Raw genomic sequence first — 72,089 nt, 5'->3', positions numbered from 1 at the left:
TATTCTCTATGTTTCTCTCTCGCACTAAACTGAATTCACTTAAAAGTCCCTTAGTGGACTTACAATGGAGGTCACAAACAACTATAGAGTGGGTGGCAAGAGATGCATCAACAATCTTGTCAAGCCGCTCAATTCAACTAGTTCAAGACAAAGTGATTGTGTAAGCCATCAATATTTGGTGAAATTTGGTACAGCAAAATGGAAACGGATCGATTTAACAAAACTTCAACCATGTGCATGGTGCTCTTGGGCACATTGGAGCCCATCCTCTTGCTCACTACACTACTGCACGGCTCCCGTTCCAATGGCTCTACATTCAACAAAGACCTCTAAACCTCCTCCTTGTTCATCATAAATGCAGTCAGATAGTCCACCCCATTTTTTATGGTATCCATATGCACCTAGAGGAAAAATGTAAGGGCGTGGTTGTAAATAACCCCTTGTTTTAGGGTTTATAATTTCTTTCCCCATGGGGTTGGTGGACTGTGCAATTTCCAATGGCACTTGTCCTACACAAGCCTAGCTTTGAGATTGCAGGCTTGCTACAACTGAGGACATGATATGTGAATTCCCTTGTGGATCCCTTGGGTTTGAAGTAGTCCCAGACATTAGCTCTTTACCCTTCCCTGTGTTTCCTATTCCTCTCCAAATAGGAATAGAAGGCTACGTGGGTTTGAGAAAGTGTGGTTTGATACACTACAATTTTTCGTATTGTTATTTCCAACAATTAGGCTAGATCGTGTTCTCTAGCACTTCTAAAGTAAGAGTAAAATTGATTTTAGAAATCTCTACTCAAGCTACAACTTTTTTTAGATTTGAGTTTGAGATTTTTAGTTTTTGAACCTCGTTTTTTTTTGTAGGCTCGCATTTCTCTAGCTCACACCTGTAGACTCATGTCTCGAGGTTCACGTATGTAGGCTTACATCTCTAGGCTCATGTCTACACATGCTTACACGTCTTGGATCATGCAGAGGCTTATACATGGAGGCTCACCTATACAAGCTCACACCTTTTTTGTATGGCATAGGCTCACACAGGTCTAGTGACTTGACTCACGTCACGCTCGCATGGTGGGGCGACACTTCGAGGCTCACATCTCTAGGTTCACACTTGTAGATTCATGTCTCTATGCTCACAGATGTAGACTCATGCTTGTCGACTCACGTCTATAGGCTCAGCCTTTTTTTATATATGAACTAGGATTATGGATTTTATTTGTATGAAATAAGCCTACCTAGGCATGGATTTTTATGATTTGATCCTATGACAAGGTTAGTGTGTAATCAAGGGCAATAATTGTACTTCCATGCCCTAATAATTACAAAGGACAAGATTTTTCTTCAAAATTATAGTTGATACATATTTTATGATAGGAAAATCCTAAAAGGATATGAGTAGGTATGGCATACAGAATGTATGATAGGAAAATCCTAAAAGGACATGAGTAGGTATGTCCTTTACGAGTCTTCTCAAGGTAGTTAAATACTAGGCATACCTACCTCTAGACTTATGTATGTTGACTCATGTCTCTAGACTTACACCTCACGTGTTTAGACTCATGACTCACATATCAAGGCTCACAACTCATGTCTCCAGGCTCGTAGCTCATGTCTCTAGGCTCACGTGTGTTGACTCATGTCGTTTTTCACGAGACTATGGGTTCATTTCTCCCAACAACTCGAGAGTTTGTTTTGCTTAGTTTTTAGAGTTTTAAAAGGATTACATCAAAGTGTGTCCCTAACATCTCAATTAGAGGCTTAATTTTGAAGGGTTTTACAAACTAATCAATGGGGTGCATTAAAATGGGTGTTTTACATCTTAGTTTAATAATATAAAAAAATTAACCAATTTGGCATAAGCGTTTCTATAAAAATTTAAAAATAGCACCAAAAATATATGTGTTAGTTTAATTGAAGTGCCATATTTTATATTATAAGTGCCATTTTTATGATTACACTAGACTAAGGGTATTCCAAGTCTAACCCATTGTATTGGGGCAAGGCATGTAAGGAGGAGAAGTCTAGCACATATTAGCACTTGTAACCCTTGCTCAAGTGTATTGCATTAATATGGATTATAAGGAGGTGTCAAGCATGTTAATTCTCAAGACAATTTCATTGCTTTGCATTGAAATTCTAGCACATATTAGCACTTGTAATCAAAGCATTGCATACACTAAAAATGATGAGGAAAATCCTACCATTTTCAAAATTGCAGTAGGCATGAATCATAATGGTTTTTTTATTGTGGCATAAAGAACTATAATTTGAAGGGAATCTCTCAGATTTTCCACTTATGTTCCATTTCTCATGATTTAAAAACTTGTTTTACTATGTCATAAAAATAAATATGCTATAGACTAAAGTGTAGTATATGACTTAAACGTTAAATGAACAATTATTACTAAAACATAGAATTTATTTTAAATATATTCTCTTTGAAGTTTGTATCCATCTATCACCTTTCTAAGCTATAAGTAGTTCTGTTAATATAAATATTTTTAACAAAATTCATATTTTTGTATTATAGGTCATAATTTTATTGTTATTTCTAATTGATAATATTTTTAATCACTTTAAAATAAAATTATGATTTTTCAACATAATTTATAATAAACTTATGTTTTTTTTTAGTGAAGTAAACTTGTTGAGAATATTCAATATTATAATATATGATGATATGGTATGGTGTAATAGAAAAAAATGTATTGAATTTAAGGTTTTATATTTTCTAACCTACAAATTTACACTCTAAAATAGCACACACTATATCGCATAAATATAGAAGGCATGATTTTAGGGTGCATTCTTAACTCCCATGGAAATGCATGATTATGCTTTAACTTAGGTGGAAATGCAAGGACGAAGTTAAATAACACATAACAATAAGAAAATGGTTACGCACACATACAATCTACAATATTTACATTCCCTCATATAGAGAGAATGATCACACAAGAAAAAATCACAAAGAAAATGTAAAAGTTATAAAATTAGTACACATAGTCTAGAATTTCCACAATGCCTCAAATAGAGACAAAATGACATGCAAGCCCAAATACAAATGAAATGTGTTTGAGATATCACTTTACGGGAGTTATTTTTGTTGACATGTAAGCTAATTTTGGCTTAATTTTAGAGGTAAAATGTGTTCTCAAAAAGCTACATGTTTGAAACATGAAGTGCATTGATTGCATCATCAATGAACTTGGAAAGCACTAAGATGCTTCAAACAAATGCAATTTGAGGATGCCTTATTAGATTCCATCACATTCATTTCTATTTAAAAATCTAGTGGCATCATGGATGCAATAGATAAAAGAAAAGGTAGTCATACAACATGAGACAAAAGGGAAGAGTTTGTTGGTTACAATTAAATTGAGATGTATGACAACTAAATGGACAAGAGAAAAGATAGTTATACACTATGACATTACACAAAAGGGAAGAGTTTGTTGGTTACCATTAAATTGACAAATGTTTCTCACTTATAGAGTCACAAAAGCTCTACAAAAGATACCATTTTGAGGTGTTTTTGACAAATTTGGTTAATGGTTATGTTAAACATGTACTTACTAATAAGGACATTACAAAAGACACCATTTTGAGGTGTTTTTGACCAATTTGGCTAATGGTTATGCTAAACATGTATTTACTAGGGAGTTTCTTCTTTGTTTTAAGGCCTTACTCCATAAGGAGTCTATTGATCACATGTTGGGGCTTTGGATTTGAATTTACAAGTGCTATAGAACCATCAGCATATCTTAACTTTCTAGTGGCAATTATAAAAGAATACTCTTTTGAAGCTTTGATGTTTCATCGTAGTGTGTACAAAAATTTGTTTACTAGAAATTTTATTGAATAAGTGTATCTATTTAATGCATGTACCTCTTAGTGAGACTAACCTTGCCATCCCAAAACTAAGCAAAAATTTCACTCCTTATTTTTTTTAATGCCACAAATGTTATTAGGCAAGTTGTGAAACTGTGTGCATTTTGAAGATTTAGAATGTAAACTATTTATCCTCACCATATAACGCTCTATCAGTTATGTAAATTTTTGATGAATTTGGCATAAAAATGATAGAAGTGTCATTATATATTACTTTAACTTCTTATGAACAATTCTTTTATACAAAAATTCACTTAGTCTTAGGAAAATATTATGTAATCACTATTACTATAAATAATATGACTCATACACAATATTTACACCACATAAGACTTCCAAGGCTTAAAGTTTATGATCACTGAATGCAATCCAAGTAGTGCGCACATTGAGCTGTTGTCGTTGGATGTCATCTATTAATAACTTCAATCATAAGATTTGATTAGAGTCAATCCAATAACAACTTCATTAAAAGCTTTTATAATAAGCTTGTGATTGTTGGGAGAGTTAAGCTTGAGATAACAATAGAGGAGCTCTCCCAAGTAGTCTATGTAGTCCTTCACATTAACCTTCCTTGAAATAATCATTAGTATCATCTCATACATAGAATCTTGGAATTCTTGGTGAGGATTGTATGAAGTCTTCTCAATGGTGATGCATTCCAAGATTTCACTATTACTAGGGTGCTCACACGAGCAACATTTGTTCATTGCTTTGCTATTGTATTTGGTTTTGGCATTGGGTTCTTGAAAATCATAAGTAAATGAAACACGGCCAAAACCTTGTGGTGTCAGGGCACCATCATTCTCGTCGTCATCACCATCATCATCATCATCATCATCATCATCATCATCATTGGTCATACCAAAGCTAGACAATGAGGAAATTTCACCATCGCAAGGATCAAAACCGGATGTGCTCCTTAAATCATCATCCATCCGGCTCCTTACACCAACATCAATATCGCTAGGAGGAGGAGGAGCCAAAAATGAGCCACAAGACAAAGCAAATAGAGCATTGACACTCTCACTAGCAAGACGATAAGCAATGCCCCGATTTGGTGCAATTGGATGCGTACATTTGGCGCGCGAGTTTGCGCGCTCGAGACTAAGTGTTCTTGCAAGAGCCATTGCCATCCTCTCCACAGGAGGGATTATTCACAAGCCTACTACGATGCCATGCAGGTACAGATCCGAGAATGGTGAATGCGAGAGACAGTCTATTGCAGAGGAGTGGTTACTGCGCTCTTATTTTCATAGGCAGAGAAGGAGCAGCTATCGTGAGAGATTATACACAAGCCTACTACCAAGCCATGCAGGGACAGATCCGAGAATGCTGAATGCGAGAGAGAGTCTATTGCAGAGGAGTGGTTACTGCGCTCATTGCAGAGAAGGAGCAGTTACCCTAAGAGATTATTCACAAGCCTACTACTAAGACTAAGCCATGCAGGTTTAGATCCGAGGACGGTGAATGCGAGAGACAGTCTATTGCAAAGGAGTGGTTACTGCGCTCTTATTTTCCTACGCAGAGAAGGAGCAGCTGTCGCAATTTCTCTAGATTGAGCTTAACGTATCAGAGGAGTCAGGAGTGCATCATTGGCACTCCTGGTGGGCTAGGCTGTCTACACAAGCATCTTTTTATGAGCAAATATTTGCGCTTCCCCTCTCTCCCCTGCAGTGGATACTTGAACCCCTGCCGAACAAAGAGCTTCCACCGTCAAAAGGGCACTGACGCATTGATAGCCGTCTTTGCGGTGGCCTCGTTTCATTGGAGAGTCGTGTGGAGTCACAGACCTTATTTGAGTAAAACGTCGCTGCTAGCACCTTAAATGCAAGCATGCTACACAAACTCGAGTCAAAACTCTCTCTCTCTCTCTCTCTCTCTCTCTCTCTCTCTCTGTGTATATATATATATATACATAAGGTGGTCTCTCTAAGGTGTGGCTTGGGAGGCTGTCTCTCTCTATATGAGGTTGTCTCTCTAAGGTGGAATATAATCGGTGGTTTGGGACTCTCTCTCTCTCTCTCTCTCTCTCTCTCTCTCTCTCTCACACACACACACACACACACACACACACATACATATAATGAGCCAAACCCTATGTCTTTTTTCAAGGCAAGAATGGATCATGAATGGCTCTTATCATCTTATGTCTCACATCTAATATCTACCCTCTTTTAATCACCTCATCATAGAATGAATTGCATGTACACATCTGCACAAATCTCTAACAAAAGCACTTCAAACCTCGACGGCATTTCCTTTCCAGAAATCCCCATGTTTCATACGTGTACTTTTATTAATCGTGGTGACATCCACAGTTTCAACTAAATTAGCATAGAGATCTTAGTTATGCTCGACACATGTGACAAAGTATCACCAATCTCTTAGAATGATAGAAGTGAAGCCTTATCTCATGGTTTCTTACACGAATGATAGCTAGTTTCAATAATCTCAAAATGTGGGTTATGTCAATATCAAGAGAACAACGCTCACATGGGAGTCACTTAGAATATAATATTGTCCTTTATTTGTAAAGCATTTAGTCTAATTATTAGATCCTTCCTTGGTAGAATGGTTCACTTTGAAAGATTGGATCCGAAAATAAAAGATTCATGTAGAAAAAGATTCATTTTTTGTGTTAGTTAAGTAGCATCTAATAAATGATAAGATAATTGATTGGATCCAAAAATAAAAGATTCATGTACAAAAAGCTTCCTTTTTTAAATGTTGGTTGAGTAGCATCTAATAAATGATAAGATAATTGAATTCCATCGATATTACCTACTATCCATACTCTCTTGACATGTGCACCTTATAAATGCTCATTGAATCGTTCTTTTGTCATCTACACATAACGACAAGACATTTTCACTACAAGGTGTTTATGTGGAGTTTTCAAAAGCCTAGAATAAGTGTATTTAGTTATGCTTGACACATGTGACAAAGTATCACCAATCTTTTAGGCTAATAAAAGTGAATCCTTGTCTCATGGTTTGTTACAAGAACAGTAGCTAGTTTTAACAATCTCAAAATGTGGGTTACTTCATATCAAGAACAACACTCACATGTGAGTCACCACTTAGAATATATATAGTCCTTTATTTGTAAAGCATTTAGTCTAATTATTAGATCCCTCCTTGGCAAAACAATGCAAAACAGTTTAGGGTCCACTTTATGACCATTATTGTAAGATTAGAAAGATTGGATCGAGAAATAAAATATTCATGTACAAAAAGCTCCCTTTTTTGTGTATAGTTCAGTACATCTAATAAATGAAAAGATAATTGGATATTACCTTGACATGTGCACCTTATAAATGCCCATTGACATGAGCACCTTATAAATGCCCATTGACATGAGCACCTTTAGAAATGCTCATTGAATCGTTCTTGTGTCATCTACACACAACAATGAGACATTTTCACTAAGTGCTTATGTGGAGTTTTCAAAAGCCCATCAGTGTATTTTGTGGGTAGATACATGATCACGGTCTCAAATTATATACAATGCTTGTGTTCATCATAATCAATAAATTAAATTCAAAGTTCATGTTTTATTGACATGGGTGGAAGCATGGTAAGGTGGGTAATGTAGCAGTGTCCCCAGACTATGTGCTATAAAGAACTAAAATCCCTCTTTTTAGTGGGAGGTGGAACTTAACAGTGAGTCATGAAAAACGACAACGAGTCATGAGTTGTTGTTTGCAACAAGCTGTCTTGATTTTTCACTAGTCCTAAATATTGATCAATTTTACACTCTTTTAGAGACATTGAAGAGGAATGTATTTAGAAACTTTGCAAAATAAGCATAGTTTTAAACTTCTTTTTAAAAATGTACATATTGCTAATTTAAAGGTGAAAAATTTTTCACTTTTCATGTCAAATAACAAAATAGAAAAAACAAGGTCAATGCAAGATCTAATACTCTTTAAAACTACTAATAATTCATACATGTCTATGTAATGTATAATATATTCTTACTTAGAATTACAAAAATGTACTATTTTTTCTCTAAAAATTTAACTAACTTCATCCCAATCATTGCACCTCATCTAATCATTGAATTAGAGCATATATTTGATGTTAAGATAAGTAGGTATATGAATTCCATAGCCATAGAAGAGGCTTATTGAAAGAAACGATTTCTCTAGATTTAGATAGAGAACTAACGAACCAAATAATCAAATTTTAGATGGTAGTGAGTGCTACAATTTATCAATTTACTTTATTTTGATCTAATAGTTCGATTTAGAGTTATCATCTTTCAAAAAACATAGTTTTTAGTTTATAACACTTAAATTTTGAAGCATGAATTTTTAAAATTTGGATTCTAGAATCCACTTTGATGACAAATTTAATTCTAGAATCCAAAATTTTGGACACACTAATGTTTCTATTGTGAGAGTGAAATTTTTATTTTTTTTTAAAAAAAATGGTCCATAATGAACAATTTAATTTCAATTTTTTGGATTGAAAAAAAAAATCCGTTGACCAGAAAATTTTGACAAATTTTTCGTCGACGAAAAAATTTTCGTCAAAAATTCCTTCGCGGAAAAATTTCCATCAAAAAATTTGTGAACGGAAAACATTTCCATCAAACGAAAAAAATTCCATCGATAAAAATTTGGATATTAGAATCCACTTGGATTTTGGAGTCCAAATTTTCGTTTGACGAATTGAAAATTTCGTCGACGGATTTTTTTCGTTGACGGAATTTTTTTAGAGAAATTTTTTCCGTCGACGGGGAATTTTTTTACGGACTAAATTTTTCACCTAATAAAAGTGAAAGTTTTGTTCATTATGGACCAAAGTATCTTTTTTTAAAATGAAAATTTTGATGTCACGATAGAAAGCTTAGTCTTAATGAAAATTTGGATTCCAGTTTTTTAAAAACGGCAACTGTTATCATTTTAATGGCTCAAAATCTAACCATTATAAACTGAAAACTGGTTTTACAAAGACTATAACTCTAAATCGAATTATTAAATCAAAATAAAGCAAAACGATAAATTATAGTACTCACTACCATCTAAAATTTGACCATTTGGATCATTGGATTTTTATCTGAATCTAGAGACATCTTTTCTTTCAATAAACCTCTTCTATGGCCATGGACTCCATAAACCTTCATGTCTTAATATCAAAATATGCTTAAATTCAACCATTGGATCAACTTTGTATACAAAGAAAATTTATTTTCTTAAACAATGCACTAACCCCATGTAAGAGATTAATCAAATTATATTGGGTCTAAAAGTAACGTCACTTTTATCACCTATTAGTTTGTTGATAACACACTACGTACAACACGTAGTGTAGAAATGTGTATTGGTACAAAACTTATCCATGCTCAAGGGAAAGTATGATCTAAAGAAGCTTAAACAAAGCAAAAAAGAAAAGAAAAGTGAAATTTGTCGACATGTGAACATGCTTGATTTGCATGATATAGAAATTATTGTGTATGGATTTGAGTTAAAAAACGTCTTGAAACTTGCACCAGAAAATAATTGATATTTTTAAGCAAAAGGTCTAATGACTCTCATAGTTGATTAGAAGAGTTTCTTCTCTTTTGTAATTCTTTTTGGATGTTTTCGGGTTTAGAGTAAAATGTAAGTAATGTTTTATGCATTTTTTTCACAAAAGTAGGGTTTTTTTCCCAAAAATGGAGTTGAGTTGTCGTTTGCATGATTTTGTTGTTGTTTTTCATGACTCGCTCTGCTGTTACTTACGAAACCAAAATTAAGACTGGTAAATGACATCTTGAAGAAACTGAAAAAAAAGATGGTGGTTTGAATCGGTGCAATTATGAGACATGCATCTCTCTCTCTCTCTCTCTCTCTCTCTCTCTCTCTCTCTCTCTCTCTCAACCCCATTTTGGGATTAATAGAAGCACTATCTACTATACATGAGAGTAGCAATAAGTGCCATGAAAAGGTGCTATAATACAGTAACTTGTAAAGGTTATGAGAAAAGATGGCCAATGACCAAGCTTATCAGTTAGGTTTTAAGTTTTAGGTGCCCAAATGTGAATAAGGGTCCATTGCATATACGATAGTTTCTCATATGAAATGCCACAATCCCCCTTTATGCTAAGTGAGCTCTTACTATCTCGTTACTCTTGATCTTGTGTGTGTACGAGAGAGAGATAGAGAGTTGAGAGGAGATGCTTGTTTGTGTCTTACACATGTTCCTTTCTATACTGGGTGTGAGAGAGGTGAGTCCTTACAAGGAGTGTAACAAACCTCTTGTTGACATAAGCAGATCCTAGGCTTGAAAGCAAGGTAAGAATCCCATGATGGTGGTTGTTGTCTGTTTCAATTAATTCTTGAAGGAGAGAATTCTTAAAAGGGTAAAAAATGGGCCATAACATTTTTGGCACCATTGCTGGGGAGATAATCTTACTTCTTTCTTCTTCTTAGAGTGCTTAGCCCCTTCTTTGCATGCTTAAAAATCTTTATTTTTAGTTTTGTTGAGATTTTGTGTGTAGACATGAAAGTTATTGCATAGTTCCTTTCTTCTTCTTAGAGTGCTTAGCTCCTCCTTGCATGCTTAGAAATATTTATTTTCAGTTTTGTTGAAGGTCATTATAGAATGGTGAAAGGTATGGTAGATGTTTGGTTTTTTTGTTGTTTTTGGTTAAAAGATTGGTTTGTGAGTACTTGGAAAGCCTGTAGGGAAGTAATCCAATCAAATTTTGTGAATTTTTTGAGTTTACAATAATTTTATTTTTTCACTTGAAAAATGAGGGTGTTGTGTTATTGGTTTTTTAAAAATCACAAAAAGTATTGCTTGAGCTGACTCAAACTATACCTTTTGAGTAGGTAAAAATAGCATTTTGACCCTCAAAAATCAAAGCAAAGGTAATTACTGGTTTTTCATGCCCAAGAGTTTTTCCCCACACAGTTCTGAAAAACTAGAGAAATTTATGCCGGCTCACAATCATTATATTGAATTCAAAGGTAATGATTTATCAACATGCATATGATCACATTATAATGATGAGCATTGTTGAGAGCCTTCTAGAAATAAAATTTCATTTAGAATAGTCACTATATCAACTTGAATGTCAAGTGAGGGTTTCTACAATTGTATTTCAATTCTTTTTTAATGTAAATAACCTAAACTATCTATTAGCTTCACTCCCGAGTCCCAACCATTATTACGCATCCACAAGTTCATTACTATTACCCGTAGTAAATTCACCTTTTGTTTCCTATTGTCTAGCATCGATAGGCCTTGCAATGCTTTCTAAAAATCCATCAAATTGATAGTTAGAATAACTTGTAAAATAACTTGCTCCATTCTGCTTTGACCTTAAAGAGTATAATCAAATTAATTATAATTTTTCAACTAACAAATTTAATACAATGGAAGATAAAGTGAAACTTTATCTATAAAGTGGGAACCCAAAAAAGAATGAATTTCAACAAAATAGTCAACTTGCATTATGACTTGGCTTGTGTAGTGTGGTGCCATGATATTTCAATAAAATAAATTAGATAGGGGAGGTAGACATAATCTAATAATGTATAGCCATGCCCTATCCCCTTTCTTGTACCTTGTTAATAACCACTTTGCTTACTATAAGGTGCTTTACCATCTTACCTGCTCAAAGGGGCACCTACCTTTGCCATCTTACTTGCTTGAAGTGGCACCCACCTTTTGTAAGACAATGTTGTAACATATAAAGTATCCTTTACCATGAGATTAAGGTCAAGATTAAGTCTAAGAACTTTGTATACATACTTGCTTAAGACTAGTAATAGTGGCCCAACCCATTGTTTGAGTCAGCCTAATGTAAGCTAGCCTAAGATTAAGTCTAAGAACTTTGTATACATACTTGCTTAAGACTAGTAATAGTGGCCCAACCCATTGTTTGGTTTTAGTCAGCCTAATGTAAACTAGTCACTTGTATATAAGTCAACAATAAGCAATACGCATTTATTTGCTTGCAAATAGAGAATATTTGTGAGCTCTCCTCTTCTCTACTCTTACTTACATATTTTCTATTGCATGCTAGATGGTTTACCTACTTGAATAAATTTACTTGTAGGTATCTCCCTCTCATTTGCTTCTTCTTCATCTGCCTTTTCCACCATGAAGGATGTTCTCTTCTTACCTCTATTACGCATAGAGAGCTCTTCCTTCACCCCCTTAGCAAACGAGAATTCTGGTGTGACATCAGAGTGAGGACACCATGGTGGATGAGCTAGCATACCCACATTGGGGAGTTGTATATTGTAGCTCGAAGACAAGACCCAACTACACATAATTCAGTAATGCTAAGTTAAGGACTTTACTTGAACATATTTGGTCCCACTAGTAGGCGAGGGCCTAGCTTAGGGATCTTTCGGCTATTCCAATCTATATAGATCAGCACAAAATAGCCAATTGTTGATAAGGAGGTCGCACTCCAAAAAACATACAGTTTGGAGCTTTAAATGTGTTAGGTTTTTATTTTTTTGTTGTTTTGAAGCTAATTTTCATTAGATTATGTCATTCTATTTACGTACATTGGAAGGGAAAAAACCTAGTTTTACCTTTGCATAATTTTAAAGCCCATAAGGATTTAATTTTATTACATTAAGCCAAGGAATGATTTACGGAGAGTCCGTATGACACTTGATTATAAAACAATGGAATTGGAATACTGAGGATTATGATGGAAACACCGTAGTTTTATTGCAATTATGTCTTGAAGATAGTTGAATCTGAGCAACCTCTTGGAAATAAATTATTTCGAAGGGATCTCCAAACATGCAAGGTATGTACACATACATATTTTTATAGTTCTAGCTTTGTTGTTTCTTAGAGTCACTTTATTATACTCAATGTTTATGAGAGAAAATAAAAGCAAAAGATGAGTTTGAAGTTTTTATATAGATTAAAAAATGAGATGTTTTTTTCTTTGACATTTTAACACATTAAATTAAGTTGTTTAATATCATTATAGTGCATCATAGTAAAAATATTTATGATGCCCTGTTCTTGAAATTGCACAAAAAAATCAAGGTTCTATTTAGATAATTTCCACCAAAGGGTTGTAAAAGTTGAGTGAAGTGTAAAAATGGTTTGTATTCATCATTTTTTCGAGTTTTCACACCACGCACTTTCAAGATAATGATGCTTTTCTATGTTGATCTAAGCTATCCCTTTCCTAGAAAAATGTGTGTACTATGCAATGGTAAGTGGGTTATCCTTAGAAACATCAACCTTTCCCATGAGTCTCTTTTTGTAAGTATTGTTTCCTTCACCATCACCTTTCTATTGCATTCCCCCACATAAAAGGAAACAAAATTATGTCATTCCATGACTTGGATACTTTCAAATTGAAAGTTTAAAACCTTTGCATACCATCATTTTGGGTATGATCCTATGTCTTTTATAGCTCATAATTGGTAAGCATCCCTTCATCAAATATCTTGCATTTTTTTTAACTTACGAGGTGTAGTTGTGTCGATAACTTGAAGCTATGACACTACTCATAATAGCCTAACAAAGTTTATTTTAAAAAATAATAAAGTTGAGGTAGATGTCTTTTCAGGTGAAACATTCTTGACGGTTTCATGAAAAAAAAAGTATGATATCATTTGAGTGCACATGTTATCATTTTTTAGTTAGACCTGCTTATAGTGTTTACATTTGAGATATCCCATAAATACGTACACACAAATACACACATATGTGCACACACAAATACATATGTATGTACAAACATATGTACATACATACATATGTACGTACAAACATACATACATATAAGCATGCGTACATATGTACACACACAAACACATATGTATAGACATACAAACATACATAGACAAATACATATATACAAACATACACACAAATACATATGTACAAACATACAAACATACACACAAATACATATGTAAAAACATACAAACATACACACACAAATACATATGTACAAACATACATATGTATACACACAATTTCATTCATATGTGTCACACAAGTAATGAAGGGTTATTTTAATACCCAAGGTTATAAAAATTAAAATATAGGCAATATATGGTAGCACATATAAAAAGGGCTAAGGGCTCATAGAAGAGAACTTTTGTCCTATTTTCTAATTTGGGAGTTTTGTCATTTCTTAGAGTTCATTGGTACTACCATTTGGCTTTAATGGGAAGTGGCGAGCATGATTCGTCATGTGTAGATTATGGCATGGCTTCTTTGAGTATTTCTTAGACTCATTCATTCGTCTCTATAATCTCTAGATGAATTCTCATATTGTGGCTATGGAGTTCTTACATGTTTCCTATCATGAGTATTTTAATCATTTTCCTTTCATTCTTGTATTTTCTTGATTTTCTTCTCAAATGCATTACAATTTCCTAATTTCTGGCAAGATTGAGTGTATATTTTGCAAGAAAAGTATAATCTTGGAGCATTTGAGTGATTCGTGTGATTTTTTCTATGGATTGAGACAAATCTGTAAGAAATCCACATACACACATTTTTTCTTTTTGTTTCTTGAATTTTTAAGAAAACAATTTGGGGGGAAAACCTACTTTCTATTTCTTTTCCTCACCTCTTTTCCATGCTTCCATGGCTGCCCCCATCTTCCTCAACTAATTCACTCCATACCTCACCAAATCCACCAATATTGAGCTCTTCTTGTTTCCCATTACTTATGTAACATCTAGAACCCTATCTTGACCTATTCTCATGGGTCGTCTACTACTGCCTAGGGACGTGTAGGAATCTAGGTGTAGGTTTCGAGTTTCTATGAAGGAGTAGCTTCAATTTTGTCTATGAATCTTAGCTTTGGAGCTTCTTCTACACACTCTAAGCTTCCTATCAACAAGCCTAATAAATCTTGGTTACATCAAGTTTCAAGCACTCTCAACATCATTCTTGGCTACAAGCTTCAAATCGACTTCATGAAGGAAGATCCAATGCTTTGCAAAAAACATGGCTTGGAGAGCCTTCTTCATCATGTAAGCTTCAAGTAGAACAAAAAAAACTTTTGATTTGAGCAAGTAACGTGTGATTTGGAGTTGTTTAGGGTTTACCAAGAATTATGGTTTTCTTTAATTTTTCTACCATAATTCTCTTCCCCATGCTCTTCTCTTCCCATCCATGCCCTTCTTGATAGATTTGATCAAATAATTTATGGTTTCTAGGAAGAATAAGGGTTTATCCTTATCTTTTTGGAAAATTAGAAAAATAAGGGTTTAGAAATTTCCATCACAATTGGGAGAAGTTAGGGTTTTAATAAATTTCAATTGGGAATTTCTTGGCTTAATCTCTTCAATCATGTGTAGTATGTTTGCATCTTGAGTATTTTGATTTATTGTAAGTGAAAGATCCCTTGTTCCAAGATTGTGATTGGAATGAGAGAAGAGGTAATTTGTTTATTGAGCCTATATCAAGTTGAAAATACTTAATTAAATCATCTCCATGGATGACAAGCCAAAGGGAAGATGAAGAAAGATTTCCAACTCCATGGATGATATGAAAGGTGAGGGAATGCCAAGAGCAAGTCACTATAGAAGACACTATGGATACATTGGAAGAGCATGGTGCTTTGGGACAAGCATCACGAGAGCTTGAAGAAGAAACAGACTTTGCCTAACAACAAATCCTCCTTGATACATTGAGATACAGTCCCCCTTAATCACACCCTTACAAACTTCAAGGTATGGACTAACAACTAGTGGGTATACACAATAAAGAGTTAAGCCATCAACACAACAAGGCTTACTCAACAACTAGTGTTCCCACAAACATAAGGCATAGACAAAACAAGACTTAGATAATGTTTTAAAAGGCATAAGAGTCATCCACATCTTCACACACTTGAACAAGGTTGGTTTCTTCTGCAACAATGTTGACTTTCTCCTTTCCTTTCTTCTTGTCCTTGGAGGTAGCACCTTTGAGATGAGTGATTTGTCTTTCCACAATACACACATGGATTGTTGGTGAAGCAGTCTTTAGAAAGATGATTTGTTCTTCCACAACTTGCACACTTTTTCTTCACATTGTTGGAGGAGACAGCATATAGGCACTTCCAAAATCATCTCTTTCTCTTTTAAGCACAGTGAATATTTGATTGAACTTTGAAGGCATAGCCTTTAATAGTATGGCAATGGCATCTTCCTCAGTGTGACTGGAGCCTTCACATATACAAGTTGAGTCATAAGACTCTTAAGTCTGTTGATTAGTGAAGCCACACCTTCACTATCTTACATTTTAAGCTCGTACAATTCCATTTTAAGGCTGATTTTGGAGTGTTTAGCCTTAGCACCAAAGATCTTTTCAAGTGTGTCCCATGCCTTTGCAGCAGTGTCATCCATCATCAATGTAATGAATGTAACCATCATCAAGTGTAGTGATTATGATGCCTAATTCTTGATCATCTTTGGCTTGCAATGCAGTAGTGGTTGCTCTAGTAGTAACAGCAGAAGCTTTGTCTCCATCAGGTTGTGGTCTGACAAGGCTCCATAGATTCTTTTTCATTAGATACCCCTTAATTTTGGTTTGCCAAGTGTGGAAACCTTGGCCATTAAACTTATCTAGAGTTTTAGATGAAGCCATGAGAAGGTCTTACCACTGAGATGAACCCAAGGCAGTGTCTAATCTCTTATTATTTGTGATTAATTATCCCAGAACCCCAATTGCATTGAGATAAGCATCTTGTTTTGTATGCAGAAAACTATATGTTTTTGGTGGGTACAATTAGGGTAGGGAATGAGAGTAAGAGTCAAAACTATTTGCATAAACATCAATAGAAACTCTCTAATGTTGGTTTAGACCAAGCAATGGTCACTAAACACTTTAATTATAAGGATTAATTACTGGTTTTTTAGAGATAAGCTCACTGTTGGCATGTGCAGAGGGTACCCTGAATTGGACTGCTCAAATGGAGTACCAAATAAGAGGGAAAACTTGATGTGAAGCTACATGAGGCTTTAGCAACACATGAATTAAATGTTTGTAGCGCTTGAATGTCTCAAAAAAATCAATTATGCAAGAATTAATTGAGCAATTTGAAAGTGTTCTCTTACTGTGGTATTCTATAGAAAACCAATTATGCAAGAATTAATTGAGCAATTTGAAAGTGTTCTCTTACTGTGGTATTCTATAGAAAACAGGCACCTAAAGATTTGCCTTTGTGTAGCCTATGTAGTTGATCCTTTTGAGAACCCTTCTAGGGTTTTGAAGCTGACTTTTAGGGCTACAAAGCCCTCAAGCAATTGTTTGAATGGATCACTCCTTTGTGATTTATAAGCTCTGCATGCCGACGAAGGAGTTTTCTGAAAATTGTGGAATTTCGCAGTGCCGCGCGACGATTCTCTTCAATTGATCTACCATGCGTGTGCACCCTGATGTAATGGAGAGGCTCCAAGTTGTAGATCAGCAAATGGTCAAGTATACATGGAGATCTAAGGCCTCCAAATAGTGTATGTGCTGTGGGAAGAGAAGCTAGATGATATTGTGTAAAGGTGATTAAATGAGTGTAATATTAAGGTACCAAGGGATGGTCTAGCTCTGATACCATGAGAGAAAATTGAAATGATCATGTAACTATGGTGGATCAAAGCATATGTATGCCATCACTAGAAGATGATTAACAATATGATTAATATATGATTAAACTAATTACACAAGCATGAAGAGGGTATAGATCAAAACACTTATACTGATTTCTCATTCCCAAAGGTGCCTTTTATAGGCCAAGAGTACATCCTTGAATATAGGAGAGGTGGCTTGATTTTAGGAGAGGTGGAGAGGAATATGGAGAGGTGGAGTGATTGTAGGAGAGGTGGAGAGAATGTAGCTAGGGCACTACCCTCATATATCTCCTTGATTCTCTATAGAGGAGGGTGCCTTCTTCTTAACCCTTTGAGTGGATTCTTATGCCTTTACAATGCTGAAGTTACATGGACAAATAACCTTTGAACCTTAGGCTTTAATATTGGGTATATGTTTGGATTATTTCCAACACTCCATGCCCTCAGTAGCCCCTTTCTTGCAAGCATAGCTAAAATGATGATGCGGTGAAGGATGCTTGTCACCACGAGGAGGTGGTGGAAGATTATCCTTCAATGGATAACCATGAGTTTTCATTTGATTCGGGTGGCAAATCAACCCATGTATGTGCTGTAACACACGATTTGCTTGTGCGATGTAAGGGAGTCACTACTTTGAGGCTTCAAGGCACTATCAATGGAAGAGTGGCTCATATTTTGGTGGATTCAAGGAGCACACATAGCTTTGTCAACTCCAAATCTATCCAAAATATGAGATTAGAGCTTTCACATGCATTGAGAGTTCAAGTGGCAAATAGGGAGGATGAAGTTTCTTCTATGTATAACGCCCTTCTACTACTATAGTCCTCACACCCAAATGCTCTTTTCAAGCCAATATTATCATGTTGGAATTAGGACCTATTGAGATGATATTGGGATATGATTGGTTGAGCACTTTGGGTGAGATTTCATTAGACCTTGGTCACATGTGTATGAGGTTTATGCATGGTGGGACAGCTTGTGACTCTCAATGGTGTTGGTTTCACAAAGCTGTCCCTCATCACTCCCAAGAAATTGAAGAGGGAAATGAAGAATTTGAGCTCCATATATGTGCTGCAACTCATAAAGGATGTTGAAAATCGACAACTCCTTGATAAAGAGATAGCTCAAATTTTGGACGAGTATAAGGATGTATTTCAGCTTCCTATAAGTGTTTGCCACCAAAGAGGGATGTTGACCATGCAGTTGAAATTGAATGGAATGCGCTCAGTTGGTAAACAAGCCACCCTATAGGTGCTCTAAGTTTGAGAGAGAAGAGGTTTCCAAGAAAGTGTAAGAGCTTACGAGTATGAATTTGAGCAACCAAGTCAATCTCCATTTACATATCACATGATATTAGTCAAGAAGGATGGTACACATAGGATGTACATTGATTATAGATGTTTTAACAAGCTAACCATCAAAACCACTACCCCATACCTAGGATTGATGAACTCAAGGGAGCTAAGTTCTTTTCTGAGATTGATCTCAAATCCAAGTATCACCAATTAAGGCTGAAGGATGAGATGAGTTCAAGATGGCTTTTTGCACTGACTAATTGGTTTTCTATTTCATGGTTATGCCCTTTGGTTTGTCAAATACACCCACCACATTTCAAGCACTCATGAATAAGGTACTTCAGTCCTTTCTTTACAAACGGGTTTTAGTGTTCTTTGATGACATTCTTATCTATACAAATGGGTTTTGGTATTCTTTGATGACGTCCTTATCTATAGCAAGAGCAAAGAGAAGCATTTGTTGCATGTAAGGCAAGTATTGATGCCTTGTGGGAGCATAAACTGTATGCCAAGGAGAGTAAATTCTCTTATATGGAGTGTGAGGTTGAGTATTTGGGGCATGTTGTGTGTCATGAAGGCATTAAAGTGAATCCTAAGAAAGTGCCAAAGAATGGCCTACTCCAGCCAAAACTACACAATTGAGAGGATTCTTGGGGATTTCTTCCTTTTCTAGGAGGTTAATTGAGCAGTATGCATCCATTGCCACTCCTCTTACCAATAGGCTAAAAAAAGAGGCTGGCTATAGTAGAGAAGAGCTTTCAAGAACTCAATGAGACCCTCACTTCACCGCTTATCTTGGTATGCCTTGATTTTTCTCCATCTTTTACCATAAGAGTGGATGCATGTGGTAGTGGTATTGGGGATGTTTTCTATCAAGAGCATGGTGTGATTGCTTATTAGAGTAGAAAGCTCACCGACAAAGAGAGGTCTTTGCATGTTTATGAGAAAGAGATGTTGGCTATCATATAAGAAATTAAGAAGTGGCATCACTAAGTTATGTGGGTTATTTTAAGGTGAGAAGTAATCATAGAGTGCTTAAATACTTCATGTATTAACCTAATCTATCTTTTAAGCAAAGAAGGTGGTTGGCTACTCTCCAAAGCTATGACTTTGAGATCTCATACAATGGCTAGAAAAGATAATGTGGTGGCGAGTGCTCTTTCCCATATGTGGGCGTGCACTCTCTCTTCTATTTCAGAGGTCTACAAAGATTGGATTGTGATATACAAGAGTTGTACGTAGTTAACCATGTGGTTGGCCTAATGTTTCATAAATTACATCAAGGTGTTTGTGATGAGTTTCCTCATATAAGGTGCATAATATCATGGGAAAGTGTATTTGGTTCCCAACTCCTCTTACAAGGAGAAAGTGGTGCAAGGGATACATTCTGCTCCACTTTCGAGACATTTGGGTATTCAAGCTATGATAAGGTGAATTCAAGCTTCTATATCGGAAGGGCTTATGGAATGATGTGTATAATTATGTTTCTCAATGCCTACCTTGTCAATAAAACAAGGATCCCACTCATCATAAGCCAAGTGGTTAACTTCAGCTCTTGCCTATTCCACAAGGTAAATGGACTCACACATTAGGGAAAAACAGAGCTCATTTTGGGGCCCTGTAAGAAATTCACTATTTTTCGATTTATTTCTCTCCTAAAAGATCTCAAAAATAATAAAATATGGAAACGTGGCTCAGAACTGTCAGTAAGGACCACTGAACTGTCAGTTCAGAAAAGAATAAGATAATCTTTTGTCTAACTAACACGATTTTGCATTAAATATCTCCTTAATTTTTTTTGTTTCTCGAAGATTTTGCATCTGTTTTGACGACGTGTGCAGGCCTCTCATAAAGAATCCATCACTGAACTTAATGATTGTATGGATACCGCCACACTTCCACAATTCATGTTACAAAAAGACTATGAGATTGACAAGCCAACTTTGCAACCTCAGAAGCACAAAAATGGCCGATACTAGTGAGTTACAATCTCAGAAGAAGCGATTATATCATCTTCACATCGACTTAGAAGAACAATATGCTCCAGCACAAAAAAGACAAAAGGATACGGTGATAAATGCTCAACAACGGGAAAATATGAGAAGAGAAGGGCTCCAACATATTGACTTATGGTGTGATGGAAGTATATATCCAAAATGTCTAGTAAAAAACTCTACACCTCCATTTGTCAATCCAACCACACTATTGAGGTTTGCGGGCGATGGACAAAATGGACTTCTTGGTTATATTTCAGCACAGTCTGCATTTGCAGAAACATATAAAACAATGTACCTACAAGAAAAGGGAGCCAGGATTCAAGAGATAGCTATTCGTGCAAAATTGGAGCAGCAGTTGCAGAATGAAATTGAGGAGCATTCAAAGAGTAAAAAAGAGTTAACAAGATCAAGAAGGAAGAGAACCATGCTTAGAGACAGACAACGAAGCAGGAAGATTAAAAACATTGCAAATTTGAAGGCTGGGACTGGTGGATGCAAGCGAAGAATTCAGGAAGCAAGGTTAGTTTGTAATTTTTTATTTTTTAAACTCAAAAATGCTCTCAAATGACTATATCTATTTTGTCCATTAATGCAAAACAGGATTGGAAGTGTTGAATAATATAGGCATATTGTGTTGTTACTATATTGTTACTATAGGAAATTATTGGAGCCTGCAAAAGAAAATATGGATCCCAACCTTCTTCCAGTTAAACAAATGAAAGGATTGCTTTCTTGTGGTGTAGCAAAAGGTTTGATTGAAGAAAAAAAATACAAAACAATCAAACGCAATGTTGTAGAGGACTTTATATCCAATAATCAAGTTGATGGTACTACAATCCAAGAGGCTCTTGATGTTAGTGGAGTTAGCAGGAAGGGATATAGTTCGATTTTCCATGCGATATCCTCAACTTTGAGAGATCAAAGGATTAAACGAGTTTTACTGCCAAATCCAGCAAGAGTGTGGAAGATAAGAGATCATTTGAATGAAAGTATAGATGAGTTTATTGGACCATATATCCATATTGAAGAAATATTTCATGGTGCTAAAGGAACCACTGTGTATGACCCTTGGAACAATATATTTGTAGATCTACAACAACTTCAAAGAAGAATGGTCGAGTTTTATGGAATAACATTTGAAGAGTGCAAAGGCATTTTGAAATTTATTATCAAATTGGATGAGTGTGAGGTTGTAAAGGAAAAGAAAATGGAAAGGATTACTATCACATTGATGAATGGAGCACTTGATACATCATTGAATGAAGCGAGTTCGAAGTATTTTAGTGTGCAGTCGGAGAAACACATATGGTGGTTGGGCTCATTCCAGGCATGATCATTTTTTATTTCGTACTTGATTTTAGTCAATGTTTTCAAATCTTTTATAGTAAGACTTTTGTTTTGTATAATCACAGGTAAAGACAGAAGACCATGAAAGACTAGATTGGGTGTTTCACCACACGGAAATACCAAGAATAATTAAAAGACAAGTGTAAGGAGAGAATCTCCATGTTGCAGGAAAAGGTGATTTTCAAGTAGAGTGGCATATGGCGGGGGATCTTAAAACACTTAAGTGCATGTATAACGTTAGTAAAGGAGGTAACTCAAAGTCTCCTTGTCTTTACTGCAAAGAATCAGCGCAAGTAATGGATTCCAAATGGTGGAAGAGAGCACCTAATAGAGATAAAGTTGACCCTGACTTCAAGGCCATTCTTGACATTCCACTATGTAATGTTCACATATGCACATTGCATGCTCTATGTCGAATTATTGAGAAATTGGTATTTTTGTATATTGGATTTGCTTGGAAACTCCGTCCCGAAAGAAATAGAAAGGATGCTCTTCATGCATTGGAAAAAGTGTTATCCGATATAGGTCTGCATGGAGGTGATGTTCATATCACAAAGGATTTTAAAAAGTCTACCAATGGCAAGGAGGTACCAATCAAGCCCTCTATTGGTGGTGTTAAGACAAGAAGATTCTTGTCTCGACCCAAACACAATAGTAAGCAAGTAAGGCAAGGTAGAACAGTTTCAAGGATTAGTTATGGATTGTGGAAGCAAGTCCATAATGCCGTGAAAGATCATGAGGCAGATGGGGAAGCACGAAATGTGAAGGCAGAGGTGTGGAGGTCTCTTGATCAACTCTTCATGTTCTGTGACAATGTAACATGGACAAAGAGTGATTACAAGAACTTTGAAGAGGCAATTAAACATTTTGGGAAGTCAATGAAAGACGCATGGACAGCCTGCAATATAACTCACTACATGGTAAAGTGATGTCTTCTTCTTTTACTTAAGTGTGATCCTCTTTTCTTTTATAACTTACTATGCATTCTTATGTCTTTGTGAAAACAGCATATCATCTACAACCACCTTCCCTATTTTGTCAAAAAGTATGGATGCCCAGCAATTTGGTCTACCCAAGGCATGGAGAAGTCTCACTACATGGCACGTAATGCATTTTTCAGACACACACAACACTATGGAGGGAGTCAAAAGGCAAATAGTCTGAAGGAAGTCTTCCAATGGTTTTACCGAGGCATTCTACAAAGGTTGCATGCTAAAAGAAAAGTTGCTAGTTCCAAAGTCAAGCTTGCTTTTATTCTAGCCCAAAAGCAAAGACGAAGACAAACTTTGGACAATTCAATGGCAGCAGAGAGACATAGACAGTGGAGGGATTCGAAGATATTTAGAAACCATAAATGGACAAGTAAACATGAATAGAAGTTTGTAACTTATTGGTGTTATGTCCACATGTTTTCAAACTCAATCAATAGATTTTTATTCTGTGGAACAAGTGACTCTTGGTGTAATGCCTATATGTTTTGAGACTCCATCAAAAGTATTTCTTTTGTGAAACATGTGATCTATATTAACAAGCATCAATACATCCATATATTAACACACAAAAAATTCAATCAATACTACTTAATTATGCTAGACATACTGTTGATCCTTACCAATAAAGTACTGAGTGTCAAACACTTTTAAAAGCTTTTGAGTGTGGGAAGAGTACTGAAGTGTTGTACGGTGATGGGACAAATGCAAAAGGGTACTGATCGTCCGTACGGACAAGGAACTGATGAGGATCAAAGACTTTGTACAAATCAGTTCAACTTCAACATAATGTTTGTGCTATATTTGATGACTAAATCCTATTACTCCCAAGGCTTGCGAGTCGGAACTCTCTTTTTGAACTTGATTGGACTCTTTTTCTTCCTTATTGGCTTGATGTCGACTTTCTGTTTATCAATGCTTGCCTCTGTTGCTTGTCTGAGAGGGGTATCCTTGTCTTCAGCTATCTCCACGTGTTCTTCTTCTTGGATTGTGTGGCCTGATGCAATCATGGGTGGCTCTTGAAACCTTATGAGCTTGTGTTTTCCATAGCCCTCTAGACATTTGGGCTCCTTAACACCACATGCTAATGCATAAGAAGTGTAAGACAAAAAGTAAGAGGCCCTACAGGCCTGCTTATTCACATAATCCCCAAATATATCTATGGCGGACAACCTCTCTATTAAAATGATCTTTTCCTTTTGCCATGGAAGATCATGTCCACCTAAAACCCTAGACAAACATTTAAAGAAGTAAACGATGGCTTCTCCATTGTTGCTCAACTGCCTATGGTAAATCAAGATCTTAGCACTGCCTAGATCATGAATATAATGAGCTAGGCTTGACATTTTGCCAAACCCAGCCGGCCTGCTTCCACTTGATCTTTGGAGGAATGTGTCATCCTCAATTTGTAGCTGCCATGTATCAAAAGATTGTAGTGAGACAATGATACATAACTACAAAACATTTAAACACAAGATAAATTATTTGATTTGAAGTAATAATATCATACCCTCTCATTTTCATCAGCAACAAGAAGTTCATCTTTCCAAAGATTTATTCCTCTCCCCTCCAGTCCAGCCTCTTCTTTAAGTTTTTCCTTATGAAGTGCTGAGAGATTCATAGCTTCCTGGGTGAGCTGGAAGGCAGCTTCATCTGGCTCTTGGAAACTTTCAGCCTCTTTGAAACAAATAGTAAGGGCCTCTGCAGGATCAAAAGTTGTTTCCAAAGCTAGCAGTGAATGGTCATCCTCTATGCCAACCTCCTTGTCAAGCCTTGAAGCCTGGGCAATAAGGGAAATGGCATAGTCCTCCCTCAAATTGAACATACACTCTATATCATGGAGGAAAACATAATCTTTACCACCAATCAAGACACCTAGAAGCATGGGCACTGCATAGTTGCTGCTCTGAACATCAAAATCTTCAACTGGCTGTGTTGCCCTAAGAGTTTCAGTCCTCAGTTGAACAAGGTCAAGAGCAGCCACTTGCAGCCCCTCATCCTCGAGGTTGATATCTTCTTCCTGCTCTGCCATATCTGTTGCCATAGGAATATCCTCTTTTACCTCCGCTACAGATATATCTTCTTCTTCAGTCTCCTGCCCTTGCTCTTCTAGAGATTGCTGTTGAAAGACAATGTACATAAGGAATGCCATGTTTTCCTCAAGCACTCTACACTTTCTGGTGTGCAAGTTACAGCTGAATTTATATTCCTCAGGCAGGCTGTCAAACCTTCTATTCACATGGTACCTCAGCCTGTCAATGGAGACAATATGATTTAAATGCACAAAAACCTTTTCACCTTCCACACTCCTTCCTGCCTCTGTCAGTTGTTTGAAGGTATCCCAATGGTCTGAAAGGAAATCTCTGTGATGGTCCAAAAGAGAGCTCATAGTGAACTCCCTGTTGAAAATACTGTGGTATATGTGGAAGTTCCTCTGAGCCTTGCACTTGTGAAGAAAGTCAAATAGGAGCAAATCTGGAGATTTGTCCTCTTCTGGTTCCCTTTGTTTTGAAAAGGAAGACTCACCTTTCTGCTCTAGTCTCTTGCTTTTGCCTAAACCAAAATTTATATAACATGAATTCTATATGCTCACATATGCAATCAGATAATGTATAGGATATCACCAAACAACTCTCTTCATAAGCACACATGAATCACCTGGTGATTGCTGTGGTCTGAGTATAGCAGCAGAGAAGTCCAGCTTCCTCTTGAAAGGAGGGGCCTGAGAATCAACTGTTCCAAAGCAAAAACCTTTCTCATCATCAAGAAAGACATCCCCATGGACATAGAAAGCAAAACAATGAGGAAACAGTAAAAACCAAAAGGGACACAAGAATTTGCAACAAAACGCGATGCAGATCCATTTGAAAAATGTCAAGTGCTCTCCTTGCATTTTGTTGCAAATTCTAAATTTCTATTGACATCCATCTCCAATCAAATGCTAGGGATATCTCACAATGTTCAAGACAGTAAATGATACCAGGAGGAATTCCCCAAGGCAAAAGAGATTAAAAGAAGGAGGAAAAAATAAAAACTAAAACAAATATCATAATTTGCAGGAAAACGCAATTTGGAGCATTTGGAAAATGTAAACCACTATAATCGCATTTTGTTGCAAAATTCTAAATCCTATTCATATCCATCTCTAATCAAATCCTAGGGTGATCTGCTAGATTTCTAGGCACTGAGATTCAAGAATTCTACAGATGGAAGAAATATATATCAAAAAACATTGGAAAGGGTATAGATCTCTGACCTTTCTTTTCCTCTTCCATACTGTTGGAGTAGCCCTGGAGATTCTCCTGCTCTCTTCCAAACTTGAGCTGTAGCACTGGTAACCTGGAGATCTGGTAATGGTAGTAGTCTTCAGACAGGTTGCAGAGTGGATGGAGTGTGTTGGGTAGAAAGTGATCAAAGTGGGAAAGAAATGGATGATGGGAGGGTGCTGGCAGGGATGGAAGACGGGGAGGGAAAAGTGTTAATGGATCTAATTATGAAATCATGATTGGCACAATTTCCAAGGCAAAAAGTGACCCACAAATTTCAAATTCCAAAAGATCTGGTGGGACCCACACGTGTTAAAAAACGACTATATTTCACACGTGTGGTATTTAATAACTCCTTTATTTGTATTTTGTAATAATCTACTCTCCTAACTCAGTTCTCTTGCATCTCTACCTCCCTACTTTACACCATCAGCATCCAGACCAGCAGCAGAGGTTCATCCCCAGCACAGGATACTCATCATCAGCACAGCACACTTGCAGATAGCTTCCAGGTTAGTAAGAAAATCTTTTTCCTTTTCTTCTTGTTTAATAGTATATTAGGGTAAGGAATTGATTGATGTGATGTAGGTTAGATATTATGATAAATATTATATGCATTTTTTAGATTTTCTCCACTGCATGTAGAAGCAGGAAGACTTTTTATTTGGGCCTGTTGAATGAGAGCTTGATCACTTCTTGATGTCCATAGGCTCAATCCATGTTGCACCAAGCTGCATACACACTGAAATGACTAAAGGCATGCTGAAGTATGCTGTCTCTAGAATTTGCAGCAAAACGCGAGGAGAGGGCTTTAGAAATCTCAAACAGCCCAAATCGCATTTTGTTGCAAATTTGAAAAAGCTTCTTCATCCACCCATTTCATTGTGATTTTGTAACTTTCTAGGCTATTCAAGGCTGCATAGTTCTTGCATAAACTCAATACATATTGTTTATAGTTGAAAAGACAGAGAATTCATTGTAGGGATGCAATAGCATGTTGTTTCACTTATTTGCAGAAAAACGCGATTATGAGCTGTTAGAAATTTCAAATCATCATAATCGCATTTTGTTACAAATTGTTCAATTTTGCTTTATCCAATTTGTCATCACCTTCTTTTATCATTCCATGTTCTCCATGGTTCTAATCTTTTTCTATTGCTTTGTATAGACCTTTTCAGAGTGATGGCAAGAACCAAGGCAACTGCAAGGAGGTCTGGCAAGGGGCCAGGGCTTGCAGCAGAAGCAACTGGGGCTGATGTCAAGGAATCTAGTGTGCCTCCAAAAGGAAGAGTTGCACATGGCAGGAAGGGGAAGCCAATGAGCATGCTGCAGCAAAAGTCCAAGAGGTTAAAACATTCTGCAGGTGTGCTAAAGGAGATCAGGAAACAACAAAAAGCTATAGGCTTTGCAATCCCCAAGGCACCTTTCCAGAGGCTAGTGAGAGAAATTTGTGATAGCTGGCACCTTGGTTTCAGGTGGAACAGGACTGCCATTCTTTCCTTACAGGAAATGGCAGAGGATTACTTGGAGAAGTACTTTGAAGATGCAATGCTTGTAGCAGCCCATGCTCACAGGGTAACTCTGATGGCCAAGGACTTCAACACATTGTCCAGAGTGAGATGGAGGTATGACAAGCTGGTCCATCCTGTGGAATGGCAGGACATTAAAATGAGAGACATATTATTAATTCCACCTACAAGGAAATTGAAGGCAGACAAGGTGAAGGTTGTTGAAGTGACCCACTCTCAATGAGCACTAGAGGGAAAGCTGCTTATGAGGAGTCATTGAAGCAGCAAATAGAAGAATCCAAATCTGCTATAGATGTGGAGACTGTACAGATGGAGCTACAGATACAGAGAAGGTTGCAAGAGCTGGGCCCTAATATAGTTGTCCATATTGAAGATGATTTTTCAGAGAATAATTTTGACTTGACAAAAGCATGCTTGGCAGCATTGGCTCATAAGAATGAGTATTGCTCAGATACTATCATTCTTGCAATGCTCTAGTAAGTGTCTTTTATTTTACATTTGTTTGCAAAACAATCCTTATTGTACCTCCTCCCTTATACCTTACCTTAATTATTGTTTTGTCCAATGTAGCATGATGAGAAGCTGGCTAAACCATGCTGTACAGCATACAATTTATATTATTGATCCTGCAATTTCCTTCAAGTTAAGAGATCCAAAGGAAACTCCCATGGATATTTCCAATTGGTTCAGACACTGTGATTTTGATCATGTTGATATTTTGCTACTTCCATACCATAACAAGTATGTGTGTGGCTGCTTCTTTTGGGATTTTCCTTCAAGATTGAGTACTCTTGTAGCCTTTGATTTCTTAATGCTTTTTTCCTTATGCAGTGACCACTGGAGCTTTGCTTCTATTGACATCCAGCAGAAGCAATGCTTTTTATTCAGCTCTCTTAGAAACACACACAGAGAGGTTAAATTGTAAGTGGTTTGTGTGCTATTTTTAACTTTAAACTTCATTATTTGGATTTAATGCACACTAACTGAATTATATGTATTGCAGTTGTATTAGAAGACTTCTAGATGCATTGGATCAGTGTCCTCCTAATGTCAATCTTTTGGATTCAATAGAGCCAATAGATTTAGAGGTAGAAAGTTGTTCCCTCTACTGATGTCTATTTCATGCTATGCCTTTGAACTTATTGAATAATTTTATTTTGTTCAGACATTAACAGTTTCTAACATATCTTTCCAACTATCCAGACACACCACAACAAGATGATTCAAGTAGCTGTGGCTGGAGAGTGCTGATTAGTGCCAAATATATACTTTCAAGCTATTTTGAGATAGGACAGCTAGAGCTTGTAAGAAAAAATAATTTTCATTTAGCTTCAAAAAATTTGATATTGGTACAAAGTGTTCTAAATCATCATATCTCATTGCAGATGAGAGAAGATAGCTTCAACTCGAGCTATGTGTATAGTTTCAGAGCTGATATAATTTGGAAGTTTTTGAAGTATGCCTTCCCCAAACCTATTGTACCAGCTACTGTCGAGTTGGGTGAGAGCTCTAAAGTCCGAGAAGGTGTCATACACCTTGATGACATAGATGATGCAGATGTGGTGCCACAAGAACAAGGACCTAGTGCTGATGAGGAGAAGCCACAAGAACAAGGACCTGCTGCTGCTGATGTTATTGAGGAAATGATGGAGCAGCAGCAAACAGATGCTCCAGGGACAGTAGAGGAGACAATGGAGCAGCACCAAGAGAGTGTACACGACAGGATGGAGCAGCAGAAAGTAGATTCTCCAAATAAAGATGATACGGTGAGCTTGGACCATGTAGAGCAGCCTCTAGATCAGCCTGTAGATAAATAGAAAATTGTTGTCAAGAATATGTTCTACATATGTAATTAAACACTTCTGTACAGAATTTTACATTTCTGAATATAATACCTTTGTTTATGGAGTCTGTGTTATCTCAATTTTCAAATTTTCAATGTCTTTGCATTTTATTGATCTCTCTCTTCTTTTGAGCACCTGCAAAAAAGCAATATGAAACAATAGGGTAAAGTAAACTAATAGCAGTGCTTAATGAGACTAGGATAAGTCACATGGTATACCTTCTTATTGTTGTAGATAAATAAAAAGTCCTTTGAAATAGAACCTTCTGTCTCAAATAGAATGTCATTGCGCAATTGAGCTAGGGAGCAACATTGTCTTAATGTGATATTGACTAGCACATCACCATTCTCAACAACATCAATATCAAGAAGTTTATTTTCTGCACCAAAAGAATCTTCATCTTGATCCATTGGGACTAGTTTTGTACCTAGCATTCGACTGCGCTTATAATAAAAAGAAAAAATGAAATTTTGTGATGCAACCATGTACTTCAGTTGCATAGAAGGTTGGACAACCTCACAAAACACTGAACTACATGTCTTCTTATCCCAACCTTTATCCAAAAATTGTGGCATGCATGCCAGACTTGTTGCTTTAACTGTGAACATTGTTTTTGAAACCTTCACTGGAAAGGTATTAAACAAGTCTACAAAAACTGTGAGAGGCATGCATAAAGAAATTTTTATTATCCTTGTGGCAATATTGGGCCTCAGAGCTTTCTGTACTTCTTTGAAAAGCTTGGCTCTATATGCCTCTGTAACACTAAAATGTGGGAGAGGCCAATCCACTGAATTCCATGCTGGAAGGTCTTGTTTTCTTAACACACCATGTGTGTTTGCATTGTCCAGCAACTGATAAAAATGATCAGTAAAAAATATACCGGATTGAGCTAGCTCTGTTGCACATTGACCTTCGTATTGTTGTTCTCCTATCGATCCATGCAAAACATCTATAAATCCCAGAATACAATCGATGTTTTGCCATGTCTCATACGATGAAGGGTATAAATCTGAAATAAAATAACACAAGAATATCAATAAGCAAAGAAAGAAAGCTTTGTCTTAAAAATCCATGCAGCTCATAAAGAACAAAACCACAATAGAAAAATATACAATTAGGCCTGTGTTGCGGAAGATCATTTGGATAGTCTCGCAAGACAAGTTCTTTATGCATGTACACATGCTGAATCAAAACTTCTTTCACCGATATCTTTCCTCTGCTGATTTTAAAATCTCGTACTCTTCCCTTCCATGATGCCAAGAAAATGTTTTTTGTCTGGGGTCTCTTTCTTTTACTAGGTTGCATGAGCACCCATGCTCCTTTCGAAATAGTAAACCTTTCCCAAGTTCCTTCCGTTTTGACTGTACTTGAATTCTCTACCGAAGAAATAGAAGAAGCAGGTCGACGGGGTAAGGATGTGTGGTATAATTCTGCCTTCATAGCATTATCATCCACAGAGCGTCTTCCACAAGAACGACCATAGTTATTATTCACCATGGATACCTTGTGAATCTGTAACCACAGCAAAGTAATGTAAACAAGATAACAAAGTGAAGTTTCAAGAAAGAGAAAGTGGGCAGACAGATAGTTGACAAGAAACATCTTACTCTAAGCCAAACAGGATCAAGGGAGCAGTTTTGGAAAAGAAGAGGTTGCTACACAATGAGGCAGTGGTGTAGAATGGTAGACCTTTCGAAGGAAAGGCAGCACAACAATTCAAAGTTCAAAGGGAGGTGGAAGCGGGAAGGCCCTTGTTAGAGAAAATGTCAGACTATATTCTATCTTCATGTCCAAAGATCTTGTGAGAATAAAAAACCAATCTCCACATTAATGTAGCACGCTTGTACCTACATAAAATATTGTTTCTTTTATCTATTTTCTTTTATTTTTGTGAATTTCCAACGTTACGTTGGCCCTCTGTTCATTGGTTGAGAGCTTATTTTTCCAAACCGTAAAAGGCCCCAAAATGAGCTCCCTTTTTCCCTAATGTGTCTGTGAAATTGATCTCAATGATTTGTCTCTTACTAAGCATGGGTGGAATTCCATTTATGTGGTGGTGGGGATAAGCCTACTAAATCTGCTCATTTCATTCCAACAAATACCCAATTTTTAGCTTCTCAAGTGGCTACTCAATTCATGTACTATGTGTTTAAGCTACATGGGATGCCTTAACAAATTGTAAGTGATAGAGATCCTAAATTCATGGGTTCTTTTTGGAAGAGTTTGTTTGAAGGTATGAGCACCAAGCTTGCACCAAGCTTACCCCAAGCACTACTTATCACCCTCAAATAGAATGGCAATAGAGAGGGTTAATAAGTGGTTGGAGACATTCTTGAGGTATTATTGCCATGATACTCAAACCACTTGGAAAAAGTGGCTTTATTTGGTTGAGTTTTGCTTTAATAATAGCTCTCATTCAAGCATTGGTATGTCACCTTTTGAGGCTCTTTATAGATATAAAGTTCATGTGTTATCAATGGTCTTTTAAAGACGATGATGTCAATCCTCATGCAAAAGAAGAATTTGAAAGAATGTAAGGTTTAATGCAACAATGTAAGGATAACATGAAGAAGGCACAAGACGAGATGAAGTCTTATGTTGTTACACACAGAAGTCATGATTTTAAGAAGGGAGATTAATTCTTCTTAAGGTTACCAAAGTGAAGACCTTCTTCTCTTAAGAGTGGACTCAACAACAAATTGGCACATAGATTTCATAGGCCTTTCATGGTGCTCAAGAGAGTAGGAGAAGTACCTTATCAACTTCAATTTCCCAACACTACAAGAATGCATAATGTGTTCCTCATTTTGGAAAGGGTTGCCCAAAGGCGAGTCTACATAGAATCCTTTAGCTTATTTACAAGAGCATGGGATTATTCTTCATGATATTGGGTAATTTTTGGGCATTTACACAAAATTACAGGTTGCTGGAATTTTGGGATTCCACTTCTTAGTGGCTCACACAATTATCCTTAGGATGCTTTTATCATGGTGGGATGGTTGGGTATGATGGATAGTGAGTACACATGTTTATCATGGTGAGATGGTTAGGTATGATGCTTATCATATCCAACCATCCCACCATGATGCTTATCATGGTGAGATGGTTGGGCATGCTCGGGTATGATGCTTATCATACCCAAGCATCCAACCATGATGCTTATCATACCCAAGCATCCAACCATGATGCTTATCATGGTGAGATGGTTGGGTATGAGCGAGATGGTTAGATATTCTCATACCTAACAATCTCACCATGATAAGCATCATGGTGGGATGGCTAGGTATGATAAGCATCATACCCAACCATCTCACCATGATAAGGATGGATAGTGACTACACATGCAGTTTTCACATTTCTATACACTCATACCACGGATTGTTCAAATGTGGATTTCCAGCTATGTTTTGGGGTTTGTACATATGGATATCATATATTCTATGGCTTCTACTTGGTTGTTTTTTTGGCATTATGTGCAAGAAGTTACAGCCCATGGAGAGTTGATGAATGATTACATGTCAAAATTATGGGGAGTATGACAACGGAAGCAATAGTTGATGGCAAGATAAAGCAACATATATGAGAGAGAGCAAGAGCACAATATGTATAGAAAGCTTCTATATTACCTTCTATTTCAACCACTCCAAAGTTGGCTTAACCTTCACCTTCATGTGTTGGTTGTGTTGTGTTGTGTTACAAAAAGTGAGGCCTCCTGCCCTTTATATAGGGTCCACCAAGGGTCCACCAAGGGCTAGGGTTGTGCCAACCCTAGATCCCTTTTACACCCACATGCCCACTTTATTTGAGTGTGTTCACACCTCCATTACCTCTTCCTCTCATCCGTAACCCTTTCACATCATATATTTCAACACCCCCTCTCAATGCCACCATGGGACAATGCCAAACATGGAGCAAGGTGAACATTGGACATACAAGAATAAAATGACCCCCTCTCAACCATAGGATAGATGACAAGGTAGGTAGCCTTTATAAATTAGGCTTTTACAAAAGTGATGAGTTATAGAGAAATGTGGTTCACTCCTAATTCTAGCAACCATGCTTCACCCTTTAACTAGAAGAGTTGCTTCTCATGTGAGAAACTTACAAAATTTCCCTCAACCTTAGTAATATCTTTGATACCATCTCTTCCATAGTGCCTTCGTGCACCACCCTTGTTGCTCCTCACTTTGATGAAACCATCTTCTTGCAAAAGATACATTTCAAGTTGGATTTGGACGTACCATGTTTCATCACAAAGGCTTGAGTTTTCGATGTAGATGTAGATCCACCCTTCGCTCTGGCCTTTAACATATATCTTACTTTCTAAGCATGGAATCCCTCACCATCAAACTTCTCAATCGAGGCTCCAATCTCCTTCGACATGATTGATAGTGGTAGGAGAGGTCTTACCACTTGTAGAAAGGTTTAAAAAGAACCTTCAAGGGTTTCAAAGAACCTTTAGAAGAGAGGTGGGTTTTTTTCTTTTTAAAAAAACCCTTGATAAAAAAGAACCAAGGTTTTAAACCTTTAGAATTATTTATTTTCCACTGTGAAAAAACGTGATTGCGTTTTGCTTGATGCGCAGCGATGATGTGCCTGTTGGCTGGTTGTCCCGTCTGCTGAGTTTAAGAGGATGCCACAATATGCTGGTTATAGCTTATAAAGATGTTATTATAGCAACCACCTTACATAACACCAGGTGGCAGTTGCTCGGTGAAGCCACTGGATGGGAAGACAGCACGGACGGACGACGACCGGAAAAACAGAGACGGATGACGTCGGCGGCTACAAGGACGGACGCTGGCTGCAGCGTTATGCGCTACGGATTCGTTGTTGCCGATATCTTAGTTCGTCCTTGCATTGCTTTGCTGCTATATTGATCTCATTTGGCGCTGCCAGACTGCCGCTAAAGGTTTGTTGTGCTTACTGTGTGCACATCAGCTTTTGTTGGGCGTGCTATAATGCTGCTATAGTGGGCAAGCACACGACTATTGGTAAACAACATTGTTGCCGTAAACGTTGAGTTGCAATCTGTTCAGACAAAGTTGCATCCTTGCATTTCTGGGCTGATGCGTTTGATGCGCCTATTTTACTGCTGTGGCTGTTGAAACTGGGGCTAAGAGGACATGCCCAACTAGGCTTCCACGTATCATTTTTCCTTTTTCCTCCTCCTCTTCTTCTTCTTCTCCTTCTTGCCAATGATGGTTGTCTTCTTCTTCTTGTTGGAGCTCTATATATGGCTCACTCTATCTAACTTGGTCTCACCTATATATATGTATCTTGTCCTCAATATGAATCAGTCTTTGGGAGCGTACATGATGTGTCTCTTGTCTCGTCTTTTTCTCTCTACATTTCAACATGGTATCAGAGCATCTATGAGGGAAGCATCTATGTCTTCTTGTTAAATTCATGATTATAATTTCATGTCTTACAAGATTGTTCTTTGATTATGTGTTGTCTACATGATTTTATAGCTTAACTTGTTGTAATTAGAGTTGTTTCTTAATCGCGTCCTTAAAACCAAAACCAGGTGCACGTGCGTAGATTGTATTGTGCTGGTGAATCCTATCAAAAAAGTTTGTCAAACGGAGTTGTGAGTCAAAAGTTATGACAGTTCAGGCAAACTGCATCTGTAAAACAGCAAAACAGGTTCTTTGTGTGAGCACACAGGTTTCGTCTTCATCAAGTGTCTTTGTGAGCACACAGGTTTCGTCTTCGTCAAGCGTTTTTAGCAACCCGCCCAAATCTAGCTTTTTCGTCAAGCGTTTTTAGCAAACCGCCAAATCTAGCTTTTTCGTCAAGCGTCTACCAATGAATCTTGCGTCCCACGTCTCGGATTTTGCTATTTTTAGCAAAGCGACCAATCTAGCTTTTTCATCCAGCGTCTACCAATGAATCTTGCGTCCCACGTCTCGCTATTTTGAGGACTCTTTTCTTATTGACATCTCTTATCTCTTGCAGTCGTCCTTGTCTATGGTGTGCAGATTTTGTGATTTTATCTTATACGTCTTCTCACAGATAGATATGGCTATGACTGTTCTCGTCAATGGTTTTCCTTCTGGCCAACGTTCTATTCCTTCTTTTCAAGGCCAAGGGTTTCCCGGTTGGAAAGCAAAGATGCTGTTAATTCTTGAAGGCGATGAGCTCTCAGATGTTGTTATTGGCAATTCTCTATGTCCGTCTCAGCCTATTATTCCGAATTCTGACAACGTTCTTATCATGGAAGGCCCTGTTTTTGATGCATGGCGTCTTGCTTATATGGATTGGCAGAGGCGTGATAAAGCAGTTCGTCGGTATATTCTTTCTGCTCTTAGTGATTCTCTCATGCTTGATGTGTATGACTTTCCTACTTCCCATGACGTATGGGAGTATCTTATAGCAAATTTTCAGAAAAAGTCTGTTACAGAAACACTTTATTTGAGAGGTTTGCTTTCAAAGTTACAGTATGAAGTTGGTACTGCTATGACGGGACATATTGATTCTTTCAAATCTATTATTAATCAACTTGCTGCTGCGGGTGATCCTGTTCCACGAAAGCAACTTATTACAATTCTTCTTGATACAATAAAGGATCCGTCTTATGACAACATTGTTACCATTCTTTCTAACAAGGACGGTCTTGATTTTGACCAAACTTGCATATCTTTGATTGAGTATTCTCAACGTCAACAACGACGTAGTGTTGGTCATGATGCAGTTATGTTTTCACAACAAGAGGAGCCTGAGTCACAACAGTTGGAACGGGCCTTTAATGTGCGAAGGCATTCTTTTCAACGAGGCAACCGTAGAGGTGGTCGTCGTGGTGGTAGTTTCTCTCGTCTCAAATTTCCTAACAAGCATTGTTCTTACTGCAATAGGAATGGTCATACTGAAGATGACTGTTGGGCACGTCAATATGATGAAGAACACAACATTACCACAAAACAACCACGTTTATCTAGAGATTCTTCTTCTTGTGATTATTGTGGAAAATCTGATCATCCCTCTTCCATGTGCTTTAAGCGTCGATTTGATGTAGATTGAAATCGAGCATATGCAGCCGAGCATCATGATAATGTTATGCCTGAAACAAGTTGTGTTTTATGTTCAGTTCCCCCAGACAGAATACTTCATGTACGTGATGGTTCACTTTTCATTATTGATTCTGGTGCTACAGGAAATATGACATATGAATCTAAGTGGCTACATAACTATCATTCTTTACCTGTTAAGCGTGTTGTTTATCTTGCTGATGATACAACTTGCCAAGTCAAGGGCATTGGAGATTTATATCTTGGCACCTTATCTTCTTCAACTCGAGTTTTACGAGGGGTTTTACATGTCCCAGAACTTCAACGTAATCTTCTTTCAGTTGCAAGACTTGTTGATCTTGGTTTGTTTGTTGGATTCGACCACACCAAATGCCGCATTGAGAAAGATGGACAGATTATTGCAACTGCTTCTCGTAATGGCAATTTGTTTGAGCTCTCTCTTAATGATGCTGTAGCAAATGTTGTCACTGCTCCAGGGGATCATGATTGCAAGATATGGCATCATCGCTTTGTTCATGCTGATTTCTCAAAGCTTCTTAATCTTCATCGTCAAGGTCTTGTACGCGGAATGGATCTTAAAGCTCATCCTCATATGGGAATCTGTGAGTTTTGTGCTCTTGGCAAACACAATCGTAAACCCTTTCCTCTCTCGAATTCAGTTCATTCTCATGATTTGTTGGATCTTGTTCATACCGACATTTGTGGACCTTTGCCTCCATCGAGAACACATCGTTATTTCATTACGTTTATTGATGATTACTCACGGTATACAGTTGTTTTCTTGCTTCAACAAAAATCTGAGGCGTTATCTGTTTTTAAGCAATTTCACAAGGCTGCCGAACTTCAAACTGGACGTCGCCTCAAGAAACTTCGCAGCGATAATGGTGGAGAATATGTGTCTCGTGAGTTTGAGAGTTATTGTACGGACCATGGTATTCATCATGAACATACAATTCCATATTCACCTCAACAGAACGGTGTTGCTAAACGTAAGAATCGCACTATTATCAATGCTATACGATGTATGCTGATTCATTCTGGGTTATCTCGTGTCTTCTGGAGTGAAGCTCTCTTGACAGTAGTCTTTGTTCAGAATCATCTTCCTACTACTGCTCCTTCTGGTAAGATACCCATCACAGCATGGACAGGTGAAATTCCTTCTGTATCTCATTTTCGAACCTTTGGATGTATTGCTTACATTCATGTTCCTAAAGAAACACGAGCAAAGCTTGATGCTCCTGGCCTTAAAGTTATTTTTATTGGGTATTCTGACACTTCCAAAGGCTACAAATTCTATGACCCGTCCTCCAAGAAAGTGCTTGTGAATCGTGATGCTATTTTCAATGAACAGCTTATGGGCGGTACATGGTCCATGGATGATTCTGATGATACTAAATCTTTGGTTCAAGCTTTTCCATTCTTGTGTGATGATGAATCTTCTTCTATAGAGCAAATTTCCTCTTCACAACCATCTAAAGAGCAACTTTCCTCTTCACAACCATTGATTTCGAATGCTGTCATTGATGATGTTGACATTTTTATTGATCTGCCTATTGATTTTGAGCATGGTTCTTGTCATGTTTATGATGAAGATTTTGAGGCTAATGTTTTCTCTACTTCTGAAGATCCAGCCACGTACAGTGATGCTATATGTTCTCCACAAAAGGATCAATGGCAAGAGGCTATGGAAGCAGAGTATGATTCTCTTATCTCTAAAGGTACATGGATACTCACTGAGCTACCTCCTGGCCGTACTGCCATTAAGTGTAAGTGGGTATATAAGACAAAATTTAAAGCAGATGGATCCTTTGACAAATTCAAGGCACGTTTAGTTGCCAAAGGTTATTCTCAAGTTGCTGGCGTTGATTATCATGAAACCTTTTCACCAGTTGTTCGCATTACTCGTATTCGGGTTTTATTGGCATTTGCTGTTCAATTTGACTTAGAAATTCATCAGATGGACGTGCGCACAGCTTTCTTGAATGGAGATTTGAATGAAGAAATTTACATGGAGTAGCCAGAAGGATTTGTTATTGCAGGGAAGGAAGATCTTGTTGCTCGTCTTCATAGGGCTTTATATGGTCTTAAACAAGCTTCACGGGCCTGGTACATCAAGTTTGATCTTTTTCTTACCTCCCATGGTTTTCTCTCTTGCTCTTCTGATCCCAACTTATTTACCAAATACCAAAATGGTAGTTTTGTAATCCTTGCCCTTTATGTGGATGATACAATCCTTGTTTCCAATGATTTGGGATTTCTACACCAAAGTAAGCAGTTGTTATCTTCGGGCATTTGATATGGTGGATCTTGGAGAGCTTCACTCGTGTCTTGGCATTCAGATTCAAAGGGATCGCAGTAAAGGTATTTTATTACTTCGACAGTCAAAGTTTATTGAAGATACTATTAAGAAGTTTGGTTTGGAATCTGCACATTCAGCAACTACTCCTTGTCTTGCGACTTCCATGAAAAACACTTCTGATGGTGGTGGCCAGCTTGTTACAAATCAACCATATGCTAATTTGGTTGGATGTCTTCAAGTTGTTGGTTTGAACACTCGTCCTGACATTTTGTTTATTGCTAACTATCTCGGGCAACACCTTGCATGTCCTTCTCTTAAGCATTGGTCTTCAGCAAAGCGCGTGTTGAAATACTTGAAAGACACTATAGATTATGGTTTGGTTTATCAACGACAATTCACATCCGACTCCATTCCATCTCTTTCTCTTTTGGGTTACACAGATGCAGATTGGGCCAGCTCACATTTATCTATGCGATCTACTAGTGGCAATTGTTTCTTCATTAATGGTTGTCTTATTTCTTGGACCAGCAAGAAACAACGTTGTGTTGCAGTTTCTACAACCGAATCTGAATATGTTGCGGCATCACTTGCAGCTCGTGAACTCATTTGGCTTCGACAAGTGTTGACAGATATCGGCCATTCTCCTCTTTCTAGTACACCCTTGCGGTGTGATAATCAGAGTGCTATTAGTCTTGCAAAAGACTATGTCCAACATAACAAGTCAAAACATATTGCTGTGCATTACCATTATGTTCGATATGAAGTACGCAAAGGCACTATCATGATTGAACATTGTCCAAGTGACCAGATGATTGCAGATATTCTTACCAAAGGTCTCAATGAGTCACGCTTCATTCTCTTGCGCTCAGAGCTTGGAGTTGCCTTGGGCTCACTCTTTCTAGATTAGGCTCTTTACTCTTATGGTAGCTTTGTACATATATCGTTGTAATCTTCTAGACACCATGCACTTTGCACATTCCACAATTGCTCACTACTATGACCTCTTGGTCCTTTTGTATATTTGTACATAGATGCACAATGCACTTTCACATCATTACTTCTGGTTCATATTTTCACATTTGTATAGGGGCTTGGGTTTTTCCCTTGTTCTCCCCAAGGGTTTTTTCATCCATAGCTAGAGACCCTTGTTTGAGTGGGGGTGTTGGAGCTCTATATATGGCTCACTCTACCTAACTTGGTCTCACCTATATATATGTATCTTGTCCTCAATATGAATCAGTCTTTGGGAGCGTACATGATGTGTCTCTTGTCTCGTCTCTTTCTCTCTACATTTCAACACTTCTTCCAAGCTTCAAAAACTTGTTGATGATGACTAAATCTCCTCTTCGATGAAGCTCTTTTGTTGCCTTCCTTCTTGATGCCTTTTTGCTTCTTACCGTCTTCTACCACCGTCCTTCTTTGATGAGGATGTGAATGGATTATGATAGTGTGAGAGAAAGAAAAGGGGATTGAAGGGGAACTTAGCCTTTGCAAGGCTCTGATACCATGTCAAAATTATGGGGAGTATGCACAATGAAAGCAATAGTTGATGGCAAGATAGAGCAACATATATGAGAGAGAGCAAGAACACAAGATGTATAGAAAGCTTCTATATTACCTTCTATTTTAGCCACTCCAAAGTTGGCTTAACCTTTACCTTCATGTGTTCGTTGTGTTGTGTTGTGTTACAAAAAGTGAGGCCTCCTGCCCTTTATATAGGGTCCACCAAGGGCTAGGGCTGGGCCAACCCTAGATCCCTTTTCCACCCACATGCCCACTTTATTTGAGTGTGTTCACACCTCCATTACCTCTTCCTCTCATTCTTAAATTTTGTACATCATATATTTCAACATTACATATGAAGCTTGGAAAGACATGCTCATGGATTTTGAAGTGGTAGCCTACTACATTGATGGTTTTATAGCATTCAGAATATGGTTATAATACTTCATTTTGATGGCACATATGGTGATTTTCGGGATAAAATCTTTGTGGGAAGGGATGGATTGTGATGAAGGGTTATTTTAATACCCAAAGATTAGAATAATAGGCAATATTAGGTAGCACATATAATAGGGCTAAGGGCTCATAGAAGAAAACTTTTTGATCATTTTGTAATTTAGGACTTTGGTCATTTTTTTGGAGAACATTGGTACTACCATTTGGCTTTCATGAGAGCTATCTCATGATCCCTTATGTGTCGATTATCACATGGCTTCTTTGGGTACAGATTAGGCTTATTCATTTGTCTCTATCATCTCTATGCTTCTTGATGAATGCTCATGTCATGGCTATGGAGTTCTTACATGTTTCTTATCGTGAGTATTTTCAACATTTTCCTTTAATTTTTATATTTTCTATAACTTTCATGATTACCTTGCTCACACACATACATAAAAAAAACCTTATATACATGTCTACTTATAATTATCCTCCACAATTTAGTGATATGGGAATTTTTTAAAGCCATGAGTTCGCGAGATAAAATTAGATCCCCATTCGTATAATGCATGGTTGAAATGTTGTGTACATGTGCATCAAAAAATGTAATGCTTTATTCATCTGTTTACACTTTGGTTTCTTCAAATATATGTGTTACCTTGACCTCCAATTGAATACCTTATTTATAAAGCATGAATAATGTCTTGTTTATAATAAATATAAGTTGTTTCTACCACTAGTCATACTCATTAAGGGAAATTTATTTTGTATTGCTAAATATCAACACTACTTCTTGCAACATAATAATCTTGTCATTTCTAAAAAAAATTGGAGTTCCCCATTTGATGCTAACCCTTTAGTATCTATAGAGCATGACATGAAATGTGTGACTAGAAAAATAACCTTAGTAAGATTAAAACCTTATGTGACATAAATTTTCAAGCAAAACTTATAACTAATGAGTTGACTTAAGATAATCATTTGATAGTGAAGTTCTCTTTGTACGCAACTAAAAATCTACTCAAAAAGTATACTACTTATGAATAACAAAGACAATTGAAAAACTTTGATGTTTATCACTTTTTCAAACCTTGTAGTAAGGAAATAAATATTTATAGAGTTGAAATAGATCTAAGAACAATGGGAGGACACATGATGGAGGTCAAAGGTACCTTCAATAATTTGGATTTAGGAGATATGACACTCTTTAGTGAGATGAATCACTACTACGGTTACAATTTAGCTCAACTTTGTACATTTTACAAGGATAGTTTATTATGCTAAATATGTACTTATGCACACATTTATGGTTATTGCCATATAAGGTTTAGACGCTACAAAAAGTCATCTAAAGTTGACCATTGATAAAATTATGCCTCAAAAAGCCCAAGAGATTTGGAGTGCAAAAGGGAAGTGCTATTTTATTATAATAAGGCCACATTTATAAACGGGTATAATTTTAAAAGGGCTTGAAAACAACAAACCTTCATGGCTTACACATGAAAAAGTAATCAAATGACATGAGCATCAAAACCTTCTACTCTTTTTTTAATTAGGCCATGTATTTTGAATTTACCTCTTCTTTATATTAACTTCATTATGTAGATGCTTCAATCATTCCAATAAATCAATAGACAATGTTCATGAATTGGTAGTTAATGACATTAATGGGGGAAATAAACATGTATAAAGCGCATGTTATTTGATGATTCACACAATTCAAAATACTGAAAATATCTGTTTACTTTTATGGATGGTTGTGAAATGTGGCACGATAATGTGCACGAGAAGTGCTGTGTGATAATTGAGCACCAAATCTTTGTAAAGTAGCCAAGCTGTCTAAACCCAAACAATTTAACATGTTTATTGGCTTGCCACTGTTTGCTTCATTCTTTTAAATACGTATTGATTTAAAGGAAGATACAAAGAGAAAAATTGAGATGATCAATAATTCAAGTTTTTTTAATGAAAAAGATCAAAACAAGTTGAGAGTAAAGGAGGTAAATAATTGAGAAGTGTAGTGGAGCCTTCAAACCTCAGGGAATAAAGAAAGGAGGTGTGTGAGCATGAAGTGAGAAGAGGGACTAAGTGCGTCAAGGGAAGACACAGCAAGTAAAGTTTAAAGGTGGCTCAACTTTCTTTGAAAAATGTCATATTCCTTACCCATTATATGCAGGCCAGTATGGAATGTTGACGCATTAATCAATTAAGTTTGAGTTTAGTGGAATAAGGGTCATTGTGTGGAAGACACAATGGGGATAACTCATTATCCTTTCATTTATCAAAGCAAGTTGATATTAGAGGAAGCTATAAAGTTAATGTTTAAAACTAATGAGCCTTGAAGGATGCAGGAGGGAGACAACATGATGTGCACATTCCTCAATTCATTCTTCGACTCGATACATGTGTTCAACTTGGGAAGTTTGGCATGGGGGGTATGAGGCTTTTCCAATGTGACGAGTGCGACGAATGCAAGGGGACAACATTGATGTGGCACACATTATTTTTTCTCACTTCACTTGTGCATGCCTTTGGGATTGAGCACTTTGAAAGGCCCCTAATGGGGGCAAGCTTCGAGATGATTTGGCCTTCCCCACCCACCCACAAGATTGTAGAAAAGGCAAAGGTTAAGGGGAAAGGTTAGTTAAGCAAAGCAAGGATTTGCAATGGGATTAGTTAAAGGGTTAAGAACAAGTGGGGAGCCTTATTTATTAAGGCCTCTTCTCCACCTTCCCTCCATTGAAAGCTTTTGCAAAGCTTCTCTCGTTTAGCTCCTCTGCAGCTGCAGTCATAGCCATAGCCATAGCCACGCCATAGCCATCATGAAGGACTCATCCCAGAGCGAGCATGACCATATTCCTCGCAAGAATCCCTCTGATGTTGCCCTTACGCAGCTTACTCGGATGATGGCCGACTTTGCAAGCGAGAGAGATTGGGAGAAATTCCACAGCCCCCGAAACCTTCTGCTTGCCCTCGTATGATCTTCTGACGCCATATCCATTTTTCCTTGAAGCTTTTTATCATTGTGTTATGCTTTTTCTTCCCCAACCAGGGCTTCGTTTGTGATCATTTTTAGGGTTTTTCTTTTTAGACTGATAAGAAAAACTCCTTTTTACAGTTAAGGAATTTAGGGTTCATTGAGCGAGTGGTATTAGGGTTCTCTGATGTTAGGTTTGATCAAATGCATGCTGTTTTTGCATCCTTTGTCAAGCTCAGGTTTTATGCATTGCATGCTGTTTATTACATACTCTCTCTATAACACACATCTGCTGTTTTTGCATCCTTTCTCAAGGTCAGGGTTTTATGCAGCGCATGCTGTTTCGTACATACTCTTTCTCTCTAGACTGATGTTAGTGTAGCATGCATTGCCTGCTGTTTCTTACTTCCTCTAGATTGGTGTTAGTGTAGCATGCATTGCCTGCTGTTTTTGTACCTACTCTCTCTAGCACATGCATCTCACTTCAGATCGATGAGCAAAGCCTGCTTCATGATTGCTTTCTATTGCAGGTTGGGGAGGTGGGTGAGCTTTCTGAGATTTTCCAATGGAAAGGAGAGGTCCCAAAGGGCCTGCCTGATTGGAATTCAGATGAGAAGGAGCATTTGGGGGAGGAGCTTTCTGATGTGCTGCTGTATCTGGTCCGCCTCGCGGACATATGTGACGTAAACTTGGGTGAAGCCGCCCTCAGTAAGCTCAAGAAAAATGCCTTGAAGTATCCTGTGGAAAGGTGCATCAGTTCATCCAACAAGTGCACAGTGTACAGGGACGATGAAGCCAGGAATTCTGAACTGCATGCGGTTTGAGTATTAGATCAAATGTGATGTATAAGGTATCACATCCTCTCATCTTAATTAGAGCTGGGCATTTTGTATAGATGTGATGGTGGTGCCCCCTTGGTAGACACAATATCAGTTACTCTATGTAGCATAGAACTGTGACTTGTCATTTCTTTGGATTTTGTTGTTACAAGCTTTACTGTTAATTTTGTGCCCTCCTTATCCTTACTCTTGAGGCACTCATTTTGGTGAACTAATCTATTCTCCACCTCACTGAAGTAAATATACTTACTCGCTAAGGTTTTATAGTAGCCACCACTTGTTCAAGCTTGTGAGAATGCACCTTTGAGCTGGAGTTTAATTTGAGGTAATGCTCGCCATAGTTTAAAGAGTGATTATCTCAGTATGTAAGGCCTCATACTTATGTTAACCCCAGCTTTGGATAATCTTAAGAAGTTGTAATAATCTTGATTAGGTGATCAATTTCATGTAGGGATCTTTGGTTTTTGAAAGAAATGTTAATGGCTCTCAGAATTTTGTGAATTTAGGTGATCTGTAATTTCTCTGTGGCAAATGTTTTTCTGTGCACATCCCATTATTGCAAATGTTGTGTGATATGGGAAGTTAGTTATTGAAATTATTAATGTTTTATTGCGATGTTTTATTAACGTTATTATGCGACTCCATTGACCATTCTTTTTGAGTCTAAGGTCTCTTGAGGAGGATGGGCGCTTGAACTTCTTGGAAAAATGTGCTACCAAGTTTTCTTGTTTGTAGGAATCAAAAACAATGTGATGGCAAGGACAGTTCTGATGGTCTATTCATCTTGTCAAAATCTGAAAGACATTTAGAACATGGTGTTGCTTGTGCTTGCATTTTGCTATTTGTAGCTTCAGTTGTGTTTGGGCATTACTTCATGCACTTGCGTTGCACTCTACTATTCACAAATAATCTTGTCATCCCCCCCCTCGTCATGCCCTCCACCTTAGAGAAACATAGTGTTTTTGCATCTCTTCCTTTTGGATAAATAGTTGGACTTGAGAGTGAGGTCGATAAGGTACAACTTTATTTAGCTAGAGCTTTAATGAGATGCCTCTCGTAGTGTTTGTTTGAAGACCTCGTGAATATGAGGGTTTCAAAGCCAACGTCCTAAAGTGAATTAATGGTATGCTTAAGAAGAAAGCTTAGGAATGTTGAGGAAGATTTAACACTAGTTTGCTTGCCAATGTGTGGATAAACACACCAAAGTTTGTCAAGATGGTGTGTCCTTTTTGTACGACAAGCCACCTTAAAACTTGTAAAGAAATGATAAGGTGAATTCACATGAAAAAAGCACGTTAAAAGTGTGAAAACTTGTATAGAAGTGTGATAAGGTGAACTCACACCCTTCACCTCAAATTGAACATGTATAGAAGTGTAACAAATATGCTAGGAGTTAACACCACTTGAGCCAAAGTTTGCAACTTTGTTTTAGTAGTAGCCAAGCTTGTCTATCAATAGTGATCTCTTTGGTGGGTTGTACAATTTACCCATTATTAAAGACTACTTGGTTTCCAATATCCACACATAGGCAGGTGAGCAAGTATTGCATCATCAATGGTAAGCATACTTAGCTAGTACATCATGATTATATGATGGCCAAACCTTTTGATGATAAAAAATGATAACATTATAGTCCTCCTATAGAATAACCATTACTTCCCTAAATAGCCAAAGGCGAAGTGCACCTCTCTCTATGGGAGTAATGTTTCAAAGAGTTAGTTTTTTGCCAATGCTAAAAATTCACAAGATGATGACAAACCTTTATTACATATCCTAATTCTTCACAATAGCTCTCTTTATAAATATATTGCCTTGCAATTCTAATATAGGTCACAAGATGGCCAAATTTCACAAGCATGTTAACAATTTGAGTTTCACATGGAGTTTTTCATGATGTATTTGCATCTAGACCTTAATTTAGAATACTTTATGGATATACTAGATTGTTGATTAGATTGTTGTCCACTAGATTTTTATAATTAAAGCAATTATAGATAATGCATTTTTATACTTAAGCTATTATAGATAATGCATTTTTATACTTAAAGTAATTATATTGTAGCCATAAAGATTTCTAATCAATTGATGCTAGAAAAGACATTGTAATGCTCATTTTCTAATCATATGGGGTTTACACTTTTAAGACATGACTCCATTTGTTTTAGAGTCTTTTAGCTCTTAAATGGTTATTTGATTTCTAATCAATTGATGCTAGAAAAGACATTGTAATGCTCATTTTCTAAATCTATCAAGTGTTGAAAGAAAAGACAATTTACATGTAGTATAATGTTATCTATCAAGTGTTGAAAGAAAAGACAATTTACATGTAATATACGAAAAAAGGTGGTTGTGGGTAAATAAAATCACTTTTGTCCTTGTAAAGTTTTTTTGTATTGTAACTGATCAAGTAGAGATGAACACATGAACAACAATATATTATAATGTTATACATGAATATTCTAAAGCTAAAGATTAACTTTATGATGAAGTTGTATACTACAAGGAAATCTCAAAGAGAACACAATAGCTTGCCCATTTATATGTACACAAAAGCATACAATAACATAGCTTGATATTGACAAGTTCACGGTAAAATTTTCAACTTTCATCTATACAATGGGATAACCATGTAAAAGGACATAACCTAAAAGAGGCAAGATAAGTAGTCTGATAGTTTGATTTGTAAGAAATGACAACAAAATAAGCCTTACCAATGCCTTATACTTGGTCTTTTCTATGGGGATGTGGCTCAAGGAGGTTGTCATGGTTCCTGAGAAGACTTTTCAACATGAAAGTTCCAAGAATCACAAGAGATGAGTATGAAGTACCATAGAAAGTCTTCCCTAAAAAATATGATCTCTAGCTTAAGATAAAAGAACCAGGTACTTGCTAGGAAATTTGTTTTTGTCTCTAGGTACTGGAAGAAACTTGTAAAAATTAAGTGCATGCTCAGTGAATATATGTGCTATATTCTGTGATGTCACTAGATTTTGTTTGATTGTTGAGCTTTTAGGAAGGCCCAATTCATATATTTAGATTAAGATGATGTTGGAGATAATAATTCTTTCTACTTGCCTTATATATAGCACATCAAATATATGATATCAAGGGATAAAATCCACTCTCAAAAAATCAAGAGTATAGAATTTCTCTCATGTTTGTTTAAGGTCCATGCTACTCAAAATTACAATAAGAGCACATATTTTAAAGTGTTTTGTAGACTATTGCCAAAAGATTAGAAGTAAAAATTATTGATATAGAGTGGTATTAAAACTCAAATAGCAAAAAGTCTAAACTTAGTTTAGTGAGGTAGAGGGACTTGCATTGGGGATAGGTGACTTTGTAAAAGCTCATAGATTTACTACAACTCATTTTCATATTTGCAAATAACTTGATATTTGCCTAAAGTGCACACAAATTTGTCCCTAAAAGTGCCTTGTTAGACTTAGTTGGAGTATAAGAGACCTTGATTGTGAAATATGTAAGTAAAGCTTGAATTGGGCATTTCAAGTTTGTAACAAGTAAAAGTCACACCCTCTCACATGTGTAACTAAAATGTATTAAGTAGAATGATCCAAATATACTCCCTAATGCAATTTACTGGAAATGGCAATGTGTGTGTGTGTGTGTGTGTGTGTGTGTGTGTGTGAGAGAGAGAGAGAGAGAGAGAGAGAATAAAATTTTGAACTTTAAGGTCATGGGAGGTGCATTCTGAAGTTGCAAGAGGGAATATTTGTACTTTGGGAGCTTGGAACTTGGGAGAGGGGAGACCCCAACGTGTTGGTTCATGGCAAACAAAATCACCATCACTTAGGCACCTAGAAGCACATTGTGCATTGTGCGTTGTGAAGAATCGTTGCTCAGTTTGTTCTTCATGCAATACCTAAGGCCCAGGGGGCAAATGAGGGCCAAAATGGACCCATGGGGGGGGTGGGGGGGGGGCTTGCTTAATAATATGGGGAGTTGGGAAAAGGATGAAATTGGTAAATTGTAGCATATAATGTACATTTCAAAATGTGAAGCTGCAAAATTGGCGCGTTGGGATGGTGCACAAAAATTATTGCAATATATATTTGTGAGAGAATACCCTTAGGAGATACCCTAAGGGTATTAGTGTTGTTGTGAGAGAATACCCTAATACTCTAAGGTATGTAGTCTTAGGTAATGCTTAAGAGGGCCGAGGGGCCTAGGCCCTAGCCTCTTAGGGACCTGGAGGGCAACGAACTATTCCAGGAAGTGCTCGAACTGTTTGCAGTGCTATGTGCAGATGCATTTGCAGAGCTGGCGGGCCTCGCACGTACGAAACCGTTGGCCAGTTGTAGGATTCAGCACGCACTTCTGAGTAGACAGATGTACACTTGTACGAAGAACAGGTCCAGGTGATAGCGAACTGCCAGCCTGGAATACTTACACCGCTCGCAGTAGCCGTCCACATCAGACCACGAACGTCCACGGTGTGGAAGCATCCCGCGGGATTTCCGTCCACGTCAGCAGGTGCCACGTCACGGACACGTACGGCAGAGCTCCAGAGTGCGGCCACGTGCCGCGTCTGCGACGCTGTGCACGCTGCTCTCACGGGGGGGGGGGACGGGGGGGACAGCCTCACAACGGCGGCACTCTGAGCACCGGACCCACTTGCTTCCCCAAGTGCGTAATAAGTAGCTTTCACGCGCACACTGTCTGCCCCCCGTAGGCCTCCAGGCTCCACCCCGCCCCATTATCCTCGTGAGTCGTCATGCACTCCGCTGCAGCTAGAATGCACCGCTTTTTCGCCCATGGGACCAATTCCCAACTACTTGGTTTGACTTTAGGTCCCTCCTTTTCCAGTTCAACGTCCCTTCAATAATACCTTTTTTAGAGTGGCTTCCCACGCCTCACTTGGCATCTACCCGTTGTATCGCTATTCGCTACCATGCCTCAAGGTGGGCAAATCTACTTCAACCTCATAGATCATGGGACAAAGAAAGATGCAAATCCGCTTCAAGTTTATGGATCATGGGGGTATTGCATGTTGGCTACTCTTACTAGCAAATGTAGCTATAAAATATTGTTCCCAAAAGCCTTAATACTTTGGAGGTATTGAAGGGGTGTAGGTGAAAGATGAGGAGGAAGATAGATGTTGAAACTTTGCATTAGGCAAAGAGGTCCACGTCTTTTGTTGAAACTCTAGGAGTTGATTGTTGCAATGGCATATCATCGAATCGCAGGCATCTTAGGTGGGAAAAGGCGAACATAAGGATGGCTTACGTGGTGGGGGACATGTCTGTACATTCATTCCATCTCATTAGAATACTTGTGAGCTTTCCCTCTTCTCTACTCTCTTGCTTGTTTATTTTCTCATGGATCTATGTAGAGCTTGATGGTTTGCTTGCTTAGATAGGATCTCCTTGCTCGAGATTCTTCTCTACCACCTCTTGCGAGAGAGAGAACCACCATGAAGCCTATCTCCTCTTGCAAGAGAGACCCCATGAAGGGTATCTCCTCTTTGCCTTCATCTAGAAAAAGAAAGCTCTATCTTCACCCCATGTCCAAGGAAGCATTATGGTGTGAAAATAGAGTGAGGATGAGACCAAGGGGATAGCACACCCACAACGGTAGGATTACATGTAGATGGTGTGCATGGGCATTGGGTAAAAGGTGGGCCCGTGTAGAAGCTTCTCCCGGTGAAAATTCCAATGCATTGCTCTCTTCGACACTTTTAATTCCGCTTTCTTCAACTCTTTTTTGCATGCAGCTTGTGGGCAATGCCTCTGGACAAGTGTTTTGTACCAAATGTGGGCCCATATAGAATACAAAATGTAGGAGATAGGGCCCATAAAGAATATGGGAAATAGGAGATGGGGCCTGGTGTGGAGTGAGACTTACCAACCTGCATTAGTACCAAAGATATTGTCGGTCTCATAGAAAGACGTGATGAAGGGCTTACGGGGAAGCCATTGATCGGATTAGCACATGATCTCATTGAGCTTCCAAAACGTGATCAGGTGGCCGCGGAAGTATTTGATCATGTAGTAAAGATCTATCCGCTATACTGGTGGAAGTTGGGACCTTCATTGAGACTAAAGACCAGCCACACTTTGCTTGTCCATTGGTTCTTGGGCGAGGATAATGAGCTAGAAGAACTAGCATGTGGCGATGAGTGCAAGGTCAGGGACCTTGGTTTAGTTGAGTTCATTGAAGTTCTTCATCATTCAAAGCCGCATCTCCATTGTGGTGAGGGGTGTGGGCAAGCCCTTTTCCTTCCATGCACAGGAACTTGCACACCAAAACCACCTCCTTCTGATTAGCATGAAGTTAGGGTCAATGTGGACTTGTTTGGGTCATGTATTCTTGCCACATTTGGTAATCACCAAGGGCATGTGCCACTCTGGGTTAAAATCTCTGGGATCAACAATGTGCCAGCCTCCTTTGCTGGGTGGTTGATCTTCCGCTAGGCAAATAGGTGATCCATGTGTTGATTTACAAAACAGATTTGAGCCATGTCGAAGGGTTTGTCTAGGTGATTATGGAAGTTGCCTTGGAATGTGAGATCCCACATGTTGGAGAGGTGGGCGGGTTTGGCTCTTAGGGATCTACTTGGTTTCCTGTGTCTCGCTGATTTTCCTCTCACAGCGGAATGGCAAGACAACAGTCTGGGATATCAGACCACTCAGGCAATGTCGTGGGAGACATGTAGCCACCCGTCAGAGCTTCTGGATTCAAACACCAACTCTAGAGTGGTCATGGGGACACTCAAAACACAACTCAACTTTGGAACTTCACACACTCACACTCTTCTCTCACTCTACTAAGTCTCTCTCTCTCTCTCTTCTCTTACTCTACTAAGTCTCTCTCTCAGGCACACAGCATGTTTCTTAAAACAGAGACACAACATTCCGATTCAATACATTGTGGAGAGTACACAGAGATAAAGTGAGCAGCAACATTGCTCTTTGATAAATGTATTACTTCAAGAGTCAGTACAAGTTCACTACACAGAGCAACTGCTTGACACAAGGTTAGGACCTCCTAAGAACTATGACCATCACTGGTGGCTGTCCACTAGTTGTAACTAACATCAGCATGATCTTCTACAACCTTCAGCTAGCGCTCTCGCTGCTTGCCTTGCACTATCCTTTTAAGCTCGGTCTTCTTGATCTTGGCAATGGCTACTCTAGTGGTGACATCTTCACACGTGCAGTATCAAGGTAGTGCTCATGACGTGGAAGGTGGTCAGACTGAGCGCTCTGTTGCTACTGAGAGCTGTTGGGTGCAACACCTGGCACACCCGGTGTTGGAGGTTCTGCTCTTCTCGAACCCGTTCCCTTGACAAATTTTTCTTTGAACTTCAAAAACATCTCTGGAGGAGTGTAGTTCGGAATGTACACATTTGTTAAGGAAACCCTACCCTAACGTGTCGTGGAAAGTTGCCTATTTGCCGAGCTCGATCATGGCTCAAGAGCTCCATCGTAGTCGCTCGTCACCGCTGTCATCCCGCACTCATCGTCACACCGAGGCAGTTGCTCTAATCCAACGGGTGATGCAAGGTCTCTCACGAAGATTGTGTGGGATCTCTGCGGAAGAGGATCACGTTGGTAGCCCTAATCACTCAAGAAAGAGAGAGAGGAAGCAAGAGGGAACGAGTGATTAGCACTAGCCCTAATCACTCCCAAACCCCAACCCTAAGCACACCACACATGCTAGATTAGAGTTGTAAGAGAGAGAGAGAAAGAGAGAGAACACTCCACTTCTATTGCACAAATGGGAGAATGAGTTACAAACAAGAGAAATTGGGTTTATAGTTCCAAGCCTTTCCCATTAGGCCGCTCGGGAGTAAGTGACCCAAGGCACCCAAGACACAGTTACAAGGCTTTTCTCTAGGGTTTTCTTAACTGACCAAGGTCCTCTTGTCTGTCCTTCGAAGCTTAATACTTGGGAGCGTCTTTAGGGCATTTCTCTCATCAAATGATGGGATTTACAATATATAGTGTCGGCACCCATTCCATAAGTGTGCGGACATAGTTTTCATAGGAATGTGTTAACCAATATATGGTTAACATACTCCCCTTCTTGAAGTCGATCGCGTCCTCTCGTGATCGATGAGGGGTTGTCGAGGCACGTGGTGAAGTGGCGCACTTGGTTGGTTCTTCAGTCTCTTTGGAAATGAGAGGGGGTGGGGGAGTTAGTAAGATGGGAAGGAGTTAGTAGAGTCCTAGCGATTAAGTATCTAGCTAGTTTGATGGGCGCTTATGAGTTTGCTTTTTGTATATGCCAAGTATTACTCGTTATTTTGTTTTTGGTGTTTTTCTTTTGTCTTTTTTGTCGCCTTGGCGGCGGGACATCCTCATTAGAGGAGTCAAAGTACTTGAATTAGTAAACTAGCATGGAATACTTAATGACTAGTGTCCCAGTGGTAGGTGGGACTGTTAAGGAGGTGTTAGTAAAATGATGGTGTTAGTAGTAAGCAAGTGGTGAGGGGGGAATTCCAGAGGGACAAGGAGGCAACACACATGGTGATTGCTTGGCGCTCCGAGATGCTGTATGTCGATGGCAAGGTACATGAAGCTCAAGCATCACTGTGATGGGTATCGTGGCTCCCGTGGATGTTGAGTTATTAGGTTGCGGTGTTCTCTCATTTTCTTTTGGTGCTTTGTCTTCTTCTGTCATTGAACCGTGGGGATCCTGTGTGGATAGGAGTGGTAGTTGATGGCGAGGATCCTGTGTGGATAGGAGTGGTAGTTGATGGCGAGGATCCATCGGTGAAGCTAAGGGTAGGATTGAATAGGCATGAAGCACAATTATGTGATTAAGAAGATCCAGCGATGGGTCATACCATGGGGCCAGCAGGCTTGCGCCATGGTCCCCCTATCCAAAGATGTACCTGGATGGATACCGATTGATGAAGCTTTGAGGGGTGTGTGCACATAGGATAGAGCCTAGTGAAAATTGTAGGTGTGCATGGGCGAGGGCAAAAGGTGTGCTCGTAGTTCTAATCACCTAGATCCTAATCACCTAGAGACTCTTTCTCTTTTTTTTTTGGTGTGTTTATTGGTCAGCACCCCTAAAGAGAGTTTTGTAGTGAGTGGCCCATGTGGCTAGATTTGTGAGCTTACCTTTGAATTTATCTTTGAGTGGTTAGAGAAGCTCAACCATTTGTAGCACTGCCCCTTGGTTTGGTGATGAAGTCAAGGGGCGGGTGGAGCTTCGTGGAGGAGGATCCGTTGGGGAAAAGGGATGGGCAAATTGAGCTATTGAGTGCCCATGGGTTGGGTGTGGGCAGGTTCATAGGAGTTTGTCGAGGAGGAGGGGGCTTGGCTACTCGTTGGGTGCCAAACATCATTGATTGGACAGGTACTGGCTTGAGTGGTGTGGTTTGGGTGACTTGCTGAGGGTTTTGCCGTGGGAGCCAAATGATGGAGTTGCTATCATTGAAGCCTGCGGTGTCTAAGGGACGTTTGGGCACCCAACGTTGCCGAGTGATGAAGGTATGTGGTTGTCGAGGCTTTTTGGCTTCGGGTTGATGAGGTTTTGAACGATGAGTAGGTGGTCAACGCAGAGGACAGGCTTTGGATTGTGGCTTTGGGAGCCATAGGTGTGTGTTACCTTCATGGAAGCCTTGAGATTTGAGTGCATCGGTTAGGCGCCCAGCGAAGCCAACATTGTTGGCTTCGCCGTGCTTGGGGTTACCGAACCCGTGGTTGTGGGACCTTCTGTCATGGCTTCTTGGGGAGTTGTTGTGGTGGATGAGCACAAGAAGCATGCTTGGGTAGCCAAAGGTGAGTGTTGCCTTTATAGTAGCCTTGTGCTCATAAACAGGTGGTCAGGGGCTAGCCGACGTTGAAGATTTGTCTTAGGGTTGGTGGTTGTTGGCTTAGTTGGCTTTTTGCGCTTGGGTTTTATAGACGACCATCTGGGGATCCATAGTTCTGTGTAGCCATCATAGAATCCCTGATTGGCAAGTAGATTCTTGGGCACCCACCATTGATTGTCATGATAAAGATATGAGGTCAGGGTGCTTGCAGTGTGGGTGGTCGAGGCTGTAGAGTTGAGGGGCAATGTCGATGAGACGAGGCTTGATTGTCATTGGTGGGTGGTGTTGACAGTGGCCGATTGACCGGCTTTGGTGAGGCATGGGGTGGGGGAATAGGGAAGATTGCCGATGATGAAGAGGGGGCATGAGGGGGAAGGGGAGTCAAGGGTGAGGGTATGTGGATGATTTCCTCTTGGGGACACAAGAGGACAATGGCCTTTTTGCATTGATTTCCATGGTGGCCGTTTCTTCATGCTTGCTAATTGATTTGGCAATGAGGGGCATTAATCCACTCTTTTCCAATAATAATTCGGCCTTGGAGTGCTCCTGCATCAATGACATGAAATTTACACTCCAAATGGTTATTTTTGATAGATATTTTAGGAAAGAAATACCCAAAACTCATTAAACGCATTTCGTGTGAAATTTGAATGTAAGTGTTTTCTTTTGTTAGTGTGGGTTTTCCAAGAGCTTTCCATGCCTCCAAGAATATGAGATTGGTGTGGACCATAGGATATATGTGGGCTTGCCACCGTTGTAGACCATTCTCATTCCAATCCATATTCTTGGTGGGTTGAGTTTTGGTGGTAGTTCAGGGGCAGTGGGAAGACTTACCAGTTGTTGGGGGAGGTGTGAGAATACCATTTGTGGAAGTAGTTGGTGGGGGCAGAGGATTAGTCGATGCACTCCCCATCCCAGAGGATCATTGTTACCTTGCCCTCGGAAAGTTTGAGAGGTAGCTGTGTTGTCAGTTGAGTTAATTGTACTTGTAGCATTCTGGACCTAGATTTCGCCAAGGATGACTCCTTCTTTTATTTCACCTGTGGGAACCACATAAAACTTACAAGCCAATGGGTTAGATACAATATGTATAGTTTGTATAAAAGACCCAAGGCTTTGTATGCATTGTCCACTAGGCAATTGAACTTTGGCATGGGCAGTTTTAAGCTAGAGTTTGCCCAGAGACACCCATGTTTCCCATGGCAAAAGATTATGACTAGCTGTGGTAGATAGCAAGGCATGTTTTCTTTGCATGTTTCTACCAAAGGGAATCTATCCACACCCGAAGGGTGGTTGTTTCAGGTTGTGGAGGTACACTTACACTCAGGGTGTTAAGTGAGGCAATGGCTTTGTAGGGTTCATGAACGGTCTAGCCATTTGGGAGCACAAATTGTGTGCCGAGTTTGTGACCTAGGAGGGTGTCAAGTGTAGTAAGGATCTTAAGCCAATCGTGGTCGACTTTGTCACTATTGACAGAAGCAACCGTGCATGGCACCCATGCGTTATCAAGGGCTTGATGAGACAATCATTGCAAACGAAGAGATCATTGCTCCTAGAAGTGGTCACAGAGTCTTCAGCAAAGGGAGCATTGGCCATGCGACGTGAGTGCCAGGTATATAAATTGACCTTAAGCGTTTGAGACCCTTTGTGGAGGTAGACATGATGCATGTCCTAGTCATGGATTAGTGGGGTTTGTCTTATGAAGGGTCAACCCAAGATGGCATCATAGGAGGCATTACAAAAGTCCATGACCACAAATGTGAGGTGGAGTGTCATGTCATAGAGTTTGACCTTGAGGTCATGCACTAGGTCCAGGGGTTTTGCAGAGTTCCCATCCGCAATCTTGATCACCAATGTGGTGGGACCTAGTTTTCCCAACATGTTTGTGTGAGGATACTTACACTAGCACCTCCATCCAGGATGCCTTTGACCACAGTCCGTTATAGGAAATGGGCAATGCTGTGTTTGTGTCATCACCTTCAAAGTATTGTCCCAGTGCATTGACGTGAATTGTGGGTGCGCCTTTGGGTTGTGGGTTGTGGTGATGGAGTAAGTCTGGATGATGGGGCTCAGATTCGTCCAAGGAATCTGAGGTAGCGCCCTCCTTCATAGAAGCCTGTAGTTTGTGTTCCATCCAATCCCAAAGGTCATTCCATAAATTTGGACTACCTTTTAACAAGGTTTCTTTGGGCATGTGGATTTGGGAGGAAAGGAAGGCAGAGAGGCCGGCCAGGTCGAGTTGATGAGTAGGGGCTTCTTGAGGGGCGGGGTCTTGATCATAGGGTGGACCAGCAATAGTATATGGAAGTTCAATTTGGTCCTTATTTGACAAGTGTGGAGGTTGAGAGTTGGTTACAGTAAGAGGATAAAATATCTTAGCAAATTTGGTATGCGGACCTCGTGAGTCACTGTCGGACTGTGTGTTAGTGTTCGCATCGAGTTGTTTGATGTGAACGTGGGATTTGGGCTTGGCCGTTTGTGGAATAGGCATTGGAGGAAGAGGAGGGAAAAAATCATCGTTTGTGAACATCATGTTGGCGAACAAATCTTTTGTGGCCTTGAGCGTTTGCAAGGGCTCCTACTTGACTGGGTGTGGAGGTCGAGATTCAATGTGGGATGGCGCGCACTCAGGTACTGGGTCAAAGGTTACAAAAATTGGTGGCGGTTCAAGGTGAACCTGGTATTGCTATACCAGTGCTTTGCTTGGGCCTCTTGAAGACGTTTCTTCTCAAGGATGGCATTGGGATATGTGGCCAATCATTTTTCCTATTTGGTGAGTTTTTGGTGGACTACATGGGGAGTGGCAGTTTGGCACAATCATCACTCCCAAAGGAGGATGATGTGGTCTGTTTGAGCCAGTGCGGATGCTAACCCGATCTTCTCCATGGCCAACGTGCTTAGAGCGTTATTTCTTTTGGGATTTATCCTTCTTAAGCTTGGCCTGCAACTGTGTGACGACATTCAATGGGACAATAGATATCTTTGCATGTTGAATACTCAACACATTAAGGGATGGCATGCCTTCAACTGTGGAGTGAGAAACTGATTGCAAAGGGAAATCCTTGTAGTAATGGTCAATTCCACAACCATGACATTGTGGTTGCATTGGTAAACGTTTCTTTTGAGGGCATTCAGCCACTCTATGGGGTCCATGGTAGAGGAAACACGGAAGAGGTGGTTTCCTTATGGGGGCACCTATAGTATGCACAAGTGGTTTAGGGTCAATGTGAGGCACTGGCAAAGGAAGATGGGGTGGTGGGGATTCTTCGGGGATGGCGGAACGCATGGGCTCCACAGGTTTAGCAATGGACCTGGTTGGGATCTTTCCATAAGAGATGGGGTTTACCTGGAGAGGCAACAGTTGGGGTGGAAAGATGGGCACAAGAGGAGGTCGTAGTGGCACTTTGGTGTGTGAATAGTTATGCTGGGGTGGTGCCACCAATAAGGCTTGGGGACTGGGAGGAGAGGAAGGTAATGTTACAAATGAGTTGTGGGGTGTTGTTCGTGTGGTGGCCAATTGCGTGGAATGGCTTTCTCGCATATTGTCATCGAGAAAGATCGCCCATTTGCAGGCCTCATTAAAGGTGGAGGGGTCCTTAACCAACAGGTGGTCGTGAAGCCTTGGAATTTGCAAGCCCAAGAGGAAACGGCCCATTAATTTCTTATCACTCAATTTTTCCCTCTCTTCACAACGTGAATCAAGATACTTGATATGTGCGATGTAGTTGCGTAATGCTTCCTTTGGTTTTTGTTCCAATTGGAACAGTTGGATGACCTGGCTCCATTTGGGCCCGTAGGTGCAAAGCCAAGAATGAAGGCCTCACTCACCGCTTTGAAAGCGCTTTTTTGCCAAGGGTCCAAGTATTGGAACCATTGCATGGCCTTCTCTTCGAGGCTAAGTCCAAGGAGATGGACTTTGGTCGCAGTGTCTCGAAAATTTTAAATGCCTAATAGATTTGGTTAAAGACCTCGATGTGGTATATGGGGTCTCCAACACCATGGAATTTCAGAAAAACTTTAAAAATTTGCACCCACATAGGTTTTGTATGTGATGTTTGTGGGTGCAAGTGGTGTCACTTCCCTTCCTAGAGCTTGTGCTGCTAAGCTTAGAATGTCAAGTTGTGTCGCCAAGGGGAGGTGGTCCAAGGGTGGGGGGTGGGAATAGATCTGTGGTGAATAGAGAAGAAAGTACATGAGTGTGCTTGGGGCGTCTATCCACGCCGGGGTGCATGTATGGAGGGGCCCCACTAGATAAGGGCTTTTCAAAAATCGTTTCGCCCTCACGGCCAAAGAGGTGTGGCGTGGCGACCACATGTGAATGTGCAATGGGGACCGAAGTGCTGCCGAATGGAATGGGGGCATCGGGGGTATGCAACCATGAGCGTCCATGGTATGTGGGAAGCTTAAATAATCTTGAACAGTGCACGTGCGCTCAAAATAGGAGTTTTAGCTCACTTTTGCCTTACGCGTGAATGTACCCTTAACATTAAAAGTGGTCTTTTGAGGCATTTTATGGGTGTAAAAATGACCCTAGTGAGTTGAGGAGGTAGACCAAAAGCACCTCTAAAGATTTGGAAATTTTGAAAAGTTTGAATTTTTTTAAAATATAATTTTTTTTGGTATGGCCGTACACTTACAAGCGTACACCCGTGGCTTTAATACGGAACGACTGTGGGAAGTGTGAAACGACTGTACGGATTAAAATTTTTTTTAAAAATTTTTTATACGCTTATAAGCGTATGCACATGGCTTTAGTATGATTGGGCTCCGTTTGGGCCCGTAGGTGCAAAGCCAAGAATGAAGGCCTCACTCACCGCTTTTTTTGAAAGCGCTTTTGTGCCAAGGGTCCACGGATTGGAACCATTGCACAGCCTTGTCTTCGACGCTGAGACCAAGGAGATGGACTTTGGTCGCATTGTCAAAAATTTCAAATGCCTGACAGATTTGGTTAAAGACCTCAATGTGGTATACGGGGTCTCCAACACCATGGAATTTCGGCAAAAGTTTGAAAATTTATGCCCACATAGGTTTTGTATGTGATGTTTGTGGGTGCAAGTGGTGTGACACTTCCCTTCCTAGAGCTTGTGCTAAGCTTAGAATGTCAAGTTGTGTCGCCAAGAGGGGAGGTGGTCCAAGGGTGGGGGGTGGGAATAGATCTGTGGTGGATAGAAAAGAAAGTACATGAGTGTGCTTGGGGCGTCTATGCACGCCGGGGTTCATGTATGGAGGGGCCCCACTAGATGAGGGCTTTTCAAAAATCATTTCGCCCTTAGCCAAAGAGGTGTGGCGTGGCGTGGCGACCACATGTGAATGTGCAATGGGGGCCAAAGTGCCGCTGTGAATGGAATGGGGGCATCGGGGTATATGTAACCATGACCGTCCATGGTGTGTGGGGAAGCTTAGAAAATCTTGAACAGTGCACGTGCGCTCGAAATAGGAGTTTTAGCTCACTTTTGCCTTACGCGTGAATGCACCCTTAAGATTAAAAGTGGTCTTTTGAGGCATTTTATGTGTGTTAAAACGACCCTAGTGAGTTGAGGAGGTAGAACAAAAGCACCTCTAAAGATTTGGAAATTTTGAAAAGTTTAAATTTTTTTAAAATACAATTTTTTTTTGGTATGGCCGTAAGCTTACAAGTGTACACCCATGTCTTTAATACGGAACGACTGTGGCAAGTGTGGAACGACCGTACGGATTATTTTTTTTTAAAAAAAGTTTTTTTATATGCTTATAAGCGTACGCCTGTGGCTTTAGTATGGAACGACCGTATGGAGTTTATATATTTTTTTTAAAGAAAAAAGTTTTTTTTTTGCTATGGCCGTACGCTTATAAGCGTACGCCCATGGCTTTAATATGGAATGGCCGTGGCAAATGTGGAACAACTGTGGCAAGTTGGAATCAGAATTTGAATTTGAAATTTGAAATTTGGAATTTGCAATTTGGAATTTGGAATTTGAATTAGAAATTCAAATTGGAAGGAAGTGTGTGGGAGACAACTAAGACCCCCTCATTAATGCTAAGTAGGTGGGAAAGGGCTAAAGTTAGAGGCTACCTCTAACTTTAGCCCTTTCCCACCTACTTAGCATTAAGTAGGTGGGAGACAACTAAGTAGGTGGGAAAGGGCTAAAGTTAGAGGCTACCTCTAAATTAGTGGATTTTGACTTATTTAGAGGCACTCTAGCTTAACTAAAGATTAATTCTCTTAATCTCGTGATTAATCACTCCTTAACCCTCTTCTTTGCCCTCAAATTACTCTTAATTATTGGTTAGGAGTTTAAGCATGGGGATTTGATAGGTGGATAAGCAATGTTTATGCTAATCCAAAGATGTGATTATCCCAAAATAATTTCACTAATTAGGTCACTAATTAATCCACTCAAAAGAGGAAAATTAGATAAAAGAGATCAAATTAGTGCTGATTCTTGCTAATTAATGCCTAATTGGAGTGAACTAAACATAGATTTGAGTCAAAGTAAGTGTTTAGAACACTAAAGCCACTCTAATTAGTCTAATTACAAGCAATTAGGCTCAATTTTTTAGTTTTTTGCTCTCTTTAAGTCCACTAATCACACTAACTAGTAGATTAGTGACGATTAGTGAAAATTAAGAGATAGTTTAAGATTTTTTTGGGGTTTTTTGTTTGATTAGTGTTCTATCTAGTTATGCTAACCTACCTATGCTAAGTAATCAAAAGAAAAAATATTAAGCTCTGTAGGTTGAACACTCTTACCATTGGTTGGCATGGGGTTTTCGCTAGGATTTTCTTTTCCGCCATTGGTATTGGCTTCCGTTCAACTTGTGCGGCTACTTTTCGTACTCTACGAGATGTTATGGAAGTGGGCTTTGTGTTGTTTTTGCATCTGGATCTCTGGGGTCCCACTTCCAGACATCAGTGTTGCTTGGTGATTGCATCCTCGGTGGGAGCAACTTGCTCCCCTCCAGAGTCTGAGAGAACAAGAATTGAGAGCATTGATGTTCCGGAGAGGGAGGGGTTTTGTGGCCAGTATGGACCTTATTTTATCTTCATTTTCAAAGTATTATGGTAGCTCTTTGTTGTTAGCTTTCAATAGTTTTGAGAACATCACATGAGAGGCTTCAAAAAATGGGTTATCCATGCTGGCCATGGAGCAGTTGAGAGCCGTTGGCTAATCTATCTTTCAGGTGCTCATTTTCTTTGTTCAGGGCTTGGTTGGCGTCCTACAACTTTCAGACCGCAACTAGTAGCTCTCCATGCTCTTTTCTTGGCACACCGGGACACCATCTTCATGCTTTTTGAGACTAGTTCTACATCAGCTTTCACCTTGGAGAGTTCTGATTGTAGCTTGATGACCTCTTCTTTCATTTCTCGTAGCTCCAGTTTCCACTGCAATCTCATTTTTAAGGTCTGCTGCACCTTTTTCGCCATTGGTTGTGCCTCCTCTGTGTCTGCCTCTGGAGGGCTGTTTTGTATTCTTCCCATTCTCTGAGACTTTCTCTTCTAAGTTGGTCTTCACTTTCTAGACAGTGTTGCATTCCTAATTCAAGGGCATTCAGCTCACTGATTATGTCTATTTAAAATTTTGCGCTTTTCTTGAATTTTTCCTTGTATTCTTCTGCTTGTGTTTTTGCTTTGTCTCTTTCTTCACAGGCTTCTCTCAAAATTTTTGCATATTCTTTGGAGGGTGTGGCATCCTGCAATTCCTATTGTAATTCCTTATTTTTCTCTGCTAGTTTCTTAGCCTCCTTCTCCTAGTGAGCTTCTTTCTAAGCTGTGGCCTTCAGAGCTTGCACCAAGCTCTGCTCCTCACTTTTTGTTCGTTTCCTCTTTTCAGAAGTGCTTGGCTTGGGGGACCCTTGGCTTGCAGGCTGTTGTTGCTGCTGCTGTTGTTGCTGTTGCTATTATGGTTGCTGCTCCTTATCCGCATCATCACCTTCATCTAGGTCATGAATGACCTTTTGAGCTTTACAATCCATTTTGTTCCTGTATTTCAATCAGTGCTTCCAAGGCTTGGTCCCACACCTTGTTGAGTCTGGCCTTTGCGATGGCAATCTGATTTATCTTCTCTCCTTCTTCTGCCGCTCTCAACAGCCTGTAGTTTTTGTTTGACATGTCCTTTGTTTTTCCCATGAACATCAAATTCTTTAAGAAGAAGATAAATTGTTCTCTTCAGGTCTCATCTACCACACCCTTCACCACCTGGTGCATGTTGCCTATCTTTGGGATCTCTTCCTCCACCCTGGGCTTCATGTTAGTGTCCATCGCACCATCCATCAGCAACCCTAGTGCGTGATGCACTGTGAGATCCAATATTTTTATGGGTTCCTTCCCCTCCACATGCATAGTGTTTGTGTCAAGAAATTGATTGATCAGCTTGCCCCATCCTCGGGGTCTTACAAGTCCTTTGAGATTTTTATGGGCTCCTTTCCCTCCACATGCATAGTGTTTGTCTCAAGAAACTGATTGATCAGGTTTCCCCCATCCTCGGGGTCCTGCAAGTCATCCCACTGGCAAAGCCGCACTTCCTTGCCCACTGGCTCTGTCTTCAGAGAGAGTGCACTGGCGAAGCCGCACTTCCTCGCACCCCTAGCTCTGTCTTCAGAGAGAGTGCTGTGAATTGGTGAGAAAGTTGTGAGCAAGAAAGCGGGTTGAGAGTGTGCTCTCGTTTTGGCTCCTTGTGCTCTTTTTTGCGAAGGTTTTTCCTATTTCCTTCCTTTCTTGGGGCATTGTCATTTCTGGCTTCCCACTTTTCAATGTGACTTGACCCTTGATTCGTATCATTCCCACTGTCTTGGCTTAAAGGCATTAAACTTTGCTCGCTGCCTCCCCATCTTACCACCGTTGCATTTGGAGTTTTAATGATGTTGTGACATATGTCCTCCATGCAGTCACTTATGCTGACATCGTGGCCATTTGTATTGTTGACATGGATCTGGCTGGTGTACACTTGGTTGCTTGCTTCTTTGCTGACTTGGCCTTGTTTTGGTTGCGAAATTGTGATCTTTCGTGGACTACCCATCCTTTGCAGAATTCCTCCATGACTTTGTTGCTTCTTGGATTTTCCGTGTCAATCTTCGCTGGTGAGATCATGCCATAGCAGACGCTCCAGACGCCTCCTTGTCCTCTGCTTGTTCTTCTTCTGGTGTGACTACCACCGGTTGGCCCGTGTACTTTCTCATCCTAAAGCCATTCACTATTTTGGAAAAAGGTATGCCATCCAAGCTTTCTAATGTAAAGGCATTTTGATTGATCGGATTTTTCACCATGAATGGTCCTATCCATCGGATCTTGAATTTTTCGGGGTGCGATCAATAGTAGGTCTCCTTTCTTGAAAATTTTATGCTTGAGATGCGTGTCAATCCAGGCTTTCCTTCTCCGCTGCATTATCTCTGCCTGTAGAGAGCTGTGTTGTCTTTCTTCCTCTAAAGCTAGGAGCTTCTATATCCTGTGCTCCCGAGATTCCTCCATTGGTAGCTTTTCTTGGATGGACACTCTCAGATTGGGCACCACAAATTCCATGGGCATTATTGCCTCTAGCCCATAAACTCGTTTGAATGGAGTTTGCCCCATTGAGACTTTGTAAGATGTGCAGAAGGCCCATAGGGCAGCATCTAGCTTCAGGGTCCCAATCATTTTTGTTGGCATTTATGATCTTCTTAAAAATTTTGGTCAGAACCTTGTTGGTAGATTTCACCTGGCCATTGCGTTGTGGGTAATAGGTTGAGGACTTCTTAATTGATGTTCAGGAAATGTGTGAAATGATTCAAGAACCAGAATTCGAGTCTAGCTAGAGTAGGAAGAAGGACAAGATTTCAGAGGAATTAAAAATGTTAAAGAAAATAGCCCAAAATTAGACTCCCCGTGTGTAAATATGATAATGGTATGTACAGATACCGAGGATCCAGGTGGCAGCAACATGGCCCAATACCTCTCCAAGGTAGGTGTTAAAGGGAAAGAGCCTTAGGCCACACTAGCCATAGAAAACTTATCAGATCTTCACTCATGCAGCAAATGTAGGTTGGGGTAAGTAAAGATAATATAGGTTAGCACTGACGCAACATAATGGAACTCTGCACACCAAGAACCATTCCGCCACAAGACCGCTGAGTCACACTCCACCGGAATGAAATTGTTCCCCATGAACTGGATGTTGGAAGTTTGTCTTTGCTTGTTGATCAAAGTAGGTCCCAAATCAAGCCCCTAGCCAGGGTCTACTACCGACAAGCTTGCAAATTAGGGAGGATGGAATGAAGAGAAGAAATGGGGGGGGGGGGGGGGTGGGGGTGCACGGCATGTGATGAACTCAAATTCTTGAAGCAGGAGGATCCACCTTGCCATCTATCCAAGGATAACATGCTACCTTGCGTACATGAGGGAAAGAGAAGAGAAGAGGGATATATGCAAGGGTTGAGTCCGAAGAGTTGCACTTAGCCAACCCTAAGAGGGGTTACTCCTCGATGTGAAGCCGCTATAGGGGCTCACTCCACCTCTTCTAGTGTCACCCAAGAAGAGATCCGATGGCTAGGTAGAGAGCAAGAAGGAGGGAGCTATGGAGAGCTCAACCTCTACCTCATGCAAATAGCATGTCAAAGGGACTTGGTAGATAACAAAGAGAGGGTAGAGAAGAAGAGAAAAGAGAGCATTACCATCTCTACTTACATACACCGACAATCAAACATGCAAGAAAGCAAGAGCACAAGCTAACATGCATCCAGAAGCTCAAATGAGAGAGAAAGAGAGAGAAGAGGCAAGCTCAAATGAGACAAATGGGATTGTCCCTTTTCATATTCCATAAAATGACTTATATACAAGAGCTTATAGTTACAATGGCCAGACATCCATTTACAATTAGGGGCCCAAAACTAGTCTTCCTACTCTCTCTAGCTCTATGTGCAACTATTCCTCACATGACCGACATTACACAAGCTGTAACGCCGGTCATCCCATGTCTGTTATACAGTAAGCGCATTGCGTGGTTACAAAAGATATATTCCAAAGAGTGTAGCCACACAAAAGGTAATGTTAATCAGAGTGGTTGAGATACCCCCTCCCTAATGCCGGTCCATTCTCGGGGCTGGCTAGATCTATCTGGTAGTAGTAGATTGAGTCGGTTCGGACAAAGTCTCAGTGCGAGGTTGGAGTAGGGGGGGACTTGAAGAAAGACCTTGTAGCTTGTCTAGAAGGTGGTCTCCATCATATCTTCAAATGTCTACAAGGTGCCAGGTGGGCATCCACATGATGCGCTCATAGTAGCCAAAAATCTGCGCTTGAGGGTGGGCCCTTTGTCAATCTCAAAGGCCAAACCCTGCGCGCCTGTAATTTGGAAAAGATTCCAACAATGTGATGATGAAGTTGAAGAAGCAAACTGTTGCGATCCCGGTTGGGTCCCAATTTGGAAAAGACTCCAACAATGTGATGAGATGAAGTTGAAGAAGCAAACTGTTGCGATCCTCCCATTTGGGTCTATGACTTGGTTATAGCAGATGAAATCATTGAAGCGCCAGAGCATTGTCTCTTCAGTACATGGCTGCTACGTTGACGGAGGAGTGAACCAAGAAAAGTTCTTATATCAGCTTAGGGTTCTGCTTCTGCTCCTTGTGGAAAACATGCCACGCACACCGTCTTTGTATAGGGAGGTAATTTGGGCTGATGCGAAGTGCGTGGTACAATAAGTCTCCCAGATGAAAGGTTTGAAGAGGAAAGGGCATCTCTCCAGGTCGGTTTCTTGCCCATGAATTCGAACGTGATGGGGTGAGTAGCGGCGGGTGGCTGGTGGTATCCTCCATGCGTCCTTGGGGGGTGTTCGCTTCGTGATGCTTGGCGTTAAGGTAACGACGCAGGACATGGATGTCCATGTGGTTCATGTTTCGGTTGATGGGATTCGCCTGGAGTTGTCAATCGAGTAGGATGGCAATTGCCTGCTCGAACTTCGTATGATCCAGGGGGACCCGCCAGTTGAGAGGGTTGAGTGGAGGGTCAACCTCCTCATGCTCCAGTGGTGGTGGCAGTAGAATCTCTCCCTCTTCGAGGTTTTGGGTGGAGGGTTGCTGTATTGGCGACATGGGTGGAGGGGTGGTCAAGGTGGAGGCTCCCGGCAAGACTTTCGTTGAAGAGGGGTGGGGGTTTAGTGGAGGTGGATGGGATGTCGCGGAATGCAGTGTACATTCCTAGTTGCACAGATAAAAAGGGGGTGAGGGTGATGTGGGCGATGGAGGTGGGGTGGGAAAATGGATGGGTGGAGAAGAAGGTTGTGGATGGAAGAGTGGGAGGGGTGGATGTGCCAAAAGGGGGTGGAGAGGGTGGGGGTTGGTTGTGGCTATGGGGGGAAGAGAACCAGGTGGCGGAGGGGGGAGGTGGAGGAGAGGTGGTGGAGGGGGGAGGTGGAGGAGAGGTGGTTCATGGTGGTGGGGGTGGTAGACTGCCATGGCTATCATCGCCACCATTGTGGGTGTCAGGGTGTCAGGGCGGCCTGAGCCGGCTTTTTTAGTGTGGCATCCACGGGGGTGGCGTCTCAAATAATTTTTTCTTAAAGAAGTTGTGCTTCTTTTTCTCTTCCTCCTCTGCGCCCTTTTTCTTGCTTTTGCAGCTGCTACCAGCTCCTCCTATGTAGGGCCTAGACAGGGTGGTGGAAGGACCTATTCTGTGGCTGCTGGCTCTTGGTGTTGTTGGTGGGGAGTGGGGAGAAGTCGATGGTGGGGGTGGAGATGTAATGGTAGCATCGAGGCCGCTAACTTGAATGGCGTGGGGTAACTCCTCCCACCCGGCCGCATAATAGAGCACTCGTGTTAATAAGTTGGCCGTTGCCAGCTTCCCCTGTGGGTTGGAACATACTCCATGAAGCTCCTTAAAAAGGTACTCAGCCCAATTGACTATTTAGCCTTGGTCACACATGCCAATGTAGTCATGCTACACTTTCTAAAGCGATATGTCCATCGAGTGTGGTAAGCAAAAACTGTAAGGCCCGGGCTGGCATGATCAGATCTGGTTGTGTGATGTTGGCCCATTCCACGCCATCTTTGTTTGGGCTACCCCTGTATACTCCCCTTGTCAACTTGGGGGCGTTGGTGAGCCTGACATATGGCTACTGCATGTGGGGGAACTGTAGGGCATCTTTGATAATTTCCACAGTGAGCTGGATCCTGTGTTGCTGGCCATTGTTATCCAAACTTTGCCAGTGTGAAGATTGGCATCATAGGTTTCTTTAAAGTATAAGCTGTTATAAAAGTCTGGCTCCCATGGCTCCAAAGTAGGCAGTCTACCCACGCCAAGCTGCTCCAGCTTCTATACAATTGTAGGGTCAGATGAAATGGCCCTGTGAAATATAGGATCTTGTGCTCCACCTTGTGGTTATTCTTCATGAGTGAGTGCATTGCCATTGACTTGCTTCATAAGAGCCTCCCCCATATGAGATAGCTATGTGGGGTGCTGAGCATACTCCTCAAAGCAGCCCCTGCTGGTCGCTTTCTCCTGATGAAGGTATGGTGGAGGACCTCCTTGGATGAGTCTAAAGTGTCAGACATGGTGGTGGAGCAGGTGTGAGGGTGTGAGAGCTCAAGAGAAAAAACTCCAAGAGTTTGGTTGCATAGAAGGTTGAAAGTGAGGAAAAGAGGGGCTGAGGCCCATATTTATAGGTTTTGTAGAAGGGTATGGCTGTGGCATCTACAACAAATGACCGTGGTAGTTGAAACGAATGGCCGTGCAAATCAAAAAAATGACCGTGGTGGCAAATGAATACTAGGAGCGAACGGGTGCGGGAACTCAAGTGAACGGCCATGGCAAATGCAAAAAAGGAGTGAATGGGCATAGGCTTTTGAAATGGAGAAGGGAATGGGCGTTTGCTCATGAAATGGAAAAGGTGCTCAAGAAAGAAAACCACAAATATCGGCAAGGGTGAGAGCCGAGTGGTAATTAAAAGTAGTTCAGAAGATGGCACAACTCATGTGTTGACTTCTTCATCTGAAGTGGAAGATTGCTACGGTGTGCTGCTCAAGCTAGAGAACCAATTAACACGCGCCAATTGCCAAAAAAGCTCACTGAGTATCCTAACCCCATGGAGGAAAAGGAGAGACTCTTGGTAGCCCAAGAGTTGGTCCGAGATTGCCAAGCCTAGATGGAAGATGAGCCTTACAGCCTATCTTGAGCCATGCCCATCGGTCTCAAATCTGAGACCAGCGGAAGAAACTCAGGTATATCATGGAGAGATCCTAGACCAGCCACCCCCACAAAGGCTAACGGAAGCAGTAGCTACCTCCTAGTAGGGAAACAAGGTGGCCGAATCTCTTAGAAACCTAGGGAATGACCATTCCATGTTCCCATCCCGTACACTCAAAAGAGCTTAAGACTAAGCCAAATGAACCTTCCTCTCGCGGAACAGCCCCTACTCTAAGAGACATAGCTAGTCTCTCTTCTTTCTTCTCATATCCAAATCCCTATCGGCACCTTGCTCCACGGTAGCCCAAGTTTATGGAATGATCTAAAAGATTGGATGGAAGGACGCCTCGGGGAAGGCATGCACAAACTATGGAGCTTGATAGCTTTAATGAATCTGAGGAAGAAGAATTTCTTATACCTCATAAGGTAATTGACACCCCTACGGTTCGAGTGAATAAGCTTGGACAATACTTTGAAGGAGATGTACTCAATGCGGCTTTACCGATAACCTTCAATGGCCTCTAAGTTATAGAAATCTTGGATGGAGGAGCAAGCGTGAGCATTGTTACAAAACAATACGGGGAAAAATGGGGAGCACCAGGATGACACCTCATTATTGGTCAAACTTGCTAATGGAGCCATAGCTAGGCCCATCGGTCTCCTAAGGGATCTTAAAATTAAGAACCTGGGAACTACTACCGCCACACCTTTATGGTGATGAATTTTGGACGTCAGCTAGTTTCTTAAGGACTGCATCCTTGGTAGACCATTCATGAGAGAATAAAAAATGATTCATTTGACTGGGATACCGACCACATATACATTCAGAGAAAGGATCAAACATTCAAAATCAATCTATGCATGTGGAAGGTACACTCCATGAGTGGCAAACCATTCGCAGAAGACTCTGTCACAACAACGCGATCCACCACAGTCCACCTGTGTCAGACGTGCCACAAGACACTTGAAGATGAAAAGGATAGTGAAGGGTGTGCACCTCTTCTAGAGCCGGAAGACTCTGAGAGCTGGATGCATATCCTTGCTACCTTGGGCATTTTGCCTAGACACACTAGCACAAGGTTTGCTACAGTAGACGGGAAGGAGATTACATCTCTATATATGCTTAGTTTAGCATACCTGCCCAATGTCTCCACCCAAGAACCCGAACAAGTTATTAGAACAAAGCCATCAAGGGGTGTGTGCTCCTGTAGAACTCACAGGCCTGAGGGATTTCCTGGGCTAGAATGATATGCCTTCCTAGATGGTTCAGATAACCATTGGCTGAAGTATGTTGGGGCAGTGGAAGCACATTACCACTTCAGTGAAATGTGGCAAAAGGAGTTTGCCAATAGCTCTCTTCTAGTCCACACTACCATCCCATATCTAGCAGGACCCACTAAATCCAAACCAGAATCAGACAAGCTTTGCCGCTCTGTAAAGCACGCAATAAGAAGCAAGAAATGATTGAAAAAGAAGCCAAAAGGCTAGTTGATGAGGAAGAAAGTGCTAAAGCTGAAGAGACCAGACATGTGCCTAAACATTTCAAGACCTTCTAGATGGTCGACTGATTTTTCCAATATGATTCGGCTCAAAGGGTGACAGTGGGCAACCGAGGACCTCTTATGATGGTCCAGCCAAGGTCAAGGAGATAAATTTGGTAGGCCCGAGCGAGGACTCGAGGCCGGTGTATATTGGAGAAGACCTCTCTGCAGAAGAAGCGACTGACAGAATTCCAAGATTGCTTTACTTGGAAGTACACGGAACATGAAAGGTGTACCTCCTGAAGTAGTCTAGCACACCATTCCAATGGTTGATGGAGTGAGACTAGTCAAACAACGGGCTTATCTGATGAACCCAAAATACTCCAAGATGGTCCATGAAGAGATCGACAAACTTATTGATGCCGTATTCATCTACGAGATCGAGCATACGGAATGGGTATCACCCATTGTGATAGTGCCTAAGAATAATGGAAAAGTCAAAGTGTGCGTCGACCTTAAAAAAGTCAATGCCGCCACCATCAAGGATCATTATCCCTTACCTTTCATAGAACATGTGCTAGAATGAGTATCAAGAAAGGAAGCTTACAGCTTCCTTGATGGATTCTCTAGATACAATTAGGTGTGCTGATTGATCCCAAGGATCAACACAAAATAGCCTTTGCCACCAAGTGGGGCACATATGCATACCGTGTTATGCCCTTTGGGCTGGCCAAACACCCCCGTTACCTTCCAACGTCTCATGTGCATGGCTTACAAGGAATATCTTTGGAAATTCCTTGAGGTCTTCAAGGATGACCTTTGTGTCAATCTTGCATGTTTGCGCAAAGTGTTAGAAAAGTGCAGACTGTACCGCATCTCGTTGAACCCTCTTAAATGCCAATTTTGGGTTAGACAAGTAATCCTAGGACACATCCTCTCCAGGTAGGGAACCTCCACTGATGACATCAAAGTGTGGCTCATCTTAGAGCTACCCCCACACCCACTAACTTTGAAGGAGTCCAGCGCTTCATGGGGCACGTCGACTATTATCGGTGATTCATTTTTATGTACCCTGATATTGCTTAACCTCTTTACACGGACTCCTCATCGTCTTCGAGTGGACTAAAGAATGCCAATGGGCTTACACCACGCTCAAAAAACCCTTGGCAAGTGCTCTAGTTCTCAAGTCCCCCAATTGGGACATTATCTTCCATGTCCACATTGATGCCTCAACTTTTGCTATAGGATGCGTGCTAGCCCACCAACCAGGAGAACACAAGATGGATTTTCCCATTAGCTTTGCCAGCTGCCAACTCAATGAAGCTGAGAGGAACTACACTACGACTGAGAGAGAGGAACTACACTACAATTGAGAGAGAGGGGTTAGCCATGATCTACACCATGAAGAAGTTTCACCATTATCTTATGGGCGACTAAGTTTGTTTTCTTCATAGACCACCAAGCTCTTCTGTACCTAGTAAACAAGCCCAGTATAATAGGAAGAATCACCAGGTGGCTGCTCAAATTGCTTGAGTCTGACTTCACTGTCATGGTGAGGAAAGGCTCTTAGCATGTTTTAGCAGACCACATGTCAAGGATCCCCAATGTTGAACCACCAGTGGGAGTAGATGATGATTTACTAGATGCCACTCTATTCCAACTATCTTTGATTCCTGAATGGGGCGAGGAGGTGGCACACTTATTAGCCAACGGCTTACCTACTATAGATCCCCTCCGTAAACAAAGACCACGCATGTTGCCTAATTAAATAAGTAGATCCCTACCAACTCATTGTTGTAGGCCAACTTTATAAGCAGGGGAAAGATAAAATTCTATGACGCTGTGTCTAGGAAGACGAGTACATGTCTTCCTCCTTTAACAAGCTCACTCGGCTTGTGTTGGA

The 72,089-nt window shown here is 40.0% G+C and overlaps 1 protein-coding gene across 1 annotated transcript; it reads left to right on the top strand.

Annotated features, from left to right (window-relative positions):
• The first annotated feature begins 43,693 nt into the window (after positions 1-43,693).
• LOC147627732 (uncharacterized) lies at positions 43,694-45,058 on the top strand. Its single transcript, XM_086814676.1, has 2 exons — positions 43,694-43,946; positions 44,479-45,058. Exons 1-2 carry the CDS (start codon positions 43,794-43,796, stop codon positions 44,770-44,772), a joined length of 447 nt encoding a protein of 148 aa, XP_086670802.1. The 5' UTR covers positions 43,694-43,793; the 3' UTR covers positions 44,773-45,058.
• The last annotated feature ends 27,031 nt before the right edge of the window (positions 45,059-72,089 follow it).

The sequence above is a fragment of the Cibotium barometz genome, chromosome 20 (genome assembly GCF_041138505.1).
Source record: "Cibotium barometz isolate CiBa-2024 chromosome 20, ASM4113850v1, whole genome shotgun sequence".
Taxonomy (NCBI): Eukaryota; Viridiplantae; Streptophyta; class Polypodiopsida; order Cyatheales; family Cibotiaceae; genus Cibotium; species Cibotium barometz.
This window is presented reverse-complemented; position numbering and strand designations above follow the sequence as displayed.

Excerpts from the sequence above, each read along its gene's own strand:
- LOC147627732 (XM_086814676.1), top strand. The coding sequence starts at position 43,794 with ATGAAGGACTCATCCCAGAGCGAGCATGACCATATTCCTCGCAAGAAT. Across the intron at positions 43,947-44,478 it reads GAAACCTTCTGCTTGCCCTC|GTTGGGGAGGTGGGTGAGCT; the intron begins GTATGATCTTCT and ends TTTCTATTGCAG.